This window comes from Berghia stephanieae, chromosome 2, assembly GCF_034508935.2.
Source record: "Berghia stephanieae isolate SIO BIC M18660-M18661 chromosome 2, UCSD_Bste_1.3, whole genome shotgun sequence".
NCBI classification, from domain to species: Eukaryota; Metazoa; Mollusca; class Gastropoda; order Nudibranchia; family Aeolidiidae; genus Berghia; species Berghia stephanieae.
Window position 1 is genome coordinate 36,481,706 of NC_088361.1, and position 72,089 is coordinate 36,553,794.

General features: G+C 34.7%; 3 protein-coding genes across 6 annotated transcripts; 1 reads left to right on the top strand and 2 right to left on the bottom strand.

Moving 5' to 3' along the window:
- Window positions 1-3,657: 3,657 nt before the first annotated feature.
- Window positions 3,658-27,053, bottom strand: LOC144964802 (coiled-coil domain-containing protein 93-like). 2 transcript variants are annotated; one of them, XM_078899435.1, is made up of 21 exons: window positions 26,944-27,053; window positions 22,132-22,245; window positions 21,578-21,672; window positions 20,760-20,871; window positions 20,155-20,253; window positions 19,447-19,503; window positions 19,001-19,098; window positions 17,126-17,162; window positions 16,531-16,623; window positions 14,572-14,622; window positions 13,696-13,782; window positions 11,220-11,336; window positions 10,751-10,887; window positions 10,325-10,406; window positions 9,622-9,696; window positions 9,314-9,385; window positions 8,413-8,521; window positions 7,944-8,026; window positions 6,997-7,034; window positions 5,300-5,384; window positions 3,658-4,219 (listed from the first exon to the last, which is right to left on the bottom strand). In XM_078899435.1, exons 1-21 carry the CDS (start codon window positions 27,034-27,036, stop codon window positions 4,061-4,063), a joined length of 1,893 nt encoding a protein of 630 aa, XP_078755561.1. In that variant the 5' UTR covers window positions 27,037-27,053; the 3' UTR covers window positions 3,658-4,060. The 2 variants fall into 2 exon arrangements, with proteins under 2 accessions (XP_078755561.1, XP_078755562.1); XM_078899436.1 differs by lacking the exon at window positions 13,696-13,782.
- A 292-nt stretch (window positions 27,054-27,345) lies between these two features.
- LOC144964803 (O-phosphoseryl-tRNA(Sec) selenium transferase-like) lies at window positions 27,346-44,397 on the top strand. Of its 3 annotated transcripts, none has more exons than XM_078899438.1 (10): window positions 27,346-27,523; window positions 31,006-31,127; window positions 31,931-32,085; window positions 32,755-32,873; window positions 34,280-34,438; window positions 35,598-35,751; window positions 36,534-36,766; window positions 38,479-38,664; window positions 40,234-40,318; window positions 43,182-44,397. In XM_078899438.1, the coding sequence occupies exons 2-10, from the start codon at window positions 31,014-31,016 to the stop codon at window positions 43,417-43,419; spliced, it is 1,443 nt and encodes a 480-aa protein (XP_078755564.1). In that variant the 5' UTR covers window positions 27,346-27,523; window positions 31,006-31,013; the 3' UTR covers window positions 43,420-44,397. The 3 variants fall into 3 exon arrangements, with proteins under 3 accessions (XP_078755564.1, XP_078755566.1, XP_078755565.1); XM_078899440.1 differs by having other exon boundaries at window positions 27,366-27,383; XM_078899439.1 differs by lacking the exon at window positions 27,346-27,523 and adding an exon at window positions 27,573-27,675.
- A 6,015-nt stretch (window positions 44,398-50,412) lies between these two features.
- Window positions 50,413-58,395, bottom strand: LOC144964804 (uncharacterized). Its single transcript, XM_078899441.1, has 4 exons — window positions 58,331-58,395; window positions 54,742-55,438; window positions 53,991-54,105; window positions 50,413-51,960 (listed from the first exon to the last, which is right to left on the bottom strand). The coding sequence occupies exons 2-4, from the start codon at window positions 55,255-55,257 to the stop codon at window positions 50,498-50,500; spliced, it is 2,094 nt and encodes a 697-aa protein (XP_078755567.1). The 5' UTR covers window positions 55,258-55,438; window positions 58,331-58,395; the 3' UTR covers window positions 50,413-50,497.
- Between the last annotated feature and the right edge of the window lie 13,694 nt (window positions 58,396-72,089).

Consider the following 72,089-nt stretch of genomic DNA (forward strand, 5'->3'; position numbering starts at 1 on the left):
CGCAGAATCCCTGACCACGTCTAGAGCTGCACATACGAGATGGAAGTCGGGATGGGAGGTCAGGATCCCCACCCAGTCATTACGAGGGAAGTGACGTCACGACAGTTGAACCCTATTGAGAGACTACCCCCAACTTCTGGAGCATTGGTACAACATCAAAAGAGCAGCTTACCAAGCTGGGCATATTATGGATTTCCTACTTACAAAAGTAGGGTCAGCCACCCTCCCCAACGGAATGGAGCAAGACATAAGGTGAGAATCGAAACGAACCACTGTGGATCTTATTTCCAGAATCGTCAAAAGTATCCAAAAACTATTCAAAAGTTCATATAAGAGAGAATGTATCGGCACCCGATGCAAGTGTTTAAGGTCCAGCTTACCTTGCACGGAATTGTGTAGATGTGGGAAGGAGGTGTTAGTGAGTAAAATTCTCTCTCTCTCTCTCTCCCTCTCTTTATCTACTAGTTACAACACGAAACAACCATCTGTTAGCTACCGTAAATGGTCAACAATGTATTTAAATTTATAGAACGCACATTGTAATCTCGTGGTTATTTCCCTTAGATAAGTAAAGCTATATAGGGAAAAATAGAAATGCTAAAAACGCACCGTGTTTTTATATCGGGTGTCATTTATCTAGGGCTTAGCTACCTGTATACCAAATTTTCATGCGTTCAACCCGAATTTTCACGGTTTTATCCTAATCCCCCTACTAGTACAGATATGAGCATGTCTAATAGCCAAACGTAATTCCTGGCTTGATTTAACATTGTTGAAATAGACCTTTTGCGTTGGTTTGGGAGTATTTTCATTCCAACAATTCTGTGCCCATAAAAATCTGGGTTATCAGACCAGCAAATAAGTACGTCGGCAGTCGCAGAAAAAAATCCTCAACTTATTTTGTGGCAAAAAACCGGTAAAATACATATCCACTAACTATACCAATTTTTATTTAACACAAGTAAAAGTGGTGCTAAGCTACTAGTAGCTGTGGACTGAAAAAAAAAAGTAATAAACAAAAATGAATTCAACAGCTTAAAAAAAAAAAGAACAAAATACCAAAGACGGAACGCTTCGGGCTCAAAACCATTCTTCAACTAAAAAAACAAAAAACAAAAACATAAATACATTACTTAAAACCGTCTCCTGGTTACTGGACGCTTGTCTATTGCGAAGTATTTAAATTAAAAAATATGAACATGTATAGATGGCAGTTTCATGGATTTACTGTGCTTCATTTATTCCCCCAAAATACCTTATGGAAAAGTATGTCCATTTCATACAGTACTGATTGCTGTTAGATGCCCTTTTTGTACTAAATCTCTGACAATATCCACTATTGCCAATAGCCAGGTACTCATTCACACCCGAGTTGAGTAGGGTAATTATGTGTAAAGTTCCTTAGCCAAGGACAAACCAGAATTTTCCACGATCACAGTCACCAATCCGATCATTAGTCATGCTTAGCATCGCTTGACTTTTGTGAAAGACGAGCCACACGGCACTTCCCGCCAGATCAAACTACTACATATTCAATCACAAAGATGCTGGCCCTGAATCCTCATCCTGAAGACAACCAAAGTGTCACAAAGATATTGGCCCTGGATCTTCATCCTGAAGACAACCAAAGTGTCACAAAGATATGGGCCCTGGATACTCATCCTGAAGAAAACCAAAGTGTCACAAAGATTAAGATGCTGGCCCTGGATCCTCATCCTGAAGACAACCAAAGTGTCACATCACAAAGATGCTGGCCCTGGATCTTCATCAAACGAGAGACAATTGCTTTTGTTTTTATGGGTTTTATGGCGCTAGCAAGAGTTTAAGGTCATTTCAGCGCCTATAAAAAGGAAGATGGTAGAGGAAAAGTTGTAGATCTGAAGTTAATAACATCAACAAAAAAGCAAGACAAATGGAATTGCAGGTGTCGTAAATATGGGCCTCAGCTACCTGTATGCCAATTTTCATGCGTTCAACCCGAATTTGTACGGTTTTATCCTAATTCCCCCTACTAGTACAGATATTAGCATGTCTGGTAGCCTAACGCAATTCCTGGCTTGATTAAACATTGTTGAAATAGACATTTTGCGTTGGTTTGGGAGTATTTTCATTACAACAATTTTGTGCCCATAACAATCTGGGTTATCAGACGAGCTGATAAGTACACGTCGGCAATCGCAGAAAAAGGTATATAGGTACCAAGAACTAACAAAATGAGAAACGCAAAGGCAGGATTATGAATTCATGAAAGAATCTCTTTTCATAATGAGCTCAATACAAGGCTCTCTGAAACTTTTATTTCTTTTCATTTTATAGCAAATTATGAAAATTGGAAGCTATATATATATATATATATATATATATATATATATATATATATATATATATATATATATATGCATAAACAAATGCATTATTTAAAGTCTTTGAATGTATATTTTATCTAACATGGATCTCTAACTAAAAATAATATGCAGCTTTGATAGCTCAGTTGGTACAGCACCCACTTCACAAGTAGAGAGACCGAGATCAATCCCGGGTGAAGTCGAGATTTTTTTCTGACACCCAGTAGTAATTGGGCAGCTGGGTCTGTTAGATCTGGTGGAAAATACTTTGCAATAGATTAGCCTTCTATCCTAAGGGTAGCAAGTACATAATTTCTATTGCAGGTTTCAAGCTATAAAAACCGGGGTAACTCTGGCTCTATAGACCTCATAGGCCCTGAAGGACTACTTGATAGGATAGATACTTAAAAGAATGACAAAAATCAATACGTAACTAGTTCCTTAATGCTGGATAGCAAAGCAGAAATCTTTACAATGTCAAGTGTCAATGAGTGTGGTCATTCTCTGAATAGTTGACAATGATAGCAAACTTTGTCCCCATAATGGCCCATACTATACATTTTAATAATCCACCTCAACCTATCCACAAGGCTCATCGGTATGGTCTTTGCTTCGTATCTAAAATGTACCGAGTTAGAATATCTCCTGTGCTGAGTGGCCTTGAGCAAGTCACCTCGCCTTAGCTCAGTTTGAGGCGCTGCACTGAGGCTGATGCCTAGGTTATTCCAGACTCAAAGGACAAATTTCCCCTATGGGATGAATAAAGGAAATTTTATTTTTTTAGTTTGATTTTGTTAGTTTAAAACACTGGCTATATGTAGCAATGGATGATGTGGGTGTGCAATACATAAGGAGATTTCTAAAAGGTGACTAATACTGAATTAATAAATAGCTTCATATGGTCTGCTCGGGAATCACTGAAGTGTTATAAAGTGCACTGAGCATCATGAAATCACAGACCTGTGTTATACAGACATGCCTCCTTAAAAGCTGTTCTTATACATTTGCTCCATCAAATAAAATCTGCTCACTTGATACAGTGGCAACCAGAGTGATTTACAAACAATATTCCTTTTAGCTTAAATAATTCTTTGCCAAGAATTAATTATATAATTAAAATGACAGCATATCCGTGTAAAGTATCAGAAACTCAGAACTTTCCCCAATAAGCCGTCTGTAATGTAATGATAAAAGGTTAAGAACTAATCGATAAAGATGTGTCAAAGATCACCCATTTTTAACAAGTCAAGACTTAAATGGGCAAAGAGAAATCAAAATGAAACTGATCCAATCTTATTTTATTTTACCTTAGTTTTTTTTTTTTAATTCTTTTATTTTCTTGGGGGGGGGGGGGGGGGGGGAGTGGTTTGTATACTTTTTTTTGGTCTTATCTTTAATATCTTAATTGATTTTTTGGGGTTTTTTTTTTGCGAGTTCAACTAAGTTTGACAAATGGCATTGGCACCAATAGTAAAACATCAACTTAGCTCTTTCCAGCGACAGGATTAAATTGCATAAATGGGTTAATCACTGCCTTTTAGCTCTGTCTACATAAGTGAATGTAATATAGCTTCAAATAAACTAGAAGAGTATACATTAAAAAAAAAGAACTCGTCACACCTGAGAAAAATGGAAATGCAATATTGTATAACAATAAATAGTAATAATCACATCCGTGCCAATTCATAAATTAAGGACAAATTATCAAAATCATATTATTTTCTCAATTTTGACAAAAGAATTTCATTTTTCCTGCACTCTTCTTTGAAATCTTTTACAGTCTTAAAATAAAGACGTTGTTTTTCTATCAAATCAAGATGTTGATCACTTAGCTGGTCTCTCTTCATCTTCTCCTCTTGTCTCCTCTTTTCAACCTGTTGATTGAAAGGTGATAAACATTGTGATAACAAAATTATCTATAAATATTGTAAAGACATAATACTGATTTGTCCTTTGCCCAACACATGGTCCTAGAAACTTGTTGTGATCTATTCTTCTATTAGAGTTCTGAGGGATTGACCTCAAATCTAACATCATGGGCTAGGTGGCCGAGTGGTTAAGCCGCACTGTGACCCAGTGAAGGTACAGATTCGAACCTTACTTCAGGCGCTTTCATTTCATTTTGCCTTTGGCAAGATTTATTACCACCTAATATGCTCACTTGGTATAATATGGGTGATTCCTGTTGACATCAAGCAGTTGTTTGATGGATTATCTATATTCCTTCATGGAATGCCACATGGAAGGCTGTATAGCTTTTTTTTCAATTTAGCTTATTAAAACTAATGCTGACAGAGTTCTTCTCATTATTTATTTATTAATAGTGATTTTTACTATTATGTTTTGTTTTTCGTCATATTTTTATCTTTCACTTTAATTTCTTGATGACTATTATTTCTATTTTTTAAATGTAACAATTGCATTTTTTTTTGTGTGTGTGTGCTCAAAGTCAAAGTAAAAAAAAAAGAGCTCATGGATAATACCATGATCAGTATTTTGTTATATGGCAGTCTTTGTATCATCAATAGTGAGTAATATATTCGGATAACAAGTGTTCAATTATCCAGCCATTTCAAATTAGGTGAGGTGACTTTATCTCCTTCAGAGAGATGAAAATTCACCCAGTTTAGAAATGGCATAATCAACAGGTGTATTAAGTTAAAAGAAGAATTTGATGTAATTTGCCGTGTTGAATACTGAAAAGATAATTTGATGCTATCATGAGATGGAAAAAAAACTGAAGGCAAATTATCATCACAGAAATAACTAAATGATCATTTGACTGAAAAAAAATAATTGAGCTTTTATATAGCGCAATATCCATTAAATGTGCTCAAAGCGCTTTACAGGGGGTCCCTGACCAACAGCAACATTTAACATTTAGGACGGGAAATGATTGGGCATGCAATTCCTCACACAACAGCTACATGATATTTAGAGACGTCAAAACTTACTTTAGCTTTGTTTTGTTTGACTCCTTCAACAATTTGTTCAAACTGTTTAAGGAATGCTTCTTTATTAGCAGGGGAAGACATGGCTCTGAAATAAAAATTAATTTAAATCATTGAATTCTAAGATGTAAAAAAATCCAAATGTACAAAAGCTTGAGCATTGCTCAAAAATGTTCAAATAAACAAAGCATCCTCCATTGGAAAGTTTTTAAGAAGCGTTTTTTGTTTGATTATTATAACCTAAAATCTGGATGCTATACTCTCAATTTGTCTATTCCTTGTTTTAAATTACTAGTCAAAAAAGCATGCCAGGGTCATTTCCTTACATATATTCAACCTAATTTTTAAAAAATCTTTTTCTTTTTCTCCAGATTGCCACACTGGGACAATCCAGATTTTATCATCGGGACAGTTGGCCCCTATGCCTATTTATCAAATTAAATTTGAATTTAGAAACCTAAACCCCGACATGTATATGCTGAAAAACAAAATAGTCTGAATTTTCAAACTCAAATTTGTTTTTTACACCACTCCCAAAATGCTTTAGATCAGCCGAATGATTGACCAAATCTTCTGGTACATTGAAATTGACGCAAACTAGATTAAGGTTCCAAGAAAAAATGTCAGTAGTTAATCCAAAATTCAAAAGTCAACCATAAAAGGGAACCAAAAGCCTATTTCCACTAACTTTGTATGAACAACTGCAGTTTCATTCATAGCAATATAACAATTTCAACTATTCATGGTCGAAAGAAAATGTAAGTTGAGACTTTGTAGAAGGCTAAAACAGCACAGACATTCTTTGACTCACTGGCTAAACTCACATAAGAGAGGCTACCAAGAGTGGTTGCAGTGCATGTCGATAGGAGTCAGAGCATTCCACTTTTTTTGTTCTTTCCTTCTTTTTTATTTTTTTTTTCAAGAAATTGAAAAAGGTTGGTGGAATAATTGTTGACCAACATTGATGAGTCAGAATTCTGATTGATTATAGTTGGAGGAAGTCTGTCTAACCAGTCCTTTGAAAGATGTGGTTTTAAATAAGAGCACAAAATTTGGACAACTTCCAATGAGGAAAACGTTTAACGACAGTAGGTCTTATGTCTTTGTGTTGTTTTCTTTCTTTTTATTTCAAAGACAATTTAATTAATATAGCTGAATGCACAAACACAAATAGCCATTTTACAGTGAAAAATAAATGTCCATCCGATATTCACAAAACCTTATATAAATCATCAAGATGAAATTGAATTGTATTGCCTTTTCTACGTGTTAATAAATCCTCTAAATAAATCCTATAATATCAAAATGAACAAAATTAACTGTTTCTATAAATGGAGAATTTAGCTCAGGTAGAAAAAAAAAATGAAGACATATTTTCAAATAAGTTTCAATTTTTTGACTGGATAACTGCAATGACGGTATTAGCAGGGACTTGACTGTTTAAAGGAGTACTGCCTTTTATAACAAACAGGATAAAAAAAATATTTGTTCTATCTGGGGCCTTATTTTGAAACACTTTTATCATCAAATTACAAAAGAAAACGTGTTTTTAAATGGCCCTATGTCCACTATATGTGCTCATAACGCTTCACAGGAAGCTTCAAGCTAAAAGCAGATCTTAACATGTAAACACGGAAGGACACCTGTAAGGCATTATCTCAATTGTAGTAGATAGGATAACAATTATTGTGAATACTTACTGTTGGAAGTTGTCGTGAATACTGTTCAAAAGTTGGACCTGAAATTTACACATTTCCCATCAAATCAAAACAATAGAATGAAATAAAAACACATACAGTTGTGAATATTAACACTAATATTAACTTTTTTCTTTTATTTTTTTTTTCTTTTCTGATCCAAATAATTTTTATTTGATTTTAACAATGGACCATAAATAAAGATGCTGTTCTCTGGAATAAATCATATTTACAAAGGTTGATGGAGGAAAAGCACCGATGGCAAATGCAGTTTAAAATACAAAAAAAAACAAAAAACAAATAACAATATTATTCATAATAAAAAGAAAAAAAGTAAAACGCATTTAATAACAAAAGCACAAACATTTTTTAAACAACTATTAATAATCCACTTAACGACAAAATCAAAAAGAGCCTATCTTTATGTTACCAAAATCTCATTGCCTCATACATACTTAAAGTCATGACTTCTTTAGCCAAAAGTGATCTAAGACAAATATGGAGAAAATTTTAATATTTTTCCTTTCACTTTTCTAGAACTGGATCTTATATAAGAATGTGAGGTACTTATATCTTAACTTGCTCGATAACATTTATTTTCAGATGATAAAAAGGCAAGTGACTTCAATACGTAGGTAATGAATTTTTCTTTATAATTATTATGAGAAACTGTAAGAATTCTTTTCCAGGCTAATGGACCCGGAATCTGTCCCAGTTGCAGAAGCAATTGCATGCTGACCTTTGGATTGGATGCCAGTCTTAAACAAGGTAATAATTTCCCTTGCTTCACATACCAACCAATTTACATCACATGTACAGTAAATAAACTTCATGACGATTTGACTTAAATTTCAAACTACTGATTCAACAACGTAGCATAAAGCATTTTTATAGTCAGAAGAGAAATTCAAACCTTGTTACAAGATTTGCGCTTGATACATTTGACTTACCTCCTTATTTAAGTACATCTTGGTATCATCTAATGTATTATACAGGGTGAAGAACTGCTTTGTCTCAATGTGTTTTGCCGCCACTGAAATAGTGCATTAAGGAAATTATAAAAATAATAAGGGTTTTGAAAATTAATAAGTCAAATACTCGTAGCAGACATTGTGCAAAATATGCTTATCCTAATAAGTTTCAAGCATTGAATATGACAATGAAAATATGTTATTCAATAAATCCCCTTTATCATCAATGCAAGTGCTTGATTTATGGCCAAGTGTAACATATATATATATATATATATATATATATATATATATATATATATATATATATATATATATGTAATCATTTGTTACATATATATATATATATATATATATATATATATATATATATATATATATATATATATATATATATATATATATATATGTAACAAATGATTACATGGCAATGGGGAAGTTAACTTACCTTGGTTGTAAAGTTCAATAAATCTGCGCTGATACTGACTCAGTTCTGCTCTAGAAGGTACTTCATCAATTTTCCTTTGCAATGCTGCAATTTCTCTATTTTTCTTGGCCTTTAAAAAGAAAAGTAAAACGGTTAAAATGATACACAAAATTTGATGATTAGAATCATATCATGAATTCTGTATCTTGATCTTGAGATATTTGTTTGTTTTGTTTGTTTTTAAGGAGTTTACGGCACTAGCAACAAATTGAGGTCAATTCAGCGCCAGTAAAACTGAAGAAAATGGGACAGTCGTAAAGTTCTAGATATACAATTGAAAGCACACAAGAAAAAGTATGATAAAGGGGAAGGGTTCAAATAAGGAACAGATGTGGATTCCAAGAGCACACTATCAGTGTGCTTAGTTTGAGATCACCTAAAAGTTTTTTTCCAGACACAAGCAAAGGTCCCCACTAAGAAGAATACACTCAAATGTTTATTTCTAAATTTAAAACAACAAAAATGTAACGGTACATTACAGAGAGATGATTTACAACGGAAAAAATATTATCTCCCAAAATTATAACTATACTTTTGACTGTTTCCCTCCCTCAGCAATAGGACAAGCCCAAGTAATCCCATTCCAAGACAAAGACAGAAAGCAACTCGGAAAACAAAATATGGGTATAGAAGAGACAGCGTGGCCTCCTGCCCACAACGGGAGGTCAATTTCAGACATTTAAATTTCCTTTGAAAGCGAAATGCATTAGGTTTTTAATCAAACAATAATTACTTCATGAATTTGATCAATGAAATACTGTAATAGTAAGCAAAAGAAATATATTTTCAATTGAGTGATGTACTATCATTATTTTGTAATTAAAAATTATATTTGAAACAGAGAGAAGTGTATTTTACTCACAAGTAACAGGCGTATTTTCTGTAACTTTTCTTTATCTGCAGAGTATTGTTTGTCAATTAAACTGACCCTCTCCTGTTGAAAAATATGTTTTTTGAGAGCATACATACATAAATCAAGTCACATAACTGAATAACACAATTGTTAATAATGTAGTGTTTTCAAACAATAAAATTGAGGCCATAAAAAGTAATATAAAACGGTGAAATTTATTCAAAAGAAGATCATGTTATCCTCTTTACAAATTTCTGATAAATGGGAATTATTGTAAATTGGAGACAAAATTCAAATACAACACTACTTTTATGTACCTTGTCTTCGGAATCCACCTCATCTGATTCTTTCTTCAAGTTCTCCATGTTTGCCTTCAGCCTGGCCATCTCTTCCTGTATGTATAACAAGAATGAAGGTGTACAATTATGTATAATAATGGACAATTTTAAATTTGTAATACATAAAAAGTTATTCTGTGGCACTGGAAAATAATTCAGGGAACGAGAGAAAGAGCAAGAAAAAAGAAATACTGGATAGATAGATAACATTTTAAAAAATGACTGGAATGAGACTGAAAACTTTAAAAGGACTACCATGGATTGCAAAGGATGAAAAGCTATGCCATTCAACCTCTGAAGAGGGGATGGAACCTGAGTAAAGTAGGATTTTATGAGAAAAGAGTGTTACCCCAAACATAAATAGTAAATAAATGTTCACATCAGATGGATTACATCATGATAAAGGATTCCAGCCAGGAATAAACAAAACCAAGTCTCAATACAGGTCAAAGGCAGAAAAAGAGCAACATAAAAAAGGAAAACGAATAGAGATGGTTGAGACAATAACAATAGGTCCACAGATCACATTCCCACATAATTGAATATATTTGACTTAGAACAGTTTGCGAATGAAAAGACATTCTTGATTAATTGGCTATATCTTTTAAAAAGCTTATAATATTATTGTTAACATGTTCGTCAACCAAAACCGTTTATCTTGCTTTCAAATCAACCAACTCACTTTACAATGGGCTTTGAATTCTTGCTCTTGTTTCCTGAGATTCTCATTCATAGCAACCAATGAGCGTAAGTTCTGAAGAATACTAAATAAGAAATACAAAACGATAAATTATGACTTTTCTTTTAAATCAGTGAAAAATCAGATTAGAAAAGATTAGAATTGTTTAAAAGAGCATCAGTCTTGAGAACAAAAAAAAATGTCAAAACCTTTCTCTAACATCAAGACTTATCAGAGTAAGCAAAACAATTGCTACACATTGAACTTTCTTTTCCAAAAAATACAAATGACAAATATCAAAATGGAAAAAAAAAAAAACATTTTTATCTAGATGAACAAATGAAATTCCCAGATTTCTTATGGGTACTCTTAGATTGGCTCAAGTTTACACAACCATGAGGTTGATCTTCAAAATAATATCTTCCTCACCTCTGGTTCTCTCCCTGCTCAATCTCTGTCATTCGTTCCATCTCTTTGTCTAGGCTGGCTGTTTGTTGCTTCACTTCCTCTAATTTCTCCTGGGTTGCTACATAGGCAGCCTGCATCTCGTTATGCTTCGCTTTTATCTGCAGAAAAAAACAATTAAATTAATAAAATAACAATCAAAGAAGAAAATCAGTTTTAAAAAGTTGCTGATATCTTGAAACATAAAAAAAACCCATCTCCAACGACAAGGCGCACTGCTGCAATGAAGCAGACTACATTGCATTCAACTTAGCATGATGTGCTGATTGAAAGACACACAGAGAGTTGATATATTTATATGTATGGATAGATATATAGACAGATGGATGGGTGATGGATGGTAATTTGGGACCAACAAAAGGTGTTTACGCAGAAGTTGACTTTAAGCAGATCCCACTGTAGGACACTTCTATCTCTAATGCCATTAAATTACCTCATCCAACTTTCCTTTTTGCATATCAATCTGTTTCCTGAGAGCAGCAGTCAATCGTTTGTGTTGCTGTTCCCCTCCATGTCTCTCGTGTTTCACCATCTGTTCCATTTCAGCTTGCTGGTAAAGAAAGGATAAAAATGGAACAGCCTTGATTATAGCAAATCATTTCAAAAAGTTACTTGAAGAGCTCATTTATAATTCGACAATCCTAATTTAAATGTTATGAAACCTCTTGTTTTGTAATTGAATTTTATTATTTTATTGTAATAAGTCATCCTCACCATAGTTAAACTATTTCATGTTTTTAAAAAATCAACATTTTCATTAATGTATTTATGTAGATGTCAGAAAGTTCAGATAAAAAAACATTACTATATACCAGGGGTTCATATGTAATGAACAGCAATGCATGACACCATTTTCAAGAATCAAAACAGAAATTTCTCATAAATTGAATTCAGAATGTTTTGTGGTTTCATTGATGTCTTGGTTTCATTTTTTAAATTCTTATTATTATTGTATTTACTCATTTTTTTTTTTTTTCCAAAACTTTCATTTCAAGATATCGGTGAAAAAAAAGGCTAGATCCTTGTCGGCAAATACCTATCTGAAGCATATGCATAAGACAATATCTAGATAAATAAATAAATGGGCATATAAGCAGTCATAAGTTAATAAATTATAAACCCATATCAAAATGTCAAAAAAGAATAAACAAGTTATAATTTTTTTTTATCTTTCTTTTTTGTATGATGCATGGATAAAATGAACAACTCAAAATATCAATCTGCGATTACAAATTCATCGCCTTACTTCAGTTTACTTTAAAAAGACTGAAGAAGGAGATAAACACATCTGACAAGCATGCCAGATAATTAATATTACTTGTAATACTCATCAGTTCCACTTCTTTAAAAAATAATCTAAACACTTTTTCTTTTTAAATCAGTGACAATTTAGGGAGCAGACACTGGTGTAAGATAAAGATCTGAAAAAGTGTGTATGAAACAGTCAAACACAAAGCAAGAAAGAAAAAACATCCCAAAAAATCAGCTGCCTGACTGGGGCAAGCCGTTTTTTTTTGGAGGGCAATTTTTCTTGTATTTTTCTTTCATGCTTTGTCTGGCATTGTTTCATCCACTTTTTCAGATCTTTATTTGTTAACCACTGTATACTGTAACTCAAGCTTTCCTATTTTTAAAGTGTTCAAAAGTAAGCAAAGGGTATAGTCTAAAGCTTTGATATCAGATTTAGAACAAAATGTGTTTCTTTTTTAATTTATTATTTACTTTTGAAATCTCATTAGTCCAAAAGTGTGCACGTGTCCTTAAGGGCTCTATTTGCCTCGTTCAGGTTTTGATGTTCCGTCCTTGATGAAGAATTGTTATATGATAATTGCTGCTTGGATTGACTCAATAATCTCAAAACCTATACAAAAAGGACAGGGTAATACTTGGCTCATTGAAGGTTTATGCAAGGCATTCCCAGATTATTAAGATCAAAATAAAGAAAAGTTGAGGTCCAGATTAAGGCAAACGTTGCTGCTTGTAGCTCGAAGAACTAAATAACAATAGTCCAATTGAATGGAAGTTTCAATTTAATTTCATTAAATCAATCAATTAAATCTGTCCTTGTTAATTAAATTAAATTTTCCATTCGAATATTCTTACTTATTTGGTCTTTGATTAAGGAAAAGTCTCTCAAAGAAATCAGAATTCCTAGAAATTTTGAAAAAGTGAAAAGAAAAGAAAAACTGATAGTAATCTCGCTGAACTTTTCGATACAACTCTTTTTGGCATGTCATACATAACATGCTACAAGTCATACAATTTTCACTATTAACTGAGTTGTTAAAATGTCATTTGTCTATTTAAATTTTAAAATAATTGTATAGAATACATACAGAGTTAAAGTTTGGACCATTTTTTCTTTGTCTTTTCACCTGATAAATGCCTTAACACAGAAATAAAATACCATGAGACATGGTAACTTTTTTCAAGTCAATTTTAAACACTCTTTCATAGAACATAATACAAATGGTATAAATAATGAACCACCTAGTCGCATAACAAAAATGCAAAGAAAAGTAAGTCAATACACATCAATGTAAACACTTTTCTCTCTTGTTTATATTTTTTTTTGATCGCTGTGAAACATTTCTCATTAGTAGCATATACTGACTAACACATATACTGAAACAGTAACACAAGAAGAAATAAAGCTAACATAGAATTTCATAACATGCAAGAAGCTTAAAATATACACTCTCTTTGAAAAACCCCCAATAAAATCCAAGTTTCAAGAGAAAAAATCTATATTAACCAAATATCCTTCTACAATTTTGGTTTTCAAAAATGTGAATCTGGTGGAAAAATTCCTAATTGGTCACCAAAATATGTTTATATCGATTTTCTGTATAAGTGACAAGTCTACAGATTTCACGCACCCTCTACTAAAAATCACAAACAAAGCTCACCTTCTGGGCATATTCTGATGCCATCTGCTGTATTTTCTCGGACTGCATTCCTACAATGGAACCTACTGCACTGGCAGTCACTTTACCCTTAGGTGACAAGCAAAGCATAGAATAAACGTGCAATGACTAAAGCATTAAACAATTCATAAACAATTATGTTTTGGAGAAAAAAAAAAGGAAAAAAAGAAATTCAAATATAACATAAATAATCCAATCTAAAAAATAAAATATTATAGTCCTCCTAAGAAATGACCATGCAATAAAAACATAGAATTCTTCACTTATTTTGTTGGGGGAAAAAACATGCTGAGAAATATGTGAATTTGACCTTCAGAAATAAAATAACATCAAAAACCTTGAGAGATTCTTAATTATTTCAAAATATCAATTCAATAATAACCATAGAAAAATTCAAAAAATATAAAAGAAATTATCATTCTGTATATCAATCTATATAACGAGCTTTTGGTCATAAATGATGATGATGATGATGATGATAATGATGATAATGATAATAATAATAATAATAATAATAATAATAATAATAATAATAATAATAATAATAATAATAATAATAATAATAATAATAATAATAATAATAATAATAATAATAATTATTATTATTATTCTTATTATTCTTATTATTATTATTAATATTATAATAAATAATTGATACAACGTAAAAAGCGGGCACTTGCACAAATGAAAAAGGAAAACAGTTATGCTTCATTCATGCGAAAGAACAAATAAACGAGGAATGTGACAATAATCACATATTTCTTCATTTTTGTTTGTGCAAACAATGACTGAAATTTAAAGATGTAATAACATTGTAAAAACGGACGGTTTATTAACAGACAACTAAACAAATTCTACCTCCTGGGATCCCATGGCGGACATTCCACTCATCAGAGCTTTGATTCTTTGCTGTAAAAGAAAAAAAAAAGTTTTATATGATTGTATAGTTAATGCATTTATGTTTTTCAAACTTAAATATCCCATAAGAGCAGACTAAATCTCACAGTAACTGAATTGCTGTTACTGTCCTTGCGATGATAATGATTAGTAAAGACATCGTGTTTCAGTAAAAAATAGAACTTCTATGTAAAAGGGTGATCAGATATTTTTATTTATTTATTTGGTTAAACAATGGAGAAGAGTATTGTAATGAGTACTTTTTAACAGTTTTTGCTTTATCTGGCAATGCAGTATATATAAATATCTTCCAATCATGTAATAGTTCACCAATAGATGGCTCAGCAGTACGGTCTTTGCTTCATACCCAAAATGTACCGAGTTCTGTTTTTGTTTGTTTTTAAGGGTTTTACGGGGCTTGAAACACATTGAGGTCATATCAGCGCCTGTAAAAAGGAAGAAAACTGGATAGTAATAAGTTCTAGAATAAGAATTAAAGCACACAAGAAAAGGTAAGACAGAGGGGAAATGGTTCAAATAGGAAACAGATGTACATTCCAAGAGCACACTATCAAAATACTTAGTTTGAGATCACCTAAAAGTCTCATCCAGACAAGCACAGATCCCCACTGAGATGAACACACTCAAATGTTTACAAATCATATGTTAAAAATGAAAAGAGTAACAGTACATAACAGAGAGATGATTTACAAGGAAAAAAATATCATCTCCCAAAACCATAAATAACTATACATTCGACTGTTTCCCTCTCAGCCAAGGACTCCGACCAAAGTCAGGACAAAACCAAGCAATCTCACTCCAAGACAAAGACAGAAAGCAATTGGAAAACAGATAAGAGGGGATAGAAGACACAGCAAGAACCTCCCGGCCCACTAGGGGAGACAGGAACCCCACCCAGAAAGAAAAGGGAAGACAAAGGGGAATTGGTTCAAATAGGAAACAGATGTAGATTCCAAAAGCACACTATCAAAGTACTTAGTTTGAGATCACCTAAAAGTCTCACCCAGACACAAACACTGGTCCCCACTAAGAGGAGTACACTCAAGTGTTTACAAATCATATTTAATATGTAAACAATATAATAAAGTGCATAACAGAGAGATGATTTACAAGGAAAAAAATATCATCTCCCAAAACTCTAACAAAATTTGACTGTTTCCCTCCCAGCTCGGGTATCCGGGCAGGTTCTGGACAAAACCAAGTAATCTCATTCCAAGACAAAGACAGAAAGCATTTGGGAAAACATATATAGGGGGATAGAAGACACAGTATGTACCTCCCTGCCCACTATGGGACGTCAGGAACCCCACCCAGGTACCGAGTTCGATCACCCACCGCTGAGCTGTGTGGCCTTGAGCAAGTCACCTCGCCCTAGCTCAATTTGCGGTGCTGCACTGCGGCTGATGCCTGGGTTATTCCAGTCTTCCCTTGGAATAGACCCTCGAGACAAATTTCCCCTATGGGATGAATAAAGGGAATCTTTTTTTTATTTTTTTTAGAAGAAATATTCGACAACCCGACCTTTGCGTTCCTCCAATGACACCAACCGTTTGACTGTCCCACGCTTTCGTACAAAGGCGGGAATAAGGTTCTTTTCTCATTTTGGTCCATCAATATGGAACACCATTCCACAGAGCATCCGAGAATCAAAATCATTGTGTTTTTAAGGAATCCTTGAAAATTTTCTTTTTTTGATGTCATGTACTTTAAATATTGTTTTGTGTTGATGTAATTTTAAGGGCCAATAGCCTCATTGTTGAGGATACAGTGCGCTCTATAAGAGTCCATCATTAGCAGTATTATTATTATTTGTTTGTTTGCTATTTTACCATTTCATCTGCCTAACCATATAAATATTGTGTGGGGAAAGCAAGCCAACAGAAAAAAACAAAGCCATACCTCTTCCTCTGCTCGAAGTGCTTCCTCGTCATCTTGACCATCCTTTGCCAAACCAGCAGCAATTGCTTTCTTTTTGTCTGCCTTCTCTCCATCCTAAATGACAGGAAAAACAGCAAATTTTGTTGATGACAAATAAAGAAATCAAAACAATAATAACACTAATGATGATGGTGATGATGAGGATGATAATGATAATAATAATAATAATAATAATAATAATAATAATAATAATAATAATAATAATAATAATAATAATAATAATAATAATATTAATAATAATATAATAATAATAATAATAATAATAATAATAATAATAATAATAATAATAATAATAATAACGATAATGAGGATCATTATCATCATCAACAAATAAAATGGCAATTACAAACCAAATAGATGTTCATTTTGTAAAACTGAACAAGCAAATACTGGAATAAAAGTTAACCATTCTTTGTGTAGCCTCATTGATTTTCAAGCAGTGCCAAGTCGAACAGTTTACAATTTACATTAGACTGCAAAGATCTTTTGGTGACCCTAATCACATCTATTAATTGGTTTCCCTCTTTCAAACTAATTTTATTCCGTGCTGACTTACCTTCTCCTCTCTGTCCGATCTACTAACACCATATTGTCTGAAAAAAAAAAAAGATTTTATCAGGGATCTAATAAAACCATATTGTCCGGGAAATAAAAAAGATTTTATCAGGGATCTAATAACACCATATTGTCCGGGGAGAAAATTTAAAAAATTATCAGGGATCTAATAACACCATATTGTCTGGGGGGGGAAAGGGGGGGGGGGAGATTTTATCAGGGATCTAATAACACCATATTGTCTGGGGGGGGGGGGGAGATTTTATCAGGGATCTAATAACACCATATTGTTTGGGGATAAAAAAAAAAGATTTTATCAGGGATCTAATAACATCATATTGTTTGGGGATAAAAAAAAAGATTTTTTCAGGGATCTAATAACACCATATTGTCTGGGGAAAAAAAAAAAAAAGATTTTATCAGGGATCTAATAACACCATATTGTCTGGGGGGAAAAAAAAGATTTTATCAGGGATCTAATAACACCATATTGTCTGGGGGAAAAAAAAAGATTTTATCAGGGATCTAATAACACCATATTGTCTGGGGGAAAAAAACAAAAAATTATCAGGGATCTAATAACACCATATTGTCTGGGGGGAAAAAAAAAAGATTTTATCAGGGATCTAAGGACACCATATTGTTTGGGGATAAAAAAAAAAGATTTCTTCAGGGCTCTACCAACACCATGTTGTCTGGGGGGGGGGGGGGGGAAGAAGATTTTATCAGGTGAACATTAAAAAAAAATAAAAAAACACGCCTGAAACTTAAATGTAAGCAGCTATCAGTGCTGATGGCGACAAAATGTGAAAAAGGAGGGGAAGACATTTTGAATTATTGCCTTTAAGCCCTAATTTTACTGTATTAACCTCAAATTGTAGAGCAATTGAGATAATAAACTATTACTATCACTGGAAGGTGGGAAACTGCACATGTTTGTTCCAACACACATCAAGTCTCTCACTGTCAGTACATTAAAGGGGAAAGTGTACTTTTTTAAAAGGAGGAAATTCCTCCTCTGACTCCAAAATCGCGTATCTGAGGAAATCAATCATCACTGAGCTATGCAAAACCATAACCACTGTCTAGAAACAGTACATGCATGACTAAAATAATTATATGTTTACAATTGTGTAAAGTATTATTCAAATATGTGTGTCACTGTAATGTAGCAGTACAGCCTTGGATTTACAACACGGTCTAAATTAAAATCAAAGGTTTGATTCGGCAACTAGTCATCTTAATTCTTTAAGTATGGCAATTTCTAAATACTCATGGGTCTGTTTGATTTAGTAGAGGGTGATTTGTAATTGACAAACTTTCTATCCAAATGATATCAAGCCATTGTTATTGTCTGTTTAGGACTACAGAAAGCATGATAAACTACCAAATAATGGGCCTTATGGCAGACAACTGCGATGCAATGTATCCTAGTTCCTTCCCTTTTTTGAGTAAATGACATCGGACATCGGAGGGAAACAAAAGAAGGAGAAAAAGAAGAAGAAGAAGAAGAAGAAGAGACGAAGAAGAGAGAGGAAGGAGGAGGAGGAGGAGAGGAGGAAGGAAGGAGGAAGGAGAAGAGAGAGGGAGGAAGAGGAAGGAAGAGGAAGAAAGAGGAGGAGGAGGAAAAGAAAGAGGAGGAGGAAGAGGAGGAAGAAGCAGGAGGAGGAGGAAGAAAAGGAGGAGAAGGAAGAAGAAGAAGAAGAAGAAGAAGAAGAAGAAGAAGAAGAAGAAGAAGAAGAAGAAGAAGAAGAAGAAGAAGAAGAAGAAGAAGAAGAAGAAGAAGAAGAAGAAGAAGAAGAAGAAGAAGAAGAAGAAGAAGAAGAAGAACAACAACAACAACAACAACAAAAAGAAAAGATCACAGTACACCAACCTGCCATATTCCAAAAGAGTTGACTGAACTCTTGTCTCTTCATCTTTTAGCTTGTCAGCATCATAACGCCTATATACTCTTTTAGGCTTGTAAATTTCCTAAAAAAAAAAAAAAATAAATTTAAAAAAAAACAAATTATAAAAAAGAAACTCAAATCCTTGTCTCTAATTCTATAGAAATTTTTCATAGGATAAAATGCCATATACATGAGTCAAAAAAAAAATAATTTAAAAATACTCAAATGAAGTCATTGGGGTCAAACAGAATATAGCAAAGAATTTTTCGTTAAAAATTAACTTGTCGTTTGAAACAATAAATATAACAAACTTGAATATATAGATTATGTAACAATCATTATGAAAGTAATTGTGAGTTGATAGTTGGATTGGTATATCACTAGCATCTGCTGTCCTACAAATGTTCAAAAAGAGGGAGAAAAAAATTACCTTTACTGTAAAGACGGAATCAAGGGCTTTAGCCTTGGTATGTTCAAACTCTTCATCCTGGGGATAAATAAATCAATATATAAAAACATAAATGCGGAAAATTAAACAAAAATAAATTACTTTCAACTAACTGGAGATTTTTATTATTAACATTTAAGCAAAAATTACAAAAAATATTGAACACACGTACACACACAAACACATATATACAAATACAAATCATTCTGATCTGGTCATGTCATATGTGATATGTAGAAGTGGGACATGTTATGATAAATGCAAGTCTCAGAAAAATCATATGCTGATTGAATTTTATGACAAAAGGCATAAGATGCCGAATAAATGCTTGAATAAATGAAGAGCTTTAATTTGTAATAATTCAAAATTTTTACCTGATATAAAATGCAGTGGTTTCAAATGATAAGAAGGTATATAGCGTGAACATACTAACTGTACCACCCTTAACTACAAAATAAAGAAAATCAAAATTCAGTCTATATAGATAAATGGTGAGAGAGGTAGCACAAGACAAAATTCAAGCGAGTAAAGGAGAACACAATGTTACTGTGATTGCTTTGAAAACGTAATATGAGTGAATCCATGGAAAGGCTATTCAAAAGGAAGATAGGTTTTCTTTTTTTTTTTTCTTTAATTCTAAGTACAATTTAATTCACAGATATGTAGAACAAAAGTCTGTTTTAAGATTACCTCAGGCATTTTGTAGCTTTTATTGAACTGGGAAACCGAGAAAGAACGAATGAAGTCACCCATTTCTTCCCTTGTTTCTATTGCCCTTTTCACCAGCCACTAAAGAATGAGAAAGAAAACAAAACATATCTCATACATGCTGTTGATTAGTCAGTAACTTGACCATTAGAAAATATGATACATAATAGCAGGTCAAAATGATAACAATTAATTCAGAATTCCACATTCAAATTATATTCCCCAATAGTATCTGGCTGATAGAAAATATGGGATTTTTGCAAGTTTAAAAAATATTCATATATAATCATTAAAATAACTAAAAAGAAAAATAAATAATATCTCAATTTTCAATTCATATTGGGAAACAACACTGCTATTACCGTAGTAATTGCATCCACTGATTTTCCCATGCAAAAAGTAAATCTAAAACATTAAACGTAACCACAATGTAAGCGACTTTCATGCACAAGTATGTTAGAAATAAAAAATACATTTTCAATTTATAAATTAAATCCAATGCAACTTTGAATCCTTATGAAAAGTTTAAATAAATACTTTTCTTGAGATGAACAAAACTTGTGAATTATAAATTCATACAAACTTACTTGCACAACAGGGAAAATGTGTATGAAATCCAACCCCTGAATTTGATGAGGCTCAATTCTATGTGGGCATTTCATTCTCGGAAGAACAGCAACAATTGATTCTGTGAGCGCACTAAGAGAGAAATTGTTTTTAAATAAATTTCTTTCATATCAGCAGATAATGTTTTTCATCATTGTGTTATATTTGTTAATGGTAATGAAAATCGCATTAACATATAATCTATTAATTGCATTTTGTGTACAATACAGTATACCAGATAAATAAGATAATTACGATAAAACTTATTTCAATAAGTTTTCATGTGTAAAGAAATGCAAGTTAATTGAGCTTTCATTTTATAACTTATGCCCATTTTAAAGTGTATGACCTTTATTTTGCAAACAAATATTATAATCAGTAATTCCTTTTTAAAAGATCCAAATTTTGAAAGAAAAAAAAACTGTATTAAGTCTTGACGCAAGATTTCCATCCCTCTTTGGTTTAAAAAAACAACAAGAAAAAGTAAATTGCATAACAATTAAGTTTATATGGAAAACTAACTGGGAGACACCATTAAAGAATTCTAACAATTTTTCAGTGATTAATTAATATAAAAACTATTATATGATGGTAATAAAATCCCCAAAAAACAGGCACCCTTTTCTTGTCACTCCCCTCGCCATGCCCTGCAACTAAAATGTTGTAGATCCAGATTTTATTGGTTTGTTTGGCAGATCTGATAAAGCATCTTCACAGAATTCACTAGACAAATATTTTATTCAAACAGCTATAGCATATATTGGGAATTGATCTAAAGCTGAAAAGATTTATCACTCACATTTTATGACCAATGGTTGAGTTTTCTTGAAAAAGTAAATCGACATCAACATCAAAGTTACAAGTCGTGATGCACCAGGTCATTCCTCCTACAACCTATTCATTTTTTTAATCAAAAACCAAAGGAAAGTCTTTTTATTCTTTATGACTGAAAATGTTTCAATACAGTTGTTCATTTAGAATAAAATTTGATACAAAAACATCAGGATGTTCTTATTTTTTCCTGATATTAAATTTGGACATTATAGGACATTCTCATAATGTATATGGCCTATAATAATGTCTGAATAATAAAACATTTCAAATGTTTGATTAAAACTATATGGTAGTCTTCTGGCAGAATGTATAGTAAATAAAATTATTGGAATAATAAAAGTAATCTAATGGTAGAAACAGCAAAATTAAACTGGAATGAAATATCTTCCAAGCATTTGAAATAAAACTTGAAGACAAGGTCACTGTATCTGTTCGTGGTGATTTTCATTTAGTTAAATATTACTGATTTTATTTTCCAATTTATTAAGTTTAACTATAAACACTACTATAGTCACTCACCTTATCAAAGGGGGATAATCCTTTAATCCTGGCTCTAAAGTATCCAGCAGCAAGCAACAAGTCAATGATTTGCTGCAATTTAACATTTTGCTCTTCATCTTCCCTGGTTTCAACCTAAAATTTTAAAAAACAAACACAAGTCTGCATTGAAATGTTAAAAACTATGATTTATTTCTACAGTTGTTATCTTTGGTTGCCACGTTATGTAAAGCTTGGAGGATTGAGATCCATTCAATTATCAAAAGTGATAAAGTAATTAAGATTTGTATTTAATTATAAATGATAAAGTTGATAATAATGATCTTCATCTTGATTTGAATCAATCTAAAATAACAAGAACAAAAATATTGAAACATTTACTCAAATTTACATTCACTTAACTGGAGCTTACTCCATGCCTCATTAGTTTCGCTGTATGTTTACATTTTCATGTTTAAGAGGAGTGCTATATAGCTGAACAGCTCACTCGTCAAATGTTCATGGATTTGTTTGTTGGTCTCTTTCTGACCCCACGTAGTTGTAGGGGTCCAGGTCATGATACAGATTTAATTAAAAACCACTTTATTTTATGAAGTCAAGAAAAGTAAAGTGCAAAGAAAGTCTCTCCCACAACCGGAAAGAAAGTGGTGTACTAATACTTATTGGCTCGTGGGTGTGACTTTCACTTTCACCAACCAAAGCAGTTTTCTCTTCTCTATTGTTTTCTGGCACTTCTCTACTTTTTTCATCATTTATAACATTTTATTTACTGCATCAATCTGGATTCGTGCGGAATAAATTAGATGGGGGAAATTTAGTTTAAAGTCAATATGTTCAGTTAAAGAAAGAACCAAAACTCACTGGCCTCATTGATTGCATTTATATTGCCTGTCTCATGCTCATACCATACACCACTTTCCAGATTATATCTTTTACTTGCACTGTCTGAGTAGTGTATCAGTCAGTCTCAGACACAGTCAAGTCAAGTGCAGTGAAAAAAAAAAAATACCCAAAAAACTAGAGCATTTATATAGCGCAATATCCACGAAATGTGCTCAAAGCACTTTACAAGGGTTCCCTAGCTAACAGCAACAATTAACATGCAGGACAGGACATGACACCTGTTAGGTGATATTACAATTTTGTGGACAGAGATAAAGCTGTTACTCATTTTACAACTGAGTATGGTGAGAACATGTGAGTAAAGACTAAAGAGTCTTTTCTAAGGACTCAACTATGCACTGAGTAAGGCTCGAACCTAGGACCTGCTGATCCGAAAGCAAGTGTCATACCACTAGACCGCATACTGGCACAAAACAATAAAAACAAACAAACAAGCAAACAAACACAATAGAAACAAACACTACAAAAATTAATTTAGTTTTCTTCTTTTTTTTTTATTCTTCAATTTTTGCTAAAGAGACCACGATTTTGGCCTCCCGTATTTTCATTTGTGGAACTGTTTCTTTATGCTTAGGAGGCCAGTTATTTATTTATTCATTCATTTATTTATTTATTTATTAGTTGTTTGTTTGCTTTTGTAGTTGTTGGGGCTTTTTATTTTAGACCGTGTAATAATATCATGCCCCTCCCCCTCCCAAATGAGAGAGAGAGAGAGAGAGAGAGAGAGAGAGAGAGAGAGAGAGAGAGAGAGAGAGAGAGAGAGAGAGAGAGAGAGAGAGAGAGAGAGAGAGAGGGGGGGGGGGGAAAGGGATAGAGAAGACAAAGATTGGTAGTTATCAGCCGTCCACCAAAAAAACATAATTTTAAAATTATCAAAAAAAAAAAAAAAGAAGAAAAAAAGAAGAAAATTTAATTAATTTTTGTGTTGTACGACAAACTACTTACAATCTCTCTTCTTATCTTTTTTTTTTTGGTGGTGGGAAGGGGGTGAGAGGGGGGGGGGGCATGCCAATAATATAATATAGAGGCCTAAAAAAAAAAACAAGAACAGCAACAAATACAAACAAACAAGTAATAAATAAATAGAAGATAAGAAGAAAAAAACTCGCCTCTTCAACATAAATGACAGTTCCATAAACGAAAATACAGTTGTACGACAGGAAGCCAAAATCGTTGTCTTCTTAAGACTGAGCTATTTTGGTTAAGGAGACCAAAGACAAAACATATAAAATAAAGAACACACACAAAAAAAAAATAAAAATAATAAGAGAACTAAAAAAAAAAAAACAACCCCAAACAGACACACAAAACAAAACTCCACAACATAAATAGATAGACAAATAGATGAAAATACTGTTATATATCAGAAGACTAAAATTGTGGTCTCCCTAGCAATCTCTCTTCTGACTTATTCTGGGGGTGGGGTGGTGGGGGGGGAATGATAATAATGATAATTATATCATTAAAAAGGCTTAGAAGAAAACAACAATAAAGACAACAACCAAAAAAAAAACAAGACCAGCAACAAAAAAAACCATAAAGCAATAAATAAATAGACCTAGAAGAAAAAAAACTTCCCTCTTCAACAGAGAGAAACAGTTTCATATATATACATTCCAGCACGGTTTCCTCAAACCCCTCGGGACATGAAAGAACGTTCGAGGAAACTGTATATTGCCATAACGTTTGATGGGGAAGGGGGTAGGCAGTGTGGCTCAAAGTATGGTCTTTGCTCCGGACCTGAAAGATACCTAGGTCGAATATCCACTGCGTTATGTAGCCATCAGCTATATTTACTTTATTGATATGTTACAAGGGTGTGTGTGTGTGTCAGAAGGGAGGGGGGAGTTGCTGTATCACAACATTTATTTATCGCCATAGCCAACCATGAACACGTCATGGCACATGGAGTTGAATTTGGAACTAATGGCGAAGTGATAAAAAGAAGCAGTCTTTTATGCTAAACGACAATGGAGTGTATGGATGGCTGTGTGTGAATGCATGTGTATTATTATTATATTGCATACACACACATGCAGTGTAGATAGATACACACGATACACACATAAGTAACTGTCAATATCACAGTAAGTCATCGGTGGTCGAAATAACCTGGGCACAATGAAAAAAACAAAAAACCTTTAATTCATTATTTAATATTGGCTGGGTCAAATTAGTTCAAGGAAACCGTGTTCGAGGAAGGAATGGAATGATAACAAAGAATAATAATAAGGAAAACATTTGGGACATTCGAATGAGTAAGGAAACCGTGCTGGAGTGTCCAAAATATTTGGGGAGGCCTTCCAGAAGCTCCTCATACTAAGGGAAACAACCTAAATATTCCCACAACTAAGAAAAAATAAAACCAAGTACCTTTAATTACATCCTAATAGGAAAAACAAACACCCTAGCAAGACGAAGACCTATAACTAACCCTAATAGAAAAAAAACAACTAAGGATTAGCAGGACTGCTTTGCACTACCTTGACCCTAGCCTTAGATAGGCAACCAATGGTGAAATTGAAGGAAAAGGCTATTCGGACCCGAGTCTGAATTGCTCCCCGTGGCAATTCGGACCCCGAGTCTGAATTGCCTCCCATGGCAATTCGGACCCAGAGTCTGAATTGCTTCCCGTGACAATTCGGACTCGAATAGAACTCCGTGGCTAACCAGGGTCGAGTCTGAACAGTCTCCGATGGCTCTTCGATTCGGAATACTGCAATGCGCCCGAATGATGAACTTATCAATAGCGAAACTCTCAGTTACTATTCCGTTTGCAGCTATAGAAACCGTATAGGTCTTCCTAAACACACACACATCCATGAGTATCTCTAAGTCATTAAAAACAGAATAATCACACACACACACTCCCCCCCCCCCCAACAACTATTTCCACAACCCAAGAGCCGGCGGCTTTTTCTCTTTGATCTCATATCGTATCACCATGTTCTCCTCTGCGTCCAGCGCCTCTGTCGTTTGCGGTTACCCTCCCCCCCACACACACACATGTCATGCATGTATCTTTAGCAACATGTTCATGGCAAATCAAATAAATCTTCCAATCATTATTACACAATGACGCTCTTTTATCTATGTGAGGGCGAATTGATTGTTAACGTTAACACTAGCGACTACAATTGTTATCTCCCAAAGACCACAAATATTTAGATCTATGTTGTTTTTTTTTTGCTGTTTTTTTTTTTTTTTTGGTTTTTAAGGCGCTTGCAACACATTTAGGTCATATCAGTGCCAGTAAAAAGGGAGAAATTGGATAGTAAAAAGTTCTAGAATTACAATTAAAAAGTACCCAAGAAAAAGTAAGACAAAGGGGAATAATAGATCACCGCTTTTGAAGGTATAGTCATCTTCGGGAGTTCTAAAACGTGACTTGCTCGCTCACTCGCCCTTCTACCGACAGACAACTGACATCTGAGTACGAGCTACTTCCCCCCCACCTTACCACGCTTCACTTTCGACCCAGTTTCCACTTCCGACACTTCCTGTGATTGCGCAGGCGCATTGTGGCAGGAGTCCAAATTGCCACGGGAAGCAATTCAGACTCGGGTCCGAATTGCCACTTTGGAAATTGAAATGGTAATGCACTAATCTATCAAGTATCAAGGTTTGTTCTATGTCTATAGCTTTTGAAATGCTATTATATATTGACAAATTTAATAAATAAAGACCTGACAAAAGATCTAGGGTGAAAATACAAATTGCAAGAGATGCTAAATCGAGGAGTTTTCGGAAGGCGAAGGCCTCCCTTTTGGCCTTTGAATTTAATTTGAAGCTATATACTGACACTTGACTGGCTGAGACTGATACTGATCCCGGGAAGCCAAAATGGCCCGTTTTATCTAAGTCTAAGGAGACAAATATTTTGGTCTCCCTTGACACTCTCAAATAACAATATCAACGGCACGTCAATACCTCGACTTTTTTACCATCAGCATCAACAGCACCATATTTTTCAGACCCAGACCGTAGTCTTCCTGCAAAGATACTCCCACTAGTAGAGGCCATTTTGTATTGTTTATCATGTGATTGATATTGAAAGGATTGAATACACAATTAAAGTTTAAAAAGCTGCACCTATGAAAAGGTTCGTGGATATATTAACTATGATAATATATATTTCTTTAAATAAATTTTGACCATAAATAATGAAAAAATCAACAAATATTTTTTTTTGCTTTGTTTTGTTTTGGTGATTAATTGTATTTAACCGGGTAACATAAATAAATGTGGTAACTGCATTGTTATTATCACTATAGAGCTCTTTACTTGCCGTCTCTTGTGATGAAAATTAGTAAAAGGAAAAAGAAACCGAAAGTTGGAGATTTAAGCCAGAATTGAAATCTCAGTCAGTAGTCAGTAGACAGTATAGACGATTCCTCGGGAACTCTTAAATCGAAGCAGTTAATGTTTGCGGCTTTTCTTTTCAGTCATTTTGCGTGCTTATTATTTTCAATATTGTGAGCATTTACCTCAGTAATTCACATAGTCAAAGGTTCGTCGAATCACTACTCTACTCTCTGTTTTGGCACTGGTAGTAATGGAGAGAGAGGTCGGTGTCGCCTTCTGCTATGTTGACACAGAGACCGTGGCAAGATGGTTTAAAGTGTTCCAAGGCTAAATATTAACCAATTTTTTTCTGTACCTGTAATTATTTCTAGCAACCAAAAATGTTGTCAATTTATTTTTTAATGTTGCCATTTATCCGCTTTTATTAAAGTGCCATGTTTGTATTTGTACAGAAATTCTAAATGTAACTCACACTCACGCACTTGGAAAGAGCTGGCAGCACTGATTACAAAACAGTTTGAATTTTGTTTCTATCTTGATTAGAAATTAGTTACAGCAGTTCAAAGTCTGAAATTTCAGACTGAATTTTACCCCAAAATTACCATGACCATTGGAAAATTGTGACCGAAATCGCGTGCTGCTAGTAAAAAATGGTTTTTAAAAGTCAATATGGAGTTCTTATTATATATAGTATACCAAAATGTTCGTCTAAGTCTTATCGAGGACAATGCATTTACATTAATAAAGAGTAAGATAGATAAACATTTCAAAATAACACATTATTACATAATATTAATATGACGCAAATGTTACATAATTAAAAACTCGGCTAGACGTAAGAAACAATTTGCTATATCACTTTTGGATTTATCCCAAATATCTCACTGAAACAATTGCAAATAATTCCCCTCTTTGATTTAAATCATAGAGAATAAAAAGGGGTTTTAGAATTTAGAGTATTTAAATGAAAAGATATAAATATTAACATGTTGCATAATGACATAATGAGTTTATTTTTACCTCTGGCAATTTAATTGCATATAAATAAATTGGTAGATTGAAAAAAGTTCAAATAGATTGAAACGGATTCCCTATTTTAATTAGAAGGAAAGTTCTGGCTTTTAATACTTTGAAAAATTCTGCTGAACCACTTTTGGTTTATTGCTATTACATCATTTGAACTGACAATTAATATAATTTTATTCCCTCCATTCCTCCCCCCCCCCCCCCTCTCTCTCTCTCAATGTGTGGAGGTGTCAAAATTTATAACTAATAGAACTTCTTACCATAATAATTATTAAGGCTAAGGCCTTTAGAATATGGATACAAATGATAATAAACATATCTAAAATATGGGAAAGAAACTTGATGGCAAAATAAAATTAAATTACAGCAAGTGGTATTTTTAAAATATCGGATTTCACAAAAAGAAATATACGAACTTTTAAAACAAAAACTATAAAATGCCCATAAAAAAGTTGGACAGTATGTATTCAAAATAAAAACACAGTAAATAATAGTACTGAAAATATTATAGACTAAATTAAAAATAATACATGAATCAATTTAAAATATAGATATGAATATCGATATCGTCAGGCAGCCATGATGAGAAGATAATGTAAACATGGCATTTAGGCACAGAGTTAAAAAGTGTCTGCGCATAGATATAGAGCCCTGAAATTTGGCATGAATAAAGTTTAGATGTTATTCTAAAACAAAGTTATGCATCTTTAATTGAACCCCCTAAAACGTGAATGGCAATTTCCAGTCACAACTTTCCTATGGGCGAGTTAGGTCACAATTTGACTGCCACTGCTGCTGCTCACTAAACTGCCTATTTTAAAAAATCTTACTCTTACCTTGAACCAGAGGCTCCTACCTTTCCGCTCTTCTCGGAATCATTCCGCTTAATTGGTCTATATTTTGCGAATCTGCATTCAAGGCAAACATTCCGCTTTTCAGCTTTTCAATCGAGGATTTTTTTTTTTAATCTCCAGTAAAAAAATAAAATGTTTTAAAAAATGAGAGCTCTGGCTTATTTCATCATCATCCCCTATGGTCAATTGACACACATGATGAGGTTAAATCCATCCATTCAATGTTTTGCTCTGAGACTGCCAGGGCTTGTGTGTCCTCTATTATTGTTTGACCCCCTTTTCAGTGCAAAGCATGTCATATTAAATAACAATATGTTGATTCTGCTTTTTGGTCTCAAATTCCGCTTTTTATGTACTCTGATTCCTCTTTGGGGCTTTTGGGGGTAGGAGCCTCTGCTTGAACCCGATACTATTGTGGCAGATAAAGAAGAAGATTGACAAAAAAAAAAAAAAGACAGAGAAGAATGGAAAAAATTGTTCCGTTTACCTTAAACCTGACACCACTGTGTCAGATTGATAAAGAAGAAGATTGTAAATAAAAAATAACAAAAACATCACCCCCCCCCCCCCCCCCCCCCGCCACCCCCCGCCCTGGATCTCTCTCTCTCTCTCTCTCTCTCTCTCTTAGTAACTTTCTCTGCCATGTCATTCCTTCCCCTCCTTCTCCCCACCCTCGACTCCAGAACTGCTATTTACTACAGTCAAGGTGGCAACTCAGTCTCTGTGTAAAGATGGCAGCTGAGACCTCTCTCCTTTACAATGCCCTCTGTTTTGTATGTTTTTGTTTTTCTTGGTTTTATTTGTATGTGGCCATGACCTGTAGCCAGAGCTGACTCAGTCGGAGACTAAAAACAAAGTGGCAATTTGGACGAGTCTGAATAGTCTCCCATGACTATTCGGACTCCATAGTGCATGCGCAAACACAAAGGGGGGGGGGAAGGGGGGGGGGGGACTCGAGTCTGCATAGTCTCCTGACTAAAAAACACTTATATTATGACGATTTTCTTTAGTTACTTGTTTCTCTCAGGCTTAAAACTAGAGAATCTTTTCTATTTCTTTACATCTAAATATCTAAGAATGGGCCAGGGTTTCCCTTATCAAGTGGGTTTATATTTATCATTATTATTATTAGTATTATTATTATTATTATTATTATTATTATTATTATTATTATTATTATTATTATTATTATTATTATTATTATTATTATTATCAACTATATTATCAAATATTTGAGGAGAAATAAAGGCTATTATGAACAGGCACTCATCTATTTTAATTTTAATTATTATACGACTGTATTGTGGAAATTAAGAATCAAAACGAATATTTTGAGCCATCAATATCAAACTTGGTCCGATAATAAAGTCTGTAGGTGTGCGCAAATGAATCTGGCTAAAAGGGGATTCCCAACAAGCCTTGATGTACCTGGAGCAGCTGCTTATGTTTCTGTTCAGAAGCACAGTCATGGACTTTGCTTTTGTCACTTTTATTCCCTAAAGTGTCAGTGATTCTGTGCTCATGAGCTTAAATTTAACACAGGCTGTATCGGACAATTTTGAACCCCAAACCCTTTTAAAAAAAATTTAAAAAAAAAATATATATATATATATATATGTATATATATATATATATATATATATATATATATATATATATATATATATGTATATATATATATATATATATATGTATATATATATATATATATATATATATATATATATATATATCATCCTTAAAGATTGACAGATTGAAGTCAAATCAGGTTGCAATGATATTGAAAACATCGCATCTTTATTTTCAGGCCTTACAATGAATCCTGATATTGTGTCACTCTGTGAAAACATTGTTCCAAAGTCTTATATTACTCAAGGATCCCAAGCAAGGAGCACACATGAAAACAAAATACAACATCTGTTGCAGCAGGTAATCAAAGAACAAAAAAGGGAACATTATCATCTCATTCAAGTTGTATGGTCATAGTTTTGGTTATTGTTATAACTTTTTAATTAAAATAATAAGGGTTCATATCAAGCAGTATCACTTCTTAGTCATCACCTTTTCAGATTTTTATCTCCTTGGTAAGGAAAATTATGCAATATGTTATAGAGAGAAAAAAAATCGTTATCCAATTGTGGTTAAATTGTGGTTAAACTCAATCTATTGCGATGTTTTGTTTTGTTATCTGATTTGAGAGAGCATTTGTGATTGTTCCATATAAAGCAAGAGATTCTAAATTTTAGAAATCATTAGAAAAATCCACTGTCTCTACTGGGATTTGAGCCTGTGACATTTCAATTTGAAGGCAGGTGAATATGCCAACAACTCGGCATTTCATGAAAGTTTCACTTGCCAGGTAACAGTTGACCCTTTTGCAGACCTGCCTACTGCTCCAAAAATTTCGTAGAACTACGAATTTTCGGTTCCTAATTGACAATTGCATAAAGATCTTTAATTCAATAAAATTCTTGAAAGCAAAGTTTTATTGCAGAGTGAATATATGAATGAGTTAAAGGCATTAATGGAATTTAAACACAAATTGGTGATTTTTAAAAGTAGTTATAACGTCTGCTGTATTATTACCACTGAAAACTACAACATTTTCTAATTTCAAGTAGGCAGGTCTGCTTTTGAAACAAATCTTTTTTATTGTTCATAATTGTCAACAACTTAAATAGCATATAAAATCTGTCTTCTAATAAATTTGTCTCTTTGAAATTTTTGACCAGACAAAATTGCCTGAAGAAGGATGGTCTGACCAAACAATCGAGTTATTTTTACAAGAGCTTGCTGTGATGGATAGCAACAATTTCATGAACAATTGTGGTGTTGGAGAACGGGAAGCGAGAATTGCTTCAGAGCTTGTTGCCAGACGACATTACAGGTCTAGAGATGCTTAAGTCATAGTCATAGAAAATTTTGTCTACATTAGTAAAACCCTTTTGCAGCTCTGCATTGCTTTAGATGGCACAAACTTGAGTTCTTGAATAAAACTCTCTGCATGTTATCAGGTGTAAAATTAATACCAGGCCACCAGTAACAGCGTTTGTTCTGTCAAAAGAAAAAAATGATAATAGTAAAAGTGCCTTGCAGATATCTTATCCCTTAAAGTTAAGTGTTGTTGTTGGCTCAGGACACTTTGAGGGCTTGGAGCACATTTAGTAGACATTGCACAATATATACTGTCCTGTCTGATACTTGTCAGGACAACAAATATTTTGATGTGGTTTGTGCTTGTAATTAAATTAGTAAATAAGAAACTTTGGTGGGACAGTTGGGGAGGTTTACGTGAGGTATGCTGTATATCACTTAAAACGTGAATTTTGTCTTAAATATATTCTATTTGCCAATTTTGATAGAATTTTAACTACAACATTAACTAGCAAGCTTTCATATCAAATTTAAGAAATTAGTATATAGGGTTCATTATGTTTTTGTTTTTGTTTTTTGTTTTTTATTTTATTTTTATTTTTTTTAATATATTTTTGGTGGGTTTTTTTTTTTTTTTGGACAAATATTTTTATGAGAGAATATATTTTGTTCCTCTTGCCAGATTTGGCCATGGAATAGGACGATCTGGGGACATAACTGCTGTCCAACCAAAAGCTGCTGGATCTAGTGTGATGATGAAGGTTACCAATCGCTTAGTGTTAGACGCTATCAAACTGTCAGGTCAGAATATGTAAATCATACGAATGGCCCATGCACAAGTTTTGTATTATTTGCAAAGTCAACGTCTATGTCAAAGAAACATTTGAATTTTGGTCTTTGACTTCAGATCTTAGTGTCTTTGATGTATGTTCATACAAAATAACATGTGGGCCCACACAGAATAACTACATATCCATTTTCAACCATTGCAAGAAACCAAAGAGCATAATGGGACAGCAAATTGGCACAGAAAAGTAATGAAAGTGATAAGTGATGAAATATATGTCAGCTTTTATTTAGCGCAATATTCACTAAATGTTATCAAAGTGCTTTACAATTGGTCCCTGGAACAATACATGACACCTTTAAGGCACTTTTACAATTTTTTACTACAGAGATAAATTTGTTGCTGACCCATTACTCATTTTGCACGAGAGTATGAAGAGAAAATGTGAGTGAATAGCCTTTTCCATGGACTAAACTTGCATTGTCCATAGCAGGACTTGCACCAGGGACTTACAAGTCAAAACCTGAGTGTCCTACCACTACGCCTTGAACTTGAATATCTGTTATATACTATGTTATTTCCAACTTATGATGAGCTTTATATGTGAATTAGCCAGATTCATGTTCTGACAATGATGATAAGGAAATGTTTTAGACCACTGAATTAAAAGACAATGCTGATCAAATTATTGTAACGAAATTTGACACTCACTCAACACTTAATACCGCATTTTACCAATCATGTTGAAGGGTTAAATCTTTAATTTTAGAAAGTCAGGTGACTCATTGATAGAGCACCAAATGAACGTGCTGAAGTATCCTTGTTCTTCCTACAATGGATTGGTTATAGGACCTTATTTATTTTTTCACATAGAGTTGTTGCTGATTGTCCCTTAATACTTAAAATTTTCCGACTATGAATGATGCTTAGCATTATCTCTTTTATAGTGTATAAGCTCAAAATTTGAGAACAATCCAGACTCAGGAATCCCCGTTTTATTCAGATTTACATGGCAACTTCTTAAAAATTTTTGTGCATTTTTTTTTCTTTTCAATAGAGTTATTTTGTTGACTTAGTTTCTACCATCCTATCTTACAAGGTTTATTCTCTGTGTTTTATGCATACATTGAATTTTATTTGAATCCACAAACCGTGATTGTTGCTTATAACAAGAATGCCACACCCCGTAACTTTTTGGTCTCTTTGTTTTGTTTTTTGCTTTTAAGGGTTTTACGACGCTTGCAACACATTAAGGTCATATAAGCGCCAGTTTTTGGTCTCTATTTCCCCATGTTTTTGTGGGGGTTTTTTTTTTTTGTTTTTTTTTTTTTGGGAAAGGGGGAGGGGTGTTATTTTTTTGTGTTTTGTTTTTTTTTAAATTTATTTACATGGTTATATTTGTTCCCAATTTTATTTATAGGGATTCACAGCGTAACCAATTGTTTTGTCGTTCCCATGGCAACTGGAATGGCCCTAGTTTTGTGTATGTTAACATTGAAATTACGGAGACCCAACGCAAAATATGTCTTATGGCCTCGAATTGATCAGAAGTCATGCTTCAAGTCGATTGTCACTGCAGGTATAATGTATATGTATTCTTATAACATCTAAGAGTTATGAAACATGAATAATCTACATAAAAATAAGAACTCTTAAGCAGTGCTTGCAATTAAAATTACAACAGATAATGATTATATTTTTCAACTTTCAAAAATGACATTTTATGGTTTATTTCATAATTTTTGTTAATATAATTACTCCACAAATCCTGTTCACAAAATGAGAGATACAATCCTTATGATCCTAGAGAAGAGGTGTGCTTTATTTGGATATTAGTTAATACAGAATCGACAAAACTCTCTGTCCACTTTTTTTATCTTGGAGAGTATCATCTATTTCTTCATGTGGGCATAGGTAGTTGTTACAGAAACCTCTGTCAACTAAAATATTCTAAAATCTAAAATATTATTTTTTTAGTGCAAAATATCCCTACGAACAACTTTTAACTCACTCACTCCTAGAGATTTTTACTACTTTCCAAAATGGGGGGGGGGGGTGTATTTAAAATGATCATTTACATAGATGGTTTTATTCAACTACCATTTATATGCAAAAACTAAAAACATTAGCTTTGAAATTACGCCTATAATTTGTTTCAGAAAAATGTAATGAATAGGTATGAGGTAAAAGTAACCCTGGTAAACTACGGATATAGTCGGTGTTAGGGTTGAGTGAGTTAAAGCATACATAACTATTTCAAATCTTATTAGAATATTTCAAAGGCCTGTAGAATATCCTTTGACTGTTCCTTCTTTTAAGGTCGTGTGATCTTACATCCATTAGTATATGATTATCCTCATTATTATTATTATTATTATTATTATTATTATTATTATTATTATTATTATTATTATTATTATTATTATTATTATTATTATTATTATTATTAGACTAAAGCACAGAAAGTATTATATAGTATCAAACAGGATAGATAGTATGTGCTTGGTTAAGAAGCTCACAACATTGCCATCCAGAAGTATAACGGACCACACACAAAACTCTCCGTGAACTTTTATAGACTAGTTAATACAGTCTAGTGAGAATTACTCATAAACGTGGATGGCAAAAAACAATGACAAAGACCAGAATGACGTCATCTTCATTCTATCTATAGAAAACATGTTAGCCTGTCATGCAATAATTCATTTCATTTTCTTCTTGTTGTTTATCTCTTTTAGGTATGACTCCTGTCATCATTGAAAATTTTTTGGAAGGAGATGAGTTGAGGACAGACATGGACGAAATGAAAAGAAAAATAGACGAACTTGGTGCAGATAACATTCTTTGTGTTATGTCCACAACAAGTTGTTTTACACCGAGAGTGCCAGACAGGTGGCTTGAAGAAAAGATGATGAACATATTTCTTTTAGTCTCTATTTAAAATATTTTTTGTTTCATTTTGAGTTTGTAATGTATGGGGGCAAAGTGGCCTTAGTGGTTAGGACATTGCATTGTGATCCAGAAGGTTGAAGGTTCAATCTCCGCTTCAGGCACTTTCATTTTTTTTCCTTGGGCAAGGTTATTAATCCCCAATTTTCTCAGTTTGGACAACATGGGTGATTCCTGTTGACATCAGACATCCTGTTTTATGGATTATCTATATTCTTTCATGGAATGCCTAGGCGACTGGATTTAATGGTGCCCTTCCAAAAGGGTGTAATTTAAAACATTTTTTGAGACATCATGTATGAATGTTTATGAGCAATTCACTGTGAGCGAATTACAAACTTGTTTTAAACATTTAACTGATTACATTATTGGGTTTGCATTATCACTTTTCTCTTAATATAATATTATAAGAAAGATTGGGTTTAGATCATGTAAAATTAATTGATTTCAAGTTTTCAAGCAAGATATTTTACAATGTTTGCTTTTTTAAAAATCACATTGAGATAATGCCAGATTGTTTTAGCTTGTTTTTGTTTTGTTTTGTTGGGGGGGGGGGGGGGGGGGGGGGAGTTGATTTTTTTTCTTTTGCCTTTTTAAGTCATACAAAGTTTTTAATTTAAGTTTTTATCTTTCTAGCTGTTTGGCTTGAATTATTTTTTTTTCCATTGCATCAAGTTATTAATGCAAGGTGTTTTTGTTTTGTTTTTTTCTCCAATTTATATCAGATTGGAGGAAATAGGAATATTGTGTAAGGAAAAAGACATACCTCAGTTAGTCAACAATGCTTATGGGCTTCAAACGTCCAAATGTTGTCATCTCATTCAACAAAGCGCCAGGGTTGGAAGAGTGGATGCTTTTGTACAAAGTCTGGACAAGAACTTCATGGTTCCTGTTGGTGGTGCTATCATTGCTGGTTTTGACAAGAAATTTATCGATGAGATTGGGAAGACATACCCTGGTAATTGAATAAGAAACATCATTTTATTTTATTTTTGTTCTTTTATTGTGATCTTTTTCAGATTCTGTCTACCATAATCTTCATTTTTTTTAAAATAATAAAAAATCACTTGTATCTTCTCCGTGGTATCAGAGTCTTGTTTTACGATTTGTTTGTCAATACTTGAACATTTTAATAGCTGGCCCCCCAGGAAAATGCGACAGATTCGGCCGCGGTGCGGCTGCATAATTTGCCACTTACCGCAATGCGGCCGCATAATTCACCTTTTACCGCATAATTATGCAAAATATGGTTTTTAGCGTGAATTTATGACCATTGTATGAAGAAAAATGAAACCGAAAAAGTCCGACGATGTTCCCAAATACGTGACAGTGACTTCCCTTTAACTTTAAAGGGAGGCTATTCCAATTCCAAGTGTACGATTTGATTTGTCTTCTTGAGATCTAACCAAAACCAAGTGATCACTGCCTTTCTTTCGCTAACCGGCTAAACATTGCTATGATAGATATGCAGTGAAACACTGGTGATCCGAAATGGAAGGGACTATTGACTCTGTTTTTTGGGGGTTTTTTTTTGTTTTGTTGTGTTTTGTTCTTTTTTTTTTTTTTTTTTTTTGGGGGGGGGGGGGGGGGGGGGGGGGGGAGGTTGGGGTGTTTAATAGCAAAACATAGATGCTAACCAATTTCGGTTTAACAGTCTTTCACTGTACATTGTTTAAGTCGGGAGATCCTACAAATACATTTGTATGTAGTATTGGTACCGCCAATACACACCTGGATGGAGTGAGGTTCAAGTGGAGTGCCATATTTTTGGCAGTCCATTTCTGATGAAGTGCCCGCTTTGGCTGCTTGTGCCAAGTGGTACATATATACACCACGATCAACAGCGCTGATGCTGAGCGCAGCTTTTCTGTTTACAATCTGATATTGTCAGACAGGCGCAGGAGTCTTAGCACAACGTCTCTGCGACATCTAGCTTTTCTGTGCTACAACAAAAAAATTAGGTTTTGAATTTGCGTTGTAGTTCTTTAATTTTGAATTGTTTAAATGTACATAAATCAATGGAAAAATTTAGACAGCGATGTATTACTTTTTTCTTGTTTTGCATAATTTGTAATTTCCCTTGCATAATTTGCCTTTTTCCCCCCGCATAATTTGGGATATTTTTTTGCATATTTCCGGGGGGCCAGTAATAGGAAAAGCTGATGAAAAGAGCTAATTGTATCGTTATTTACAGTTATTAAAAAAGTATACCTTTTAAGAGGCAACAGCTTCGATATTAGATGTAATCTCCTGTTGTTTTTTGTTGTTTTTTTTGTTTTGGGATTTTGGGTTTGTTTTTCGTTTTTTATTTTTTTGATATAATTCATTTTATAAGACAATTTCCTGTGGAAATACAAATTATTTCATGAATTTGTTTTAAAAATGGGTTTATTCCTTTTTAAAAGTCACTGAATATATTTTTATAAATGTTATTACTACCTCATTTATTATTTCAAATTTGACGGGTTCTGCTTCTGTACATAAGCCATATATATGCTGATATGCTTAATATTGCTTGTTTATTTGGTTTGTGATTATTTTTTTTTCTTCGTTGTATTTTTTTGGGAGGGGGGGGGGGGGGGGCTTTTCTTTAAAATTATAATAATTTTTTTTTTAGTTCCAATTTCATGTTTGATTCTGTTTTCTTTTTTAAATCTTTTGTTTTATAAGGAAGGGCTTCAGCATCGCCAACAATGGATGTCTTAATCACCCTGTTGTCATTAGGATCTTCTGGATTCAAGAAACTACTTCAGGAGAGGAAAACATTGTTTGAATACTTGGCTACGTCCATGGCTGATTGTGCAGCAAAATTTGGGGAAAGAGTCCTTCAGACTAAAAACAATCCTATTTCTTTAGGTAAACATAAAAGTGGCCAATAATGATAATACTAACAATATCAAGAAGAAGAATCTATGATAATATTCTAATAGAGCTGTAATCACGTGACCACAAAACGGAAAATGCTTATAGGATGTTTTGCAGGGCAGTGAAAAATTCAGACAAATATTGAAATAGTTACTGACACTTTAAGAGGTCATACATCAGGGCATATTTTTTGGTATTTGAATTGCATTTTATATTGCATAAAAGGTTGTGTTTCGTATTTTGATGTCAACAAAATAAATACCCTGAATGAAAGACAAACGAAAAATACTGCATGGTACTGGGACACTGTGTAGCCAACTTTACAATCACGATTTTGGGTAATGCATGTAAAGATGATAAAAATAATAATAACAATTATATTCTAGTGGACTTTAAAAATACGTCACGAGTATGGTGTGATAATAAATATTTCTCAGTGTGTAAGGTCATTGTTATTGTGTGCCCAAATTCTTTTGGTGCAAAGTTTATCTTTATGTTTTGAATGTTTTGGTTCGTGAACAAAATATACTTGAATATGCAGCGGAGGTGATTTTGTCATTTGCGATACTATAAAAGCCTCAACTAAAATGGAATTGGGTTAGATTTGTGGGAACACACAACATTTTTCAATAAAACATCAACAGAATTTCCTTCACAGTCTTTCAACTTCATTGATGCATTTCCTCTCTTCATAGCAGCATTCAGTCTTTCACCATTTGCTAATTCAATGGAATGTTTATCTGGTCAGAATGTTTTATCGAACGAACAAAACTTTGTCTCCTTATTCAGAATATGGGCAGTAGCCCCACAATCAACCAGTAAGTCGACCTTGAATTCCTTTGGTGCTTCATCATTGATTCGAAACGCGAAAGAATGTTCGGTTGTGTCTGTGACCTCGTTGACTTTATCGGTTTTCTTTCTCCGAAACCAACAGGAATATCACTATGATTGTATGCTGAGGATTGTATGCATTGTTAAATTTCTGTTATTTAAACATTTTTAGCAATCATACACTTTTTTAGTGTACGTAATTGTTTCTTGGCTCGTAAGTTCATATAGGGAGTTCAATATAATATCATCTTGCTGCGTTATATCTGATTAGTAGGTGGATTCTGGAAGTCGATACTGTTTATATAATCTTTATGGAGTGAGTTTAGTAATTAATTTAAATATCCAACTATGATATTACTAGTATGGTCTGATTGCCTATCATCAGAATTAGCGCGAGTTATTGGTTTTTTTGTAGGGTTGACAACACTGTCATTGCACTTTCTGCTTTTTTTTGCTTTTTTTCTTTGTTTTTTTTAAACCTTGAGAGTTTTGCATTGTTATTCATGCAGAATTGCTGGTGAATTGTTTGTCAAATGTCTTAACGTAAAGATAAAATTGCCAGTCAACCTTATTACATGGTTATCTTAACTCTGAATCATTTAATACCATGATGCACAATAAACAGTACATCCTCTCATTATTAATTTAAACCATTATTTTCTATGATCACCTTGATGACCATCCTAATTTTACTGACAATCAATCAGAATTCTTCTAATTTCAATCTAGGTGTAACTCTCACAACACAGGATATGAAAATTGAACCCACGGAAATTGGATCAATGCTTTTTACACGCTGTGTATCAGGCACAAGGTGAGTTTGTCTGAGAATAATGTCAATAATCTTTTTCAATATAATTATAACAGATAGAGCATTTGTCATGCTGACAATAATGCTAATTATCCCTCATTTAATGTCACTCTCAAGCTGTCCCGTGTTTCAGCTATTTCACCAACATATTTTTATTTCAAAGGTATGTTTTTGTTTAATATATAATTATAAAATTGGCTTGAAAAAAGATATGCAGTGGTACGACAGAATTTTAATGATTGATTTTAAATTGATTGCAGTGCTGGAAATTACTATGATGATGAAGAATCTTCAAGACTTAGATGTCAATGTAGTGTTATACAAGACTGATCAAACGAAAGAAGTGGAGAGGCAAAAAGTTCCGGAAATTTTTGCGTGCTCAAACACCATGAGATAGGCATTGCCAGAAAATATGGCCAAAATTAATACATTGCTTGATACAGTATATTGTAGGCTGTGCTAAAACATGGAATGTATTGTTTCAAAAAATGTTTTAAAGTTAAGTCCATTGTACCAAAGAACCGTTTGGAGGCTTACAATGCCAAATATAATTTTTTGATTATTATTTTAAAATAAGTAAAATAAATACTGAAACCTAGACATATAATGCAGCACTTTTCAGATCTTTCTCTGTGCGCAATGTATAAATACATCTAATTGCCCTGTTCGCCACTGCAAACCAAAGGTGATATATCACCTCAATAAGGTATTATGTCAAGTTGTACCAGATGAGGAAAAGTCGCTAAAAATATGAAATTTTTTATCAGCTCCTTAAGAATTTGTACTCCTTCTTCTTAATAAGATAAAATAGATGTTGGCATAAGTCTCATATTCCTGGCTAGGCAGGAATTCAATTTTTATCATCTAAACCGCCCAGACTTAAGACAATGGACAATACTATCATCATCTTTTTTTTCTTCACACCCATGTGCATGGGTGCAAGATTTCCGGTTTTTTAAGTGAAATTTATTTCCAGCATTTATTCCACCTCAAATAATACCATTTTTAGGCATAGGTCACATTTCAAAATAAGTTTCAGGCTTTTTGAATTTGTTTGAAATGGATTTTATGCTTTTTTTACCTACTTGCACCCATATATGTGACTTCAAAACCATTGGACAGCAATGATCACCATATAAAAATGTTGGTACCTACCTTTGTTGTCTTGGTATAATAGGAGTAGTTATAGATGTCGTTATTTTAGTTATTGATATTGTCAATTACAGCACTATTCGGCTATAATGGTTTTTATAACAATAGTGGTGGTTGTATTAGATAATAGCAATTGTTTTAAGACATTACTTTCTGATATTTTTTCCAGCCCAACAATAGTAAATTTAAATTTAAATGCATTTTATTATGTCTTTTTTCTTTGGGGCTATTTCGAGTTAATTTTATGCTGCACCTAGTACATACGACTACCTTGACATACGAATTGGAGTGGATAATGAATATTTTTTCAATATGTTTGTCATTGTCATTCTTAATGCAATGGCAAAACATAATTAAAAATTTAGGAACCCTTTATAAAAAATTACTCCAAGTGGTCGCCTATTTAAAAATTCTATTGTTACAAATACACTGCAGCTCACTTATAGCAACATCCTTGACAATGAGTAGTCCAGGCAGGGAGGCACTTACTGCGTCTTCTACCCCCCAGTATCTGTTTTCCAACATGCTTTCTGTCTTTGTCTTGGAATGAAATTACTTGGTTTTGTCCTGGCACTGGCCGGATACTACCCGAGCTGGGAGTGATACAGTCAGTTTTGGGAGATGATATTTTTTTCCTTGTAAACCATCTCTCTGTTATGCACTGTAATATGTTTTATTTACAAATTAAATATGATTGGTAAACATTTGAGTGTATTTCTCTTGGTGGGGACCTGTGCTTGTGTCTGAATGAGACTTAGGTGATCTCAAATTAAATACTTTTATAGCGTGCACTTGGAATCTACATCTGTTTCCTATTTGAACCAATTCCCCTTTGTCTTCCCTTTTCTTGGTTGCTTTAATGGTAATTCTAGAACATTTTACAATCCCACTTTCTTCCTTTTTACAGGCGCTGATATGACCTTAATGTGTTGCAAACGCCGTAAAACCCTTAAAAACAAACAATGAGTAGTCCAGATTCTTTTCCTTTATACCATTAGTAATAAACAAAACTCACCATAACGACTTACATTTTATAAAAAATCCACGACAATTTCAAATCGATTGTCAAGATAAAATTTCTGCTCCATTGAAAATATTGATAATATACAGTGCTCTCAACTAATAGGGCATGAGGCCTCTGCGCTGGAGTCGATTCTGACCCTACTTGAACTGAAGTAAAATTAACAGAGACACACTCATCATACTAATCTTCCCTGCACATCCTTCACCTCTCTTCTCCCTCCCTCCCCTCTCTCTCCCTCTATTTCTTTCTCTCAAAGCTGACAAAATAATGATGTAGAAGGACATTTCTGTCTAGTATGTCTAGTACAGGCTTCCCCATAACAGCTTGTCCACAATCATCTATAACTAGGAGAAAATCTGATAAATCAAAGTCAGTTTCAGTTCTGATATCTATTTGTCACTTTATCTTGTTATAGAAACTTTACCTAAAATATAGATTGATAATTTCACGGGTCACACATTGTACTGTGTAATTCTTGGTGCTTTAGCCCCCGACCCACCCATATTTGGTTGCTCTGATTCCCAATGTGTTATCAAGAGGTTGCATTGTATATTATTTGAAATCAGACATTTTCAAAACCTGTTCAAAATAAACACTATCAAATATTGGTGATCTTGCATCCTTATATCTATATAAAATAAATTTTGCCAGTTCCATGTTTACTATTTTATTTTTAAAATTTTTTTTCAGAGTCGTTGCCCCAAGCAAAAATAACACAGTCAGCGGTTATACTTTCAAAAATTTTGGCGCCCATAGTGACATTTACCCATGTGCTTACCTAACTGCCTCAGGAGCTATTGGAATGAAGAAAGATGATGTTGATTTGTTTATCACTAGATTGGCAAAAGTTTTGAGCAAGGTCAAAAATATAAAAGATAATTCACCTGAAAACAAGGAAAGAGCTGAAGGACATGATGGAATTCGTTAAGTAGGCTACACCAAAAATGACATGACATTTTTTAATATTTTTTTAAAAAGCACTTTGAGACAGGATTGAAGGATTATACAAGGCTTTGTTGATTTCTTCAATCTTAAGCAAAGAGAAAGTAACAGACTTAGAAGATAAACATGTATCATTAACTGGGGTAACTTTGCCTCAAGGGGAAACTTTGCCCTGTTGAATTTGGAGCATTTTGAGTAATCTCAACCTTGTTGCAGTTATTTTACAGTTAAAAGACCTTTGTTTTTTATCTCAGGAAATAATTGTCACAAAACTAAAGATCCCAATTGGTCCAAATTGAAAGTGGTAAAGTTTCCCCTGAAGGCAAAGTTACCCCATTTGACGCTATTAGTTACTAAGGTGAAGGAAATTAAAATATCAATATACTCCAGACGTGCTTCTACGTATAACTATTTAATTTATGTGAATTTAAATGCCTACTTTATATTTTTTTAATGGAAAAAATAATTATAGAACAACCTTCCTGTTGGCATCAAGCTTTTGAGCATTATTGAATATTGAGATCTTTATTTAAAGGTGCATTTCAGTCAATCTGAACTTTTTTTTTTTTTTTTTTTTTTGATATGTCGTGACATTGGCAGTGCAAATGAAGTTGAAGAATAAGAAGAAAAATGCTACTATACAAATGAATTGGATATCAATAGTCAAAACAGCCAAGTGGATTTAGTTCCTTCTCTCTACTCACCCGCTCGCCTCCTTCAGGGGACATGTTAGATAGAATGGCTGGCTGAATTAGATTGGGCAAGGGATTTCATTAACAAACTGAATTTAAAAAATGGAGTCCCATAGTCTTAATTTAACTTTAAAGACGACCTTATCCAATTCAATTAGAAATTCTAAGATAATGGTGTGGACAGACAATTGCATTATCTCTTATATACTGACTTCTGTGTGACAAAAGTGAAATTTTAATTTGATTCATACATTCCAAAAAAAAAAAAGAAATAAGTATGATAAATTCTGTCTACTTTATGTTCAATTTACATAACATGTAAACCATCAATTATGTTTTGGGGTTGACTCTTTTATTTTTCGGGGGGGGGGGGGGGGGGGGGGGGGGGGGGGGTATTATCTTTGGATTTTTAGGGGGGCAGGAGGGTTTGGCTTTGTTTTTTTTCTTCTTTTAACTTTAAAATATATTTGATGATCTTTACTGATAAATAAATCTTGTGTATCATACTTAATTACTACACTTGTTCTGTTTGTTGTATATCACCCTGTGATTTATGCTTCTTTTTTCTATTCTTGTAAAAATGTAGAAGATTGCAGGGGAAGATCCAGGCGCATTTTTTAAAAAAAATTCATCCCTAAAATAGGACTTCTGTCGTGAAGGTTTAAAGAAAAGTAAAATTAGTTTTGTAAAATTAAGTTCACTGAAGTAGTTTGTTTTAAGACTATTATTATATATCAGTACTTCATCGTAACCCCACTGTGTATAGCTCTAATCCCAGAATTTAATTCCTGTGATGTGGTAGTGTGATCTTTTAGTCATAAAATAACTCAGATGAGGATTTAGGATTTGAGCTTGTGATTAAACACCTAATATGGCCTAATTTTACACCCATTTTCCCTTGCAGTGATTGCAGAGCTGGCTCTGTTAGGTCTCAGAAAGACACTACTTCAGGATTTTTAGCCAGGTATTCATTGTACACCCGAGTATGATAATGATAAGATAATGTGAGTAAAGAGCCTTTTTGAAAGACTCAACTACACTCGAGCACGGTTATGTGGTCTAGTCGTATGACACTCACTTTCGGATCGGAAGGTCCTGGGTTCGAGCCTCGCGTTTGGAGCATAGTTGAGTCCTTGGAAAAGGCTCTTTACTCACATTCTGTCACCGTACTCAGGTGTAAAATGAGTACCTGACCGTTAACAGCGCTGTCTTTGTCCAAAAAATTGCAATATCGCCTAACAGGCGTTATGTCCCGTCCTACACTTTATATGTTGCTGTTGACCAGGGACCCCTTGTAAAGCGCTTTAAGCATGTTTAGTGGATATTGCGCTATATTAAAAAAGCTCAAAATTCCTCGAACTCATTCGAATGTCCCAATTTTTTTTCCGTATTATTCTTTGTTATCAATCCTTTCCTTTCTCGAACTAATTTCACTCAACCAACGTAAAAAATGAATAAATTAATGGGGGGGTTTTTCCGTAATTTTACGAATTTTAGACAAATTTCATGGCCAATTACAAAAATATGAAATTGAATGTAAAATTACGAATTTGAATTCTCAGTAGTACTTAAATAATGATGATAATAATACTAAGAAGAAGAATAAAAAGAATACTATTACTACTACTACTACTATAACAATAATAATAATAATAATAATAATGGCCGGAGTCTGGCTGGGAGGGAAACAGGCAAATGCATAGTTATTGTTTTGGGAGATGATATTTTTTTCCTTGTAAATCATCTCTCTGTTATGTATTATTATATTTGTTATTTTGAATGTATAATGTAAGCATTTGAGTGTATTCCTCTTTGTTGGATTTTGTGCTTGTGTCCAGATGAGACTTATAGGTGATCTCAAACTAAGTACATTGGTGGTATGCTCTTGGAATTTACATCTGATTCCTATTTGTTCCCAGTTCCCCTATGTCTTACTTTTTCTTGGGTGCTTTAATTGTAATTCTGGAACTTTTTACTATCCCATTTTCTTCCTTTTCACTGGCGCTGATATAACCTAAATGTGTTGCAAGCGCCATAAAACCCTTAAAAACATTTTAAAAATTTTTGTTTGTTTGTTGCTTTAGGTCTCTTCCAACACAATTGAGGTTATATGAGAGACCGCTGAAACAAAAAAACAAGCAATCTAACACTAACAAAAATAGTACAAATGTAAATCAAAATCATAACCTAAAGATATCATAAGCTAAATTATAAATAACCAAGAAAGTTTGTTTTTGTTTTTAAGGGTTTTACGGCGCTTGCAACACATTAAGGTCATATCAGCGCCAGTAAAAAGGAAGAAAATGGGATAGTAAAAAGTTCTAGAACTACAATTAAAGCACAAAAGAAAAGGTAAGACAAAAGGGAATTGGTTCAAATAGGCAACAGATGTAGATTCCAAGAGCACACCGCCAAAGTACTTAGTTTGAGATCACCTAAAAGTCTCATCCAGACACAAGCACAGGTCCCAACTAAAAGGAATACACTCAAATGTTTACCAATCATATAATATAATATGTAAACTAAACATAATACAATGCATAACAGAGAGATGATTTACAAGGAAAAAAATATCATCTCCCAAAACTATAACTATACATTCGACTGTTTCCCTCCCAGCCAAGGAACTCCGGCAAGGATCAGGACAAAATTATGAAATCTCATTCCAAGATAATGACAGGAAACAATTGGAAAACGGGTATGGGGGATAGAAGACACAGCATGTACCTCCCTGCCCACTATGGGAGGTCATGATCCCCACTCAGTAACCAAGAACAAACAGGCAGAAGATTTACAGAAAAAAAAATATCCCCTGTCAAAAATACAATCACATACCAAAGAAGCAGGATAGGCTAGTAAAGAGAAGAAGAAACGACATCACTATCGGATCGTACACCCATGCGAACATCATAGGTATATGAAAACAAACAACCACTGGATGTGGACTCCAATGGACTCTTAACTGGTTTTATAACATTAAAATATAAAGATATTTCCAACCACTCATGATTTACAAAAGATCCCCACAAAAGTATAGTTTTAAATTATTAAACAAGTTTGCTGATTTAATTAAATGACAAAATTTATTTAAAAATAAGAAATTGTCAAAAATAAAATGAAAAGGTTTTGACAATCAAAACGTACCTATTCAGTAACACATAAAGACAATACAATACACACAAACAAATCTTGTTTTGTTGTTGTCTCAAGTTTGCTCTTCTGTTATCTTGTAACTGCGTTGCTCTGACTTTTAGTGAAGAGGATGTGTAGTGTGGATACTTCTTCTCTCTGTACTGAACACGGCCTAACAAATATTGAGAACAACTGTGCTTCTCAAATATATTTTACTCAAAGTTTGCACTATCCTTTTATATCTGGATAGAAATTTGACCGAACAAGTTCTTATATTATCACACTCTTTTATGGAGATGTGATATTAATATTACGACATACGCGCTTTTTAATTTGTCGCTGAACCGGCCAACATTTAATATTTTTATGACACAGTTTTGGCCTTCTCTGTGTTATATTTAGTTTGTTACTGAACTGACTGGTATAACATAGTTTTGGCCTTCTCCGTGTTATACTTTATTGAGACATATGCAGAGCAACAGATCTGCCTTCTCTGTTTTATGATTTTATTGATCTCTTTTAGATCTGACTGACATTGGATAAATGTGCCTTCTCTATGCAATGATTTTGGTCACCCGTTTACGGACTTACACAGTACAGTTACCTGCACCATGCCTTGCTATTTTCCGGCCCCGAACTTTTCTCACACAATCAACCCTGCATTGTGCGAATAATAACAAGTGACAATTTGCGACATGCCATGAACCATAGTGAGTAGTATTCATAGAACGACTGATAAGCTGTCATCTGCATTTTTTGCCAAGTTGGGGCCTAAAAATTGCCAAAATTTGCCAAGCAGACTAAGCCTCCCTGTAAAAATTAACACATTAATGGAAAAATAAATATAAAAGACATATTATTACACTTAAAGAAGGCTGCATTTATTATTTTCCTCACTGTAACGCGATTTATGCACCCAAAATTTCAGACAATCACACTCACACACACAAAATACACACAGACACATACTGTGGAATAGAAATAGAACACTTACACTGGAGAACATTCAACTCAGTCACACATAGGGCCTAGTCCCTCTCATTCATAGTATCAGTTTTTTTATTTTATTTCACACCTCCAGATAACCGGTATCTCAAACGTACACTTCTCTCAGACTCATCAAAGGCCTAGTTTTCCTTTACTACTCAAAAAAAGAGGCATCACTGAACTTATTGTAGTAAAGGAAAACTAGTCCTTTGATATTGTCTTCTGTGAGTCTACGCCTTCTAGAAGACAAAACAAGATTATATATAAAGAAAAACTTCGTTCAGCATTAGCTGACGAGCATGTTGAGAAGGCATACCGGGATGCCAAGGCAACGAGAGCTAGAACATGATCTGCCACAGACTTCCAGAAAAGAGTCAGATCAATGATTCAGTATCGGACTCTCACAGCACTGGGCTCCAGTTTCTCAATATATGTCATCTGCATTATTTGGGGCAAAATTTGGCAAATTTTTGTATAAAAAAGAAAGAAAAAAAAGAGAAACCTGGCTTGGAATTTTTAAAGGATACAGTAGACTCCGGATAAGACGATGCCCAGGGGAACCGGAAAAAAATCAACTTATCCGAAAGTCAACTTAACCGGAGTGTAATCAAATGAGCAAAAACGCATGTAAACAAAGCAAACCAATCTAGAATAAGTATGGGCCTTCATATCACGCGATATTCGCAGTCGTTGCTTGGTCGTGTTGAAATATCCAGAGAAGTAGAGGTCCCTGTAGTGGTCATCAGAGGCTCCTACCCCTAATAGCCCGAAAGAGGAATCAGAATACATAAATTCGGAATTTGAGATAAAAAAAGCGGAATCAACTTACTGTTATTGACTATGACATGCTTTGCAACAGAAAATGTAATAGACAATCCAAAAGTACTCAAATGATAAAATATGAAATGGGATTTTCAGTCCAAAGAACATTCCTCTTATGCCTTGCAGTGTATCTGCATACACTGCAATTCCTATTTTTTGTCATCTTCCTCAGCATGAGTTGACAAGAGAGTCTATGAGAGATAGACAATTAATGGCAACTTTTGTTAATTTTTTTTTTGTGGCAACTTTTGGGGGGAAAATGGCAACACACGCAGATGCTAGGTTAGTTAGTTACCTGTCTGAGGTCAATGAAGGTTTACTGATATCAGGCAATGTTGTGTCCAATAGGAGTAATTATGGATATTTATGGTCTTATAATATGTTGAAGTAGCCCGGGAAAACAATAACAAGTTGTGTGTGACTCGTGACGTTGGATCTAAGTGGTGTTTTGCTGGGGATATTTCCACCTTATATTACTTGTAACATTTTGTTTCATTGAAACGCATGCCCCGGGTCAGGTGTCGACTCATTGTTCGAGATTTTGTAAGTCTGCGAGCAGTTGTATTTGGTCTGATGGTGATTTGATGTGTCTGTACAGAAGAAGAAGGAGAAGAAGAAGGAGAAGAAGAAGAAGAATTTTTTTTTAAAAACAAAAAACATTGTTATCAGTAATAATAATAATAATAATAATAATAATAATAATAATAATAATAATAATAATAATAATAATAATAATAGTAATAATAATAATAATAATAACATGATAAAGAACGATAATAAAAGCAGTTCTGTTGGCCCTCGAGGCCATGTTCAATTTGGTTACAGCCAAAGTGCACATATTTGCAGATCTGATAATGTAACCAAATTATGGGCTTATTTTAACATTGTTGTAAAGTACAATATTTAGTGTTGGTCCGAGAGTATTTCCTTTACAGTAGTGAGCCAATAACAATCTGGATTTTCAGACCTGCAAATTGGTACACATCAGTTAGAGCAATAATATCCCTCCCCCCTCTCCCTCTCTCTCTCTGTTTGCCTGCCTCTCTTCCCCCCCCCCCCCCCCCCCCCCCTCCAAACTGGCAAACAATATTAAGTGTGGACAGTGGCTGAATGTGTGACTGGTTGTGGAAGATCATGGTCCTGATGTCTCCTTAAAATGCATTACTCAATTCGGCTATAGACAGTGAAAGATATTGTAAGAGAGTTAGTACAATAATTATGCCTAACAAGTGACTGGTACTGTATGAAATGGAAAAATGGTTCCATACGACCTGATTGGGGAAAAAATTAAAGATTGTGAAGCGTATTGAGCATGGTAAATCCATGGAAATGCACTATATAATTGTTCCTATTTATCTGTTTATTAATTTAACATCTTCAAGGGTTATATGAATGCAAAGATGATCACCGACAACTTAGGGTAAGAGGAAGTCATGGAACATCATGGTCTAGGCCTGATGAATGTCTAAAGTGAGAGGTTTGCCGACAAATGTGTCTTAGCAAATCTTTCTTCTCAGTATATGTCTTTCCACAGGTCATACATTCATATGGCTTTTCACCAGTATGAGTTCTGATGTGTCGTTGTAAATGTGCACTTTGAGCACATGCCTTTCCACAGGTCACACATTTATATGGTTTTTCTCCTGTATGAGATCTTATGTGTACTTGTAAATGTGAAGTCTGAGTAAATGCCTTTCCACAAGTCATACATTTATATGGTCTTTCTCCCGTATGAGTTCTGATGTGTTTTTGTAAAACTGAATTCAAGTTAAATGCCTTTCCGCAGGTATGACATTCTAATGGTTTTTGACTTGTATGACTTCTGATTTGTGCTTGTAAATATACATTCTCACTTGCATGACTTCTGACGTGTGCTTGTAATTTTGAATTCACAGTAAATGCCTTTCCACAGATCACACATTTATATAGTTTTTCTCTTGTATGAGTTCTGATGTGTAATTGTAATTTTTGATTCACAGCAAATGCCTTTCCACAGGTCAGACACTTATATGGCTTTTCTCCTGTATGAGTTCTGATGTGTACTTGTAATTTTGAATTCTGAGTAAATGCCTTTCCACAAGTCACACATTCATATGGTTTTTCTCCCGTATGAGTTCTGATATGCACTTGTAAATTTGTAATCCACATAAATGCCTTCCCACAAGTACCACATTTAAATGGCTTTTCTCCTGTATGAATTTTGATGTGTTGTCGTAAATTTGACTTGCAGAAAAATGCCTTTCCACAAGTAGGACATTTAAATGGTTCTTCACTTGTATGGCTTCTGATATGTGCTTCAAAATATGCTTTCTGACAAAATGCCTTTCCACAGGTCAGACATTTAAATGGTTTTTCATCTCTATGAGTTACTTTGTGTACTTGTAAATGTGATTTCAGAGTAAATGTCTTTCCACAGGTCAGACATTTAAACGGCTTTTCTCCCGTATGAATTCTAATGTGTACTTGTAAATGTGATTTCCGATTAAATGTCTTTCCACAGGTCAGACATTTGTATGGCCGTTCTCCTGTATGAATTCTAATGTGATTTTGTAAATATTTATTCTGAGTAAATGCCCTTCCACAAGTCACACATTTGTATGGCCTTTCTCCAGTTTGGATTCCTGAAAGATTTTGCGACTGTGAACTCATAGTATTTTGAGATTTTGCATCAACTTGAGGCTCACCTATTTCATCGAAGTCAAATCTTTGATTTGGTCTATTGTGATTTGTAGAAAGATGTCCCAAAGTTGTATCATGAATTTTCTGAAAATCAGTGCCAGACTTGTGCCATTCCACACAACTGTCTGTAGTTTCATCAACGTCAATTTCAATTTGGATGTCTTCGTGACGTCCATCGTTCAAAGGCTGGTTACAGCTGTCAACATTGTTGTTATCTGTAAAATAGATAAGAGTATTCTTACCTCCACAAAACAATAACTAAGAAATTTATTGAAGTGATAAATTATCCCAACTGAAAGAGTTAAACATTTGTATATATTGTAACTATACTCAATGATGCCAAAACTCCGATTGCACCGGATAAAAATCCGGTCTGGAGCAAAACATTCCGGGTTACCCCTTTTTTTTTTCCAGTCACTTCTATTACAACCACCATCATCAGATCATCACTACCACTACTAATACAACCACCATCACCACATCATCTTCATTATCACTACTACTACAACCACCACCACATCATCATCACTACTACTAGAACCAAAACCACATCATCATCACTACCACTACAACCACCGCCACCACATCATCATTACCACTACAGCAACAACCACCACCATCATTACCACTACATCATATCACCACTACTACTGCTACAACCCCCAACACATCATCATCACTAGCACTACTACAACAACCATCATTATCACTACCATTACCACCACATCACATGTGTGTGTGTGTGTGTGTGTGTGTGTGTGTGTGTTGGGGGGAGGGGGGGGGGGAGATTGCTGTATCACAACAATCATAAATACCACATAGCCAACCATTAGCAAACCATGGTGGGTGGCATTGAAAATGCAATGAATGGCGAAGTCAAAAGAATAAGCAGTATCATACTGTGTACCTACTCCTGCAGTGTAGATAGCAACACATATTACAATACAAGCATATGTAGCTGCCAATATCACTGTCAATCATCGGTGGATAAAATCAACAGGCAATTTTGTATTTAAAACCTTTAATTCATTTAACACTTTGCCCCTTGAATAGGTTCACAAAATTCTACCAAATTTCCTTGCAGCAAGGAGTGCAATTCCGCATAGATCATGTGATATATGTTTTTTAAAATGAATTGTGAAATAATGTCTCTTACTATTTTGATGAAAATAAAAGGATAAGAGGAGAAAAGAATATACTTCCATAAAATTTACAAGTTTGCACTTTGTTAGTGAATTAACTATAATTAGTCATTTGAAGTTGGAAAAAAAAATGCTCCTTTTCATCACAACCTACATCTTTATTTACCTCATTTAATTCTTCTAACATGTCATCATCAATATCACTTTCATCAGAATAACCATCAATTACCACTTTTAAGGGTTAATTTCTTATGCTGGCTGAGTGAATTTAGTTCGAGGAAACCTTTTTTGAGGAAACTGTACTCGAGTGTATAACTAACATAGAAGATTTTTTTTTTTTTTTTTTTTTTACATCGGAAGAAAGTTAGTGGATTGATTGTTGACCAATATTACTGGTGAGGTGGAAATCTGAAAATGGTCGAAGAATTTGCAATTCTGAATAACAACATCAACAACAAAAACAATACCACAACATTAATGACAATCTGGAACATTGTCCTGCCATATGGATGGAATTCTAGAAAAAATACTTGGCATAAGAATGATGCAGAGTTCTCCTGTCATCCATCAAGGGAAAGCAAAACATTTCCTGAATTTCATGTCGCGACTTCTATATTTAGTTCTGCTAGATTGGACCACGCAAAGTCATAAGTGATCATTTGTATTAGTATTGCATTGGATGTCGTTTCACAGTAACCAAAATTGTACACAATAAACTTATTTTGGACGACTATAATAATATCACTCATGCTCTGGTTGCAATTGGTTAATAATAGTTGATTGGAAAGCCAGTGAGACCTAATAAACTGGAAACAATAGATATAAAATAAAAGCTGTACATTGAGCATTATTATCTCTATGGAACACTGCTTTTTGGTGTAATAATACATTATGTGTGTAAGAGTACGGATACTATAGTAAAGGAAAAAAGCAATATATTGTATTGACACAAATTTGGCATTTTGCTAAAAAATAACAAATACACACAACCTCCAAAAAGATCAAAACAGGCAGCAATGAACATTTCTTTTAGAGTGAGAGATTCCAAAATTCAAAACTGGACAAATATTCACTGATTGTAATCAACCTCATCATTAAAATACCTTGTACAGTCTTCAAGACCATAGATGTGACCTCTGACCCCAAACCACTGGAAGAGAATGACTCCTCACAAATTGTTTTAAAACCCTGAACTCCTGTGTTGACATTGCAGGGTTTCTGAAAAAGAAAGAAAATATAACAAAATGAAAAGATAACACAAAGGTACTGATTATTTAGATCTTTTTTCAGGTCAGCTACTTTTACTGCCACCTTGGTGTACACCAAACTTTGTAAACAAAGAGGGACTGGCACCGTACCTTGCCAGATATTCTTGAGTGCATCAGATTTGCTCTACTTTAGAATTATGAAGTGAGGATAACATATCTCTCTTTTTGTAAAGGATATAATATAAATTTATACTTCCATTTCGCAGACATGAGACATGACACCTATCTGTCATGTAAACAAATGGATCTTGTTGATTTTGTTGTGATCAATTAAATAAATACTGAGAGCTGAAAAGGTTAATATGGCCGGACAACCACTGGCACAAACAAAACAAAGACAACTGGTCAATTGTCCATTTGAAAATTAAAAAACATATGGCTAGTTAGAAAGCCTAGTAATAAAATTGGTAACAAGTACAGAGGGAAATGACAAAGCATTCAATTTTTTACTAACATTGAAATTGGGAGACTCCTGTGTTAAATCTCTCTTACTTTGTAATTTGCAATCATCCCCCTCATCGTCATTATCAACATCAAGATCATAAACATCATGACATTACATGTAAAAGAATGATTATTATCTCACCTGAGATTTTGTTCCCATTGATGACGTCACTGCAGTAAGCTTTGTTGTTATTGTGTCTTCAAGTTGAACTTTATCCCTGACACCAATGCTCCGTGAGCCTTCATCTTCAAGTTTAACATGGATATCATTAAATTGAGTACAAGTGTGGGAAGAGTTCTCTGCTTTGCTGTCTTTATCTTCAAGTTTACCACTGACATCAGTGAATTGTAAATAACTGTGGGAAGACTTTTCTGCCTTGATATCTTCATCTTCAAGTATAACATTGGCATAATTGACTTGTGAATAATTGTGGGAAGACTTTTCTACCTCAATGTCTTCAAGTTTAATATTGACATCACTGAATTGCGGATAAGCGAGGGAATAATTACTTGATTCATTGTCTTCGTCTTCAAGTTTAACATTGACTTGCATCACCTGTGGATGAGAATCTGTTTTGTTTTCAACTTCTACTGATCCAAGTTTAACACCAACATCAGAAGACTGGCATAAGGTTTTTTGTGATGTTTTAGCTTCCATGAGTTCTTAAAGGGCAGCTGTAAATAATGGTACGGAATTCTCTGTCCCTACAACAGCTCCCAATAAGACATTAAAATGTGATGTCTTAGAATGTACGAAATCTTCATGTAAAAAGCCACTCAAGTTTGTCTGGTTCAATCTCATAAGACCCTTTCGTCTTTACTTCTCTAGGCAGGATGCACTGGGAAAAAAATAACAAAAAATGTTAGAGAAAATGGAAACGATGTCAACAAGTGCTTGTTTTGTTGGTACTGACAGGTTATGTAAGCATGTGTCTTTCATTGGTCTTTGTTCTTTTCAACTTGATAAAGCTAGGGGCATATAATCATCGATTTCTAAAGGTTAAGTTTGGAAACATAAAAATCTCTTTTATTTAACTTATTAAAAACTGTGTCTAGCAATAACAAGAAGGTGACCCAAATTTTATTTCCCAGACCTTTTTTTCCAGGCTTGCCAGATTAATTTTGTAAAATATGCAAAGCATCTCAAAGAAAATGTTTCACAAGGTTTGGAAGAACTAGTGTCCTTATTTTGACATCTGTCACTCATAATGAAAATGTTATAAAGGAATGGGTGAATCCCCCACTTCTTCCCTTCCCAGTAGACTAATGTCCTCTTCTTCCACCATCAGAAATAATAAAAAAATCTTCCCAATAGACTATGGTCCTCTTATTCTCTCTTCCACCATCAGAAATAATAAATACAAAATATACAATGTACCCGATAGCTACGATATATTATAATATGCAAACAGACATAGCTGGGTACTGCGATTCCCTGCCATCTTGTTTGTCTACACAGAAACCATGGTCAGAAGGTTTAAAGTGTTCCAAGGCTAAAAATTAGACAACTTTTTTTTCTCTCTGATACCTGAACTGAGCCACATTTTCAGAACCATGACAGAAGAAGATGGCCAGATTTCTTTTATGATTAAATCTTCTTATCTACTTAGTGTATTTTTATTGCTTCGCTTCATAAACAATACTCAGTCATCTAGTATCATGTTCTGACACTAACTTTGTTTACATCAACAAGTCATAGAGAATGATGCTAATAAACGATTTTATAAATTCGCTCAGAAATTACTCTGTAGATGAACCCTTCCATGTCAACAAGAAATAGCCAATGAGAGCAAAATCAGCCAGCTAAAAAGATGTACTTTTTTTGTGAACAAAGTTGTGAAGAATTCAAAAAAGTTGCAAAGAAAGTTATGTTTTGAAATGGAGGTACGTTTTTGCACATAAAAAAATACTCTTTAAAGTGAATGCATGCTCAAATATAAGGGAAAAATCCCGTAAGCTCCTCTTTCAATTGCTTTGTTTTTATTTTTCTTATTTTTAACGGTTTTACGGTGATCGCAACACATTAAAGTCATAACAGCGCCAGTAAAAAGGAAGAAAATGGAATAGTGAAAAGTCCTAGAATTACAATTTAAAGCACCCAAGAAAAGGTAAGACAAATGGGAATTGGTTCAAATTGGAAACAGATGTAGATGTAGATTCCAAGAGCACACTATCAAAGTACTTAGTTTGGAATCATCTAAAAGTCTCATCCAGACACAAGCATAGGTCCCGACTGAGAGGAATCCACTCAAATGTTTACAAATCATACATAATATTAATATGTAAACAAAACATATTACAATGCATAACAGAGATGATTTACAAGACAAACTATATCATCTCCAAAAACTTAACTATCTCTATACATTTGACTGTTTCCTTCCCAGATAAGGTATCCAGCCAGGGCCAGGACTAAACCAAGTAATCTTATCCTAAGACTAAGACAAAGACAGAAAGCCTGTTGGAAAACAAATGTAGGGGCATAGAGGACACAGGAAGTGCCTCCCTCCTGTGGGACCGTATAAATTGTTGACTTTTTCTGAACTTTTTCCTTTATTTTACATATCGTGAACAAGATTGAGAAATCCGTTCACGACACTGCCTCTACTCTATGGGAGGTGACGAACCCCACCCAGTCCTTCAATTAGTTTTCTCTGTGGATCTTTGTCAGTGTTTATTTATTCATCCATTTGTCAAATATCTTGTAACTTACACTAACCCCGTCTAATACTAATATTATTAGATAATACTGGACTAGGTGCCTATTAATAAAATAAGTACTGGTTGAATACAGAGAGAAAATTAATGACCAACTGGTAATGGGATTGGGGTGTAACCAGCGACTTCTCATAAATAGACGTTGGGGGTAACCATTAACATCTCCACAACCCACAAACGACCGAGGCGCTGGACGCAGGGGAGAACATGGTGATACGAGATCATAGAGAAAAAGCCGCCGGCTCTTGGGTTGTGGAAATGGTTGTTGGGGGGTAGGGGGGGGGGGGGGGGGGAGTGTGTGTGTGTGTGTGTGTGATTATTCTGTATAACCTGAGTTAGATACGAATTTTTTTTGGGTTCGTGGATAGCTCATAAGGTAGTCACGCTCTCACTAGCCAGGCGGAGTTGGCGTACAAATAAGGTCGCGGGTTCAAACCCCATCACCGCCGCAAATATTTTTTATTCTCTATTGTCTTCTGGCACTTTTCTACTCACTTCATCTCTTATTCTGTTTTTAATGACTTAGATAGATACTCATGAGTCGTGTGTGTGTGTGTGTGTTTACAAAGACCGAATTAACGGGAAGCAATTCAGACTCGGGGTCCGAATTGCCATGGGAGGCAATTCAGACTCGGGTCCGAATTGCCTCCCATGGCAATTCGGACCCTGTCTGAATAGCCTTTTCCGTGTCCAACTTCCAACCTTGAGCTAAAAAAAGACAAACCCTATGACTATGACCACTTAGCACTACGTTTGAAGAACTAAAACAAAGGAAAATTTAAACTTTCACTATCGAGGTTGTTCTAGAGTTTATAATGCTAGATAGATAGTAGTTACATATCATGCTACAGTACAGGTCATTAGCTGGAGGCAGAGGTCTAGAGGTTGTTTCCCTTCTAAGGCTAAGGGCCTTAGTTCGAGTTCGAGGAGCTTACGCAAGGCCTCCCAAAAAAAAAAACAACTTTGATTTTTAAAAAAATAAAAAATTAATAATGGAAAAATGAATTTCCTGCCTTGTGCCCAATTTCAATTCTAGAGCGAGCTCGCGATACACTTTCCAGGAGTCTGATAAATTAATGTGAGATCCTAGTGAGTGAGGTAGTTTGAGCACTTTATCATCCTTCTCATACTCTCTCATTTCGCATTTTAAATTGACTTATTACCTTTCTCCTCCAAATTTTCTTCTGTCATGAAGTACTTATAGATAGAACGAGGTTGCCTTTGTTATTGTTTGTTTCGTTTTTTCTCCATCCATATGAGGTATTCGCACTTAACTATTAACCAGACTAAACGGTCAAGGTAGGTAACACATAGTTTTGTGTCACTGGCGGTCGGTCTATTGAGCAAAGTTGTTTTGTGCCGCCCTATAATTTTCAAATTTAGCAGATACTGCTTTTTGTCTCAATTTTTGCCTATGCTGATTTTCGTTAACACTCTCTCCTGTCTAACTTGCCATGATTGGTACCTGTAACTACTGTACGAAGGTTGTGCGTCGTGATGGACGGCTCTCTTTTTCTTGTTGCCCCACGCGAGGCGAGATGACGTGCGACAATGAGCTGAGGGTGGGGTATGGGGGCTACCATGAGCCAAAAAGTCAACAGGCCGCCCAAGCATTTCATTTAAAAGATTGTTTTCTTCTGTTTAAAACCACGGCTATCCACTTCCCACCAGAAACAACTGATACTCTTGACTGCTAAAATAACTAGGCCAGGCCGGCAAATTTAGTTTTGCACACCTTGGGGTCTGACTTGGGAGAAATCAAAACCATATCAATTTTATCATTGAAAGAACAGGTTTGTTGTAATCAAACCATACGGATGAAGAAAATTACAATAAATATAGATCTTATGCTATTCGTTTTTCTCAAATGGATGTTAATCATCAATACGAATATTACACAAATCATTCACCGAGTAGAGCCCCATGATGCTATAAATAAGATTCCCAGTCCATTATCCCGAGACACACAGCAGTTCAATTTGTAGTTATTAGTTATGTTATTGTCTTTGGAGTAGATAAGAAGTGCATTGAGGTTGGATTTTCTATTCCTTCTATTAATGACTGTTATCACAGTTGATTTTCGAAGGAAGAAATTTATATGGCAGTCTAATTGCTGTTGTCATGTTGTTCTTTAAAAAAAAATGATATTCACAAATCTCAATGAACAGACGTGTATCGCAATACATACCGAAACAACAATGAAAGGATCCATAGACTTCAATGATCGGATGTTATACAATTTTTACTGTAGAGGAAAATCGGCAAATGGACCTCTTTTACATAATATATGCCCGTCGTAAATGCCACTTATGTGAGTATATCTCTTCAAAATTCAAACCACACATGACCCCCCCCCCCCCCCCCCCCCCATTTTATTTTAACACACAATATACACACCTTGGAACAAGATACACACATTCTAAAAAAATAAACCCACTAGAACATTGATATTGAGCAATTTCCGCTAAGTGAGCTCAAGACACTTAAAAAGGGCTCCTAAGCCAAAAGCAACATGAAGACGAGACATGATGCCTGTTGGGCGAGATAACATTTTCCTCCAACATAATCAACACTGCTTCTGGTCAGGTACCTACTCATTTTACACCTGAGTACAGTGAGATAATGTTTTCGATCCATGCCGCCTTAAATAAACAGCCAGCAACCGCCCCTGTTTTGTGTCTTGGTCCGTAAAACTTCCGTCCACGAGCGCGCACTATGACTATGAACGAGGCTTTTTTTTACTTATTTCTATTCTTGAAGTTGGAGCAGGGTAGAGTAAAAACAACTACAACAACAAAAGCATTTATTATTCGCATATCACTCTGACTCACTCTACTTGGACTGTAACTAAATCTACACATGAAAAAGAACCTCGGTAGTTATATTTATATTACTAATTACCCTTTATGTGTACACTGCATAATATATGTACGTTCACTAAACATACACCATGTAAATGTGTGTATGCATATAATATAATATAATATAATATAATATAATATAATATAATATAATATAATATAATATATATTTTATATATATATATATATATATATATATATATATATATATATATATATATATATATATATATATATATATATATATATATTTGTTCCCTCCCGTTATCCCCATCCGACTTCCTCCCCCCCCCCCCCCTCTCCTCCATCTTCCATAGCCCCCCCCCCCCCCCCCCCCCCCCCCACACACACACACATGCCCCCTTCCCCCCAAATAAAAAACAAAAACTAAAATATGCACACCCGGTCACACTGTATGCACACAGACATTTCACGCACTTGCAAAAACAAAACAAACCAGAAAAAAAACAACTCATAATGAATCCACGGGATTATTCTTCGACCAAGAAGAACTGATCCAACTGAGGAAACACCTTGAGTATAGAAACAGCTGTCTTGGACGAATGTGAGTCGTTTTTTAATCATTATATATATCTTCTTCTTCTTCTTCTTCTTCTAGGTTCCATGCCTGGTCCAGGCTTCGGATACTGCATGAATTATCTCTCTCCATTCCTCCCTGTCTCTTGCTTTTTCAAACAGCTCTTGGATTGTTAGGTTGGTGAAGCCCTTCAGTTGGTCTATGAGTGTTTTTCTTTGTCTCCCCCGGGCGCGTTTACCAGGTATTTTTCCACAACTTGCCAGGTATTCCTTCTTATCTTTCCTTACTATGTGTCCGAAAAAGGATAGTTGTCGATCCACTATTAAGGGCATTAGTTTCCTTTGTTGGTATGTTTGTTTTAGCACTTCTTCGTTCGTTTTGTGTGCAGTATACGATATTCTCTGCATCCTTCTCAAGCACCACATTTCAAAAGCTTCAATGTTCTTTTGTGTTTCTGCATTTGTAGTCCAGCTTTCGCATCCGTATAACAAGATTGGCCACACGTAGCACTTCAAGACTCGGAATCTAATCCCGAACGACATCTGTTTGTTTTTCAAAATGTTTCCCAGGTCCATGAAGGCCTGTTTGGCTTGAGTTATTCTTGCTCGTATGTCTCGGTTACATCTTCCATCTGTTGTCACTATTGAACCTAGGTACTTAAAACTTTCTACGTTGGTAAGTTGCTCGCCGTGAATCGTTATATTGCAGGTGTTGTTGTTTTCGGGGTTTTTCTGTATTACCATGCATTCCGTTTTGGTGATATTCACTTCCATTCCCTTGGCTTCACTATCTACTACCACTTTGTCAACAATCTTTTGAAGTTGGATTTCTGATGTTGCAATGAGTACCGTATCGTCTGCGTATCTTATATTATTTATGTTGTGACCTCCCACTTTTATTCCCTCCATATTATTTATGCCCCTCATGATTGTTTCTTGGTATAGATTAAACAGATCTGGTGAGGCAACACACCCTTGACGGACTCCTTTCTTAATAGGAATGGAATTTCCTGTAGAGTTTCCGATTTTGATAGATGCCTGCTGGGTGTAGTATAATGTTTGCATGAGTCTGAGGTCTTTCTCATCAGCGCCAATGGAGTGCAGTTGTTTTAGTATTTCTTCGTGGCGTACTCTATCAAAAGCTTTTTTGTAGTCGACAAAACAGAGGTATAGTGGGGTCTGAACCTGTATAGCTCTTTCACTTAAAACACGGAGGAGGTATATTGCGTTCCTTGTCCCTCTGTCAGGTTGGAATCCATATTGTTCTTCTGCGATTTCGGGGTTAATCTTATTCCTTAGCCTGTTGATAATTATACGCAACAGTATTTTGTTGATGTGGCTTATTAAACTTATAGTTCTAAAATTTTCGCATCTGACTGCACCTGCTTTCTTTGGTATTGCTATGAAAATAGAGTTACAGAGATCTTCTGGAATTTTCCCAGTATTGTATATATTGTTGAATAATATGTGAAGTTCATCAATTGCTAGATCTCCTAGGCTTTTTAATACCTCTACAGATATTTCATCAGGGCCTGTTGCTTTACCATCCCTCATTCGTTCCATGGCATGTTCAATTTCACTTTTGGTGATGTTTGGACCGCTTAATGGTTCTTTGAATTTCAGTGGTGGTTCATTTCTATTTGGATCATTGTACAGTTCGCCTATGTATTCTACCCATCGGCTTTCTATATGTTGTTCTTCAAATAGCAGATCCCCTTGTTTGTTTTGGATACAACTTCCTGCTGCTTTGCTTTTCCTTTTCCCTGATAGTTCTTTTATTCTTTGGTGAGCTTGTTGGGGGTTGGGTTTGTATTCTCTTTCGATTTCGCAGCATTTCCAGTCTAGATAGTTCTCGTGTGCCTCGATGCATTTGGATTTAATGTGGTTGTTCAATGTTTGGTATTCTGCAGACCCTCTGTTGCATTTTCGTCTTTCTTCAAATAGGTTTAGAATTTCATTTGTCATCCATTCCTTTTTGCTGTTTATTTGAGCTATTGGTAAATGTTTTTCTGCAGTTGCTTTGACACACTTTTGGAATATATCAAATTGTTTTTCACATTTTTCGTTATCAGGTTCACTTTGGCTTTGTATCATGAGTGCATTTTCAAATTCTTCTCTCATTTTTGTTTGTATGCCATTGTCTTTGCATAACCTGTAATCCATCTTTATTCTACCAGCTGTTCTCTGAATAGCTTTAAACTTTATCCTTACTGTACAAACAACTGGGACATGGTCACTGTCTACATCGGCGCCTGGGTAGGTTTTGCAATTTAATATGCCATTTCTGAATCTTGATGATACTGCTATAAAGTCTATCTGGTTCCTTGCTCTGTCCCCTGGTGATTGCCATGTCCAGGTTCTTCTTGGGTGTTGTTGAAACCAGGTGTTTGAAATCATTAATTTATTTGTTCTACACCAATCTGCCCAGATGTTTCCTCGTTCATTTCTGTCTCCGAGTCCATGTGGTCCGATTATGTCACCATCTCTGCCTCTGCCAATCTTAGCATTTAGGTCCCCCATTACCATAAGGACTTCTTGTGATTTACACATTCGTTTTGCTTTGTCTAGTGAATGGTAAAACTCTGTCATATCTGCATCTGTCGCCTCTTCTGTTGGTGCATAAACTTGAATAATATTGGTGTCAACTACAGGTCCTCTTAGCTTAACCAGCAAAACTCTGTCTGAGATTGCTACGTGCCCTTTGTAAAATTTGGTTGATTTTTGGTCTAAGATCATCCCTACTCCTTTTTGGAAAGAGGTTCCACCACTCCATATGATCTTATATGTCGTGTTGTTTTCTTGTTTTGACATGGTTCCCTGCTCTTTCCATCTCATCTCTGCCAGGCCAAGAATATTTATTTGGAGCCGTTTCATTTCTTTTAGAATGTTGTTTAGTTTTCCTTTTTGGGCACAGGTCCTGACATTCCATGTCCCAATTTTGGTTTTGTCACATTTGTTAAATTTATTTCGCCTAGTAACTGGCTGACGGTTCGGTGTGACCTGACGAACATCACGCTCCCAACCGAGCGAGGCAGCAGTCTTCCGTGAAAACATGCTCCCCTTTACGCTGTCACCGTTTGACTTTTTGGACTTATTCATGCAGTTAACTCGGCAAAGTTACAAGAATGGTTTGCCATTGCCTATTCTTGTCGCCTTCTGCAGTTGGCCAGCTTGACCTGTTACCGTTCGACACCACGAGGAGGTTGCAGTAGGGCTTGATGATGATCTATCTTTGCAGACTTGGCATCATCCATTTGTCGAACCATTATATATATATATATATATATATATATATATATATATATATATATATATATATATATATATATATATATATATATATATATCAAGGATTACTATACAGTATAGTTGTCCTTGATATATATATATATATATATATATATATATATATATATATATATATATATATATATATATATATATCTTCCTCTATCTCTCTTTTCCTTTCTCTCTCTCTTTTTCTATTTCTACATTCTTTCTTTGTCTCTCTCTTTCTTTCTTTCTCCATAGCGGGCAGGAAGGTAGGTACTTGCTGTGTCTTCTATTTCTATCCCCCCTATAATATCTGTTTTGCAACTTGCTTTCTGTCTGTCTTGGAATGATGTTACTTGGTTTTGTCCTGATCCTGGCCGGAGTTCTTAGTTGGGAGGGAAACAGTCAAATGCATAGTTGTTTTGGGAGGTGATATTTTTTTCCTTGTACGAGGGCTCTTTCAGAAATAACCGAAAAATGCCTGTAAAATCCGCGTTTTTTATGCTATCAACAAAATTCTTGCACGTGTTCATACCTTGACTTGTCCTTCATTTCTCTACGTAACAGCCAAGTCTGTCGACACACTTCTGCCAACGCCGCACCATGGAATAGATACCCTCTCGGAAGAAATTTCCGTCAAGGTTTTGTAGCCATTTCCGCGCATGGTCAACAAGTTCTTCATCGACATCAAAGCGCTTTCCTGCCAGCTCACGTTTCAGTGGCCCAAAGAGGTGATAATCAGATGGTGCGAGGTCTGGACTGTGTGGTGGGTGTGGCAAAATCTCCCATCCATATTTCTCTAGTCAACCTTGCGTCACTCGTGCTGTGTGGCGTGTAGCGTTGTCGTGTTGCAAAATGACCCCGTTGGTCAACTGCCCTGGGCGCTTTCTGCGAATGGCCTCCCTAAGCTTGTCAAGAGTTTGGCAGTACCTTGCAGCATTGATTGTTTCTCCAGGTTGTAAGGTTTCGAACAGAATAACACCACAACTGTCCCAGAAAACAGTTCCCATTATTTTCTTTGCTGACCGCATGACTTTGAATTTCTTCGCGACAGGTGAGGATGGATGTTTCCATGTCATCGAATCATTCTTTGTTTCTGGGGTGCAATGGTGCAACCAAGTCTCATCACCGGTGACTATGCTGTCAAGAAAAGTCACATCGTACCCTAGAAAGTCTCCGCCGGCGTTGGCAGTATGCCCGTGAACCCTGCGTGAGCTCTTGCTTCTTCTCAAAAGTTCCCTGCAGATGTCCAATCTTTGTTCTTTATGATTGTCTGTCAATTGCTTAGGAACCCATCTTGCGCTGACTTTTCTGTAGCCAAGTTCATCAAATACAATTCTATGAGCAGAAGTTTCCGAAATTTCAAGACTGCTTGCAATTTTATGAAGTTTCAACCTCCTGTCTTGACGAATAAGCTCATCAACTCGCTTCACATTGTCTTCTGACGTCGCAGTTATCGAATATCATGTCGTTTACAGAATTAAAAAATCTCCACTGGTTGCTGAGCAATGGGCATTTTTCGGTTATTTCTGAAAGAGCCCTCGTACATCATCTCTCTGATATGTATTATTATATTTGTTATTTTGAATGTATAATGTAAGCATTTGAGTGTATTCCTCTTTGTTGGATCTTGTGCTTTTGTCCGGATGAGACTAATAGGGGATCTCAAACTAAGTACATTGGTGGTGTGCTCTTGGAATCTACATCTGATCCCTATGTGTTCCCAGTTCCCCTTTGTCTTACTTTTTTCTTGGGTGCTTTAATTGTAATTTTAGAACTTTTTACTATGGAACTGTGTTTTCGGTCCACCAGTGGACTGAAAACACAGCTATGTATTCAGTCCACCGGAAATAAAAATATTTTAAAAGGACCAATTATCGTCTATACTTACCTTAATCGATAGTGACGACTTTGATACTGAGCCTATTATAGACATCATCAGAAATGCACAGGCATAAAATTTATCGCAATTCAACAGCTTAATAATATCATTTACAGTGTTTTATTTACTCTCGGAAAATCTTGATTGAGAGTTGATCGAAACCGGGTGCCTGAAATTGATCTCAATTCTCGAAACAGATTTATCAAACATTGACGAGATTCTTAACCCTCTTCCGCACTAGGACAGGACTGTCCCGGGACAGTCCTGTCCCAAATCTGTAACATATAGAATTTAGAGAAATCTTCCGCACCTATTGGGACGGGACAAAACAGTCCCGTTGTGTCCCAAGCCGTTGTGAAATGCTACAAAATCAACGGGACAGGACTGTCCCAGTCCCGTGTTCATATCGTTTGTGATAGTAGAAAAATATAGCAGACTTCCGCACTAGGACAAAAAAGTCCCAGACTTGGCGGCGCCGTGTCAAAATTGAAATGCCTGTCTTTATTTTCTGCATCCCTACTACTACTACTACTACTACTACTACTACTACTACTACTACTACTACTACTACTACTACTACTACTACTACTACTACTACTACTACTACTACTACTACTACTGTTGCTTCTGCTGCTGCTAATGCCACTAATATATTAATACCTACATCCCTTACATTTTTTATTTATTTCCAATTCCATTGTATTTATTTTCCAACAATAGTCCACACTTTATTTTAGTTCACTGTCTTCTATACTGCATTACACAGTTCCTCCCCGCCTCCCCTCTTTTGACATAATTAAGTACGCACCTTTTATAAATTTCTATTGCTCTGTTTTAATTCGCGCTTCCTCACAAAGTAGCATACAATTTCCTGCCCATCAATGTTTTTGTTTATGCATCTTAACAACGCCACTACCACATTATCTCATTCGTCTGTAGTTTTTAATTCATCATGTGTTGTTGATGAAGGGGAAACCCGAAACGTCCATTTTATCTGTTTTCGTATATTAAACTGAAGCTTACATTCAATTTCACAGTTATGATTTATTTATTTATTTCAATTCTGAATATAAAAAAGCAAGAACAATTCAAAAAATAATTTTATGTGATGAAACCACGTACAGAAGGCATAGCAACATAAGGGAGCGTTCACATATTACGTCATCAGCTAGGGGGGGAGGGGGGTCTACCAAATGTTGACATGTGTTGACATGGGGGGGGGGGGGGGGTCAGACCCAAGATGATGTCATCAAAACATAGGCAAATTAGGCCTATTTTATTAAATGCGAGAGCTTCAAAATGGCATTCCAAATAAATTAGCAAAAAGGTGAAAAATTGATTAAATGATGGAATCATCAAAACCGATTGAATTGCTCAAACTGCTTGCTACCATTCAGTTTTGATTCTGAAAAGTTTTCTTCATCAATCATTTGATTTGGTTGTGTCTAGTTTATTAAATATATTTTGGAGTTTTCATCTGAAGAATGAGTAATAGTATCAATTAATTTTATGTTTGGAAATTGAAACAGAAATTCATTCCACTAAAAGACTAATATGCTATAAAATAATTTGCCTCCTATACTATTTTAAATTACATTTTCTGAATTTTTTAAAATAGCACCTGCACCAAGTAGCCTAATTTAAATAATGTTTGTTAGATTTTATCTTTGCAAATTTAAATTTTATGTCCCCATTGTATCGTAAAACATAAATTATCAACAGTTTCTGAAATTAATAAAATGTCTGAATGTGTTTTATCAAACGTTGATAATCAATGTTTATGGTTTGAAAAATGAATAATAAATATTGTGAAATTAAAGTTATCTTTTAGTTTTTATTAAATTAGATGACGTCATCATCTGTTGGGGGGAGGGGGGGGGGTCAGGTCAATGATGACAAGTGATGACTTGGGGGAGGGGGGGGGGTCTAAAAAGGGCAAATTTTTGATGACGTAATATGTGAACGCTCCCTAAACATTTTCGGCAATTTAAAAACGTATGTTTATAAATATAATTTAAGAAGTGTCACACTTTGTGACACAGCAGTAACATGTCTAAAACCGGTCGCACATCTATTCGGTAATTTGTGGGATCAATTATCTTTATCGTTATTTATTTCGGGAATTTTCAATGAAAATATTTTTAAGTAAGTCATTCTGAGCTACTTGGACTCATTGTAAGACAAATCAACTCCTTTAGAGCCTTGTAGCCAATGGTGCAGGAGTTATTCCGGTTTCAATAGCGTGAAGCGGACAATTAACGTATTTGTTTGAAAACCTTTGAACAGGACGCTAGTCTATCGCAGATTACTATCCCAGCTTGACAGGTACCCTTTTACACCTGAATGGAGTGAGTGATTGGAGTAAATTTTCTTGCTCTAGAAAGTACAAATTGGCTTCGGTCGGAATCGAACACAGAACCTCTGAGTCCAGAGTACAACGCGCTAACGATGGGCCACCTTGCCTCCTAAGCTTATAAATCCGGAACTCATCCATGTTGCTGTAGCGTTGAGCAGATAGATAACAGTTTAAAATTTAAAAAAATAAAATTCCCTTTTTCATCCCACAAGGGAAATTTTTCTCGAGGGTCTATTCCAAGGGAAGACTGGAATAACCCAGGCGTAAGCCGCAATGCAGCGCCGCAAATTGAGCTAGGGCGAGGTATAACCCAGGCGTTAGCCGCAGTGCAGCGTCGCAAATTGAGCTAGGCGAGGTGACTTACTCAAGGCAACACAGCGCATCAGCGGTGATCGAACTGATGCCTTTCGGGTACGAAGCAAAGACCGTACCACCGAGCCATGCTGACTTTCTATTATCCTCTTGAATGATGCTAGTCCGTCAAAGATTACTTTCATCAGCGAACTGGTACTCATTTGCACCTGGGTAAAATGAGGTGATTCCAAGAAAGTCATTTTAAGATAAGATCGGAGATCACCATAGAGTCTACGGAATTGACCCTTGAGCAATCTTTGGGTCATTAAAGGATGCACCCAATATTGTTTTCTCTTTCAATTTGTCTTTTTTTTCCCACGTAGTAAAGCACAGAAATATGCAACCTCTATTTCATCCATTACTAGTAGTAGTAGTAGTAGTAGTAGTAGTAGTAGTAGTAGTAGTAGTAGTAGTAGTAGCAGTAGTAGTCGTAGTAGTAGTCGTAGTAGTAGTCGTAGTAGTAGTAGTAGTAGTAGTAGTAGTAGTAGTAGTAGTAGTAGTAGTAGTAGTAGTAGTAGTGGTAGTTGTAGTAGTAGAAGTAGTGGTAGAAGAGGTGGTAGTTGTAGTGGTGGTAGTTGTAGTAGTAGTAGTAGTAGTAGTAGTAGTAGTAGTAGTAGTAGTAGTAGTAGCAGCAGCAATGATATTACTCTTGCTATAAGAATATTTCATGATTATATAAATCTTATGTAAACAAATCCCATTGTACACTGTAAAAAATCATTATCGTCATGTCGTATCTTATGTTGATTCATAAAATGTAAATTATTAGAGTTGTACCAAGGACTTATTTTTTAAATTATTAATTTATAATTCAAACTATTAAATCACTAATCTATTAATTAGAAGATTTTACATTATTATTATCACCATTATAATTATCATCATCATCATTATTATTATTATTATTATTATTATTATTATTATTATTATTATTATTATTATTATTATTATTATTATAAAAATAATAATAATAATAATAATAATAATAATAATTATTATTATTATTATTATTATTATTATTATTATTACTATTATTATCATTATTACTATCATTGTTTGCCTTGCTTTATTATTGATTTTATTTACTTGATTTGTTGATGAAAATATTATATTCTTGTATGAGTTAAATTGACAATTGCCTACAAATAAACTTTTGAATCTTGTAAAAAAAAAAAAAAAAATAATGCATTCGCGCAGGTGTGTCCCGGGACAGTCCTGTCCTAGTGCGGAACCCCTTTTGAATAGAAGTTTTCTCCAGTGGGACAGGACAAATTTGTCCTGGGACAGTTTTGTCCTAGTGCGGAAGGAGTCTTACCGTGGCTGCGTGATAGCCATTGGCCTGGCCAATTTGGCCAAAATTGGCCACACAGAGAATAATGTTTCTAGAATTAATTTAAAATAAACATTTATATCTATTTTTAATTTTTCATAGTCCTTTAGAATTTTTTGTGATCATCAAAACCGATGAATTTTCCAAGGAGATCAGAGTTTTAGTATTGCTTGCCCAAGTAAGCTTCTATTTTGTCACTTTTCACATCGATCACTGGCCTCGAGTACGGTTGTGCTTCGAGGCCTTCCCCTCCCCTCCCCCCTTCCGCCCCGGGCAGTCTTGATCTTGTCTTCTTCCTTCCAAGATCCTTTTCTTTCAAAATCATTCCTTGTCCTTTGAATTGTAGGGCTGGTCTATTGTTTATCGTCTATCACTATCATGTCTTGTAAAACTATATATATTTTTTACTGGTATCCCATTTATTCCTTTCTACTAGCCCTAAAATGACCTCAATGTTTTATAAGCGCCATCAAACCTTTAAAAACACAAGAGTTCTTAAAGAATGTAGAGTCCTCTTCCTTGCTGCTCACGCCGATCCAAGCTGTAACCTTGGATAGAAACCAAAATAAAAAACAAAAATCGAGTACAAGTAGCTACAAAGCAGTCCTTAACCTCTCTCTCTCTCTCTCTCTCTCTCTCTCTCTCTCTCTCTCTCTCTCTCTCTCTCTATCTATCTATCTCTCTCTCTAATCTCTCCCACTCCCACCCCCTTCTCTCTCTGACGCTCCCTTAAACACTTTCAAGACCCTATATCACTATAAAGTTGTTCTCTCTTTTTCTTTTATCTTTTTCTTTTTTTATTTTGGTTGGTTTTGTTTTGTTAGTTTTTGTTTCGTTTTTCTCCGGATTCATATTGCTACGTACAAGAAATACACAAGGCAATACCTTTTGACGTCTCACTGTGTTCTAAATTAAAATAATAATTTTAAAAGTGAGTAAAAGTAAATAAATTTATTAAAAATAAAGGTCGATCAAACTTCTCGAGTCACCAGGAATGGCGTCAACGTGTTGAACTTGAAAATTAAGAATGTTTAGCCTAAGGAGGACACAGGCGTGCTCGAGGCCAGTGATCGATGTGAAAAGTGACCAAATAGAACCTTACTTGGGCAAACAATACTAAAACTCTGATCTCCTTGGGAAACTCATCGGTTTTGATCATCATAAAAATTCTAACGGACTAGGAAACATTAAAAATATATATAAATGTTAATTTTAAATTAATTATAGAAACATTATTCTCTGTGTGGCCAATTGCTGTCAGGCTCCCGATTCCGAACAACTCTCAATCAAGACTTTTCTTGAGTAAATAAAACGCTGTAAATTATATTATTAAGCTGTCAAATTGTTATACATGTTATGCCTGTCCACTTCTGATGATGCATAACCTACAATAGGCTCAGTACAGTGACATCTAGAGTATATGAAGTCCTAGGCTCAGTATCAATGTCGTCATTATCGATTAAGGTAACAAGTCAGTAGAGACGATAATTGGTCCTTTTTAAATATTTTTATTTCCGGTGGACTGAATACACAGCTGTGTTTTCAGTCCACTGGTAGACTGAAAACACAGTTCCTTTTACTATCCCATTTTCCTTTTTACTGGCGCTGATATATAACATAAATGTGTTGCAAGCGCCGTAAACCCTTAAAAACAAACAATCTCTCTCTTTCTTTATTAATTTCCTTCTCTCTCTATCTCCCCTCTCTCTTTCTTTTTTTCTTTTCTACTCCCCCCCCCCCCCCCCCCCCCCCCCCCCCCCCTCCTCTCTCTCTCTCTCTCCCTCTCTCTTCTCTCTCTCTCTCTCTTCTCTTCTCTCTCTCTCTCTCTCTCTCTCTCTCCTCTCTCTCTCTCTCTCTCTCTCTCTCTCTCTCTCTCTCCTCCTCCTCCTCTCCCCTTATATCTCTTCCTCCCTCCATTTAATTTTTTAAATCTAAAAATTAATTATATTAAACGAAGGTTTGCACGAAGGAGATACATAAACCATGGGATAAACGAAAGCAAAACAAAAGAAATACGTAAGCAATGACTAATAAGGGGAATTCCCGAAAGTGAGGGTTTTATCGTCGATGGCGGACAGGACACGCGCAGTGAAGTGACGGGATTTGGTAATAAGCTGTCTGTAGAATGGGATGGACCTATCTTCTATTTATACACCTATGACTATGACGCAAACATAAT

What these genes read in the sequence shown, in the direction of transcription:
- LOC144964802 (XM_078899435.1), bottom strand. Translation starts at nt 27,036, where the DNA reads ATGGCCTCTACTAGTGGGAGTATCTTTGCAGGAAGACTACGGTCTGGG. An exon ending in GAGCAGGGAGAGAACCAGAG is followed by an intron (nt 10,407 to 10,750) that starts GTGAGGAAGATA and finishes TTTCTTATTTAG; the next exon opens with TATTCTTCAGAACTTACGCT. An exon ending in AGAAAATACGCCTGTTACTT is followed by an intron (nt 8,522 to 9,313) that starts GTGAGTAAAATA and finishes TTCTTTTTAAAG; the next exon opens with GCCAAGAAAAATAGAGAAAT.
- LOC144964803 (XM_078899438.1), top strand. Translation starts at nt 31,014, where the DNA reads ATGAATCCTGATATTGTGTCACTCTGTGAAAACATTGTTCCAAAGTCT. An exon ending in CAAGTCGATTGTCACTGCAG is followed by an intron (nt 34,439 to 35,597) that starts GTATAATGTATA and finishes TATCTCTTTTAG; the next exon opens with GTATGACTCCTGTCATCATT. An exon ending in ACACCGAGAGTGCCAGACAG is followed by an intron (nt 35,752 to 36,533) that starts GTGGCTTGAAGA and finishes AATTTATATCAG; the next exon opens with ATTGGAGGAAATAGGAATAT.
- LOC144964804 (XM_078899441.1), bottom strand. Translation starts at nt 55,257, where the DNA reads ATGGAAGCTAAAACATCACAAAAAACCTTATGCCAGTCTTCTGATGTT. An exon ending in CAATGGGAACAAAATCTCAG is followed by an intron (nt 54,106 to 54,741) that starts GTGAGATAATAA and finishes TTTCTTTTTCAG; the next exon opens with AAACCCTGCAATGTCAACAC. An exon ending in GGTCTTGAAGACTGTACAAG is followed by an intron (nt 51,961 to 53,990) that starts GTATTTTAATGA and finishes TCTATTTTACAG; the next exon opens with ATAACAACAATGTTGACAGC.